Raw genomic sequence first — 60,948 nt, forward strand, 5'->3', positions numbered from 1 at the left:
TGAGTCCCACTAGAAAGAAAAATGTACTCAAAGCCCTGCTGTGTCTCAAGGGCACATTAAATGCTCAGCCCTCCGTGTTGGGGGATTTTGGATAGGACATGTGAGGAACAAAGGTTAATAAATGGTCAAACATGGTTTTAAGAATTAACATTTCTTGGCATTGTGTGAAAACCATTGGTAGCTCCTGTGGCAGGAATGAGAATGCCCACATGTTGTAAGTCAGGCGTGTGCTTAAGCACTTGAGTCAATTAAAACTCCAGGGCAGCACAAGTTTCATTAATAATGATCCAGTGTTTCACCACAGGATACTCTAATTATTCCTCGTGGGGATCCCAGGGACAGAAGATTAACCTTTTAAGAAGCTCAAATGATAACTTTCAAAGCACTACTCAAAATGATAATGAATTGCCTGTTCATCTTGTAGACTTTGATGAGAGCAACCAAAACAATGCACTTTGGGCAGCAGGTTTGGGGGGCAGACTTCCTCTGGATTAAAACACATTTTTGGATAACAATTTATCATGGTCTAGTATGTCATGATACCTCACTTTTCCAATTCAATATTCATAAGACCCTTGGGAACTTTGCAACCCAATAATTAAGTCTCACTTCTCTGTTGGGAAATCAGCAGGTAGGAGCAGCACAGCCTCTCAGCATAAGCCAGGAAAAACCCAGATGATTGATGTGATTTGGGAAATCCCATGTTTAGATGGCCTTGGTGCCTAGTCCCAGGAGGCAGCTTGAAACTTTATCCAACGTGGGCCTCCTTGCCACGTGATAACTGTGCAGGAGGCACTGCCTGTGGAATTAAAACAGCAAATTAAAGCAACAGAGATCACCCAGAGAGATCAAGGCTGTGTCAGAGACACCTGAGGAACACTTTGTAAGTCAGGATTTGTTCTCTTCACCTAACCCAGAGCCACCCTGGCCTTCTCTCCACACTGCCCCTTGTGACTCAAGCACCTTTAGCCAGGAACCATGTAGGACAGATGTCTGGAGCCAGTGTGCAACCACACAAGAGACCAGTGTGTGGAACCTATGGAGCACTCACTGATCCATGGCACCAAGAGAACACTTGGTGTGGCAACAGCTGGAGCTTAGCATCTTAGTAAAGTAATTAACTCTTTCCAAAATTCAGGATAAACACGTGATAGAAGCTGATAGGAGCCTATGTGACGGAAAGCAGATGAGGAGACAGATGGAGCCCAAGTGAAGGGGGATTGTGGGATATACTCAGAGGGGCTGGCAAATGGTCCCCTTGCATGTGCTGATCAGCCCTGGTTTCCATGTGCCGTGTCACCCTGAATAAAGAGGCTTTCCTGTCCAGCCCTCTTAGCATCTATCTTGATGGGTGGGCAAGGCCAGGAGCAGTTGAATCAGTAGCCGTCTCTGGAGCACTTGGGCTGCATCCAGCGGAGGAGCAGCTGCCTGTTGGGGTGCTCATAAAGGGAGGGGCAGCCCCTGGAAGCAGCAGCAGCAGCACCTCGGCATGTCAGCACAAAGCACCGGGGCACCTGGCTCTGTTGACTCACCGTGACAGCAAACGTGCCTTTCTGCACTGAGAGCCGCTGTGGGGACCGGACCTAAAGGCCAGTGGCTGTCGCCAGGCCACCCTGCCTGCTCCCGTCCCTGCCGGCAGGAGGCAGGAGCCTGCGCGGAGCCGGGCGCTGCGCGGGGCGCTGCCTGGGCCGGGGCCGCCGCACCGGGAGCAGAGATGTTATCCCAGGGCAGGGTAAAGCCGGACAGAAAGTCAGCATTAAAGACAGATCCAAAGATAAAAAAGCTCAGATTTCCATCGATTTGCTTTGCCACATCATTCACAAAAGCGCTTTGATCTCGAGTCATCTGTTGCTATAATTACTGAGCGATGGTTGATGCAAACACACTTCCCACTGCGGCTGGGTCACTGCAGCGAGGCCTCCCTTGCTCCAGCACTGACCCAATCCTGTGTTCCCAATGCTTCTCTCCTGAAAGGGCTCCACGCTCAGGGATTTCTTTTCTTTGGCAGCCAGAACTTGTTAGCTCTCTGCCCTGTGTATGGAGCAGTCACCACGGGAAGAGGCTCTGGTACAACAGCAGGCTGTGGAGAGAGCTCGTTGCGGGCAGACAAGATGCTGAGCCGTGCCTGGGGGTAGCTCAGGATCAGACAGTTGGGGTGCTTATCTGTGGGTGATCGCTTCTACCTTTTGATGTTCCCCGGCTGCTGTTTGGACAAGCCCATTGGGGAGCTGTTCCAGAAAAGCCACTCCACTTTACGGTTTCAGCAGAGTAAGGCAGGATCTGATCCTTGATGTAAACACACCTTCAATAAAACAGGTGCATTTTATCTTCTGCAGTTCCCTGCCTCCAGCAGCCAGGTCAGTCCTGTGCGCCTCCCGCTGCTCCCGCTGCTCCTGCTGCTCCCTCTGCTCCCTCTGCCTGTGAATGGCATTCCCAGGGACAGGCCACAGCTTGCCCTAGGCTCCTTTGATGCTGCCTGTGCAGGCTGCAGAGGATGAGTCGATGCCAAGGACAAAATGCTGCTTCATGGAAAAGGGAGAAGGGAAATCACTGGGAGCAGGCATGACAAGAGAAGAAGCCCCTAACCCCCTGGGGACAAGAGAGAAAGGAGGGACTTTAAAGATGGCATGTCCCCTGAACTAGCTTGCAGACATGCAGGGCCAGCTGGGATGCCGCTGCCTTCCTCCAGTCTGGTGGGTGACATCCCACTCATTTTGAATGAGAAGCTGCCTTGGTCCTACATGAGCTTTCTGCCCTTTCTTTTCATGCCAGTAGCAGGAATGACCTCAGAGGCCCTGAGTCATGGACAGCCACATCAGCCCAAACTTGTGCCCTCTGGTCTTTAAAACACTCTTCCTAGAGCACGTCTCTCATCCATATTTAAAGGCCAGTTGAACCAAGTGAACCATTGCCAGTTGGACAGGACTTTTTATTGCTTTACCAGTTTGCACTTTGCCATACCAGTGATTTTCATTTTCACTTACTTGTCCTTCTCATGCACAGAGTTCCACTTGCTCCTGGGGCAGTTTCAGTCAGCTTCCATATCTTAGCAATTGCCACACGGTGATTTGACTTAAACAATTAACGTAACAAGTAGCCCACAGGAAATGAGAGGAGAAAATATTTCTGGGAAATGGAATTTTTGAGGAACAGGCCACTTAGTGAGGTTTGCCTCAGATACTCTGCTTGGAGGTTCTTTTGCTTATATGTCACATAATTTCTCAGGCAGGGGATGGAGTGATTTCCCTGTATATGTAACTGCAAGTTCTTTATAATAGTGCCACAGAAGGGGGTCAGATGGGAATGCTGACTTTGAAAGGCTAAGATTTCAGGAGCTGAAGATCAGCGTGGGAGGTTCCAAGTTAAGCTTTGCTGTTGCAGTAGTGACACGAATTTAAACAAGGGGAGCCTTTTCCAGGTTTCTTTTGCAATGGATCAAAATCTGACTGGCTCATTCCAGTAGGTCACAGTCCAAAAAGCCTGCAGCTTGTTCCAGGCCTCCAGACATCCTTGACATCCTCAGCCCTGAGCACCAGTGGTGCCCAGGCCGGGTGCATCTGTTCATCAGCCAGCCTTTTGGCTTTCCAGCCACACTCTTGTGCAGGGCATTCTCTCTCTTTCTTGCCTTCAAGTTTCCTTTACAGAGGGACTGCTTCCCTTCCCTTATCATAACTCCAAAGGATACCTGTAATTTTCATTGATTACTTTGTTTGGAAATTTGCTTTCACAATTATGTTTATTGCCATCTCATATGCAATACATCATTACTGCCCTTTGACAAAAAAGGGATTGTCACCATTGTCAAATTGAAACACACTAATGTTATGGCAACAAAGCCATTGCATTGAGACAGCACCTTCTTTAGGATTCCTGTTGTATTGGAAATTGACAGCTCTGGAGTTTTGCTCCTGCCCAACCATGGAAAAAGCTACAAAGTACTGCTGATTGAAAAGAGGCTCAAATGACTATTGATACAAATCATTCCCTAGATAATGGGAGGTGCTTTCTGAGAGGAAGAAACACCTGAGAGCTCTCATACCTGAGCATAACTCAGCGTTGGCATCACTGAGCTACTGAGGCATTCCAAGTTACATCTGACCTCTGTCCCACCAGCCTGGTTACCAGCTCCTGGGTGGGAATGCAAGTGGAAAAGTACTGCCAAGGTGGACTTCCCTCACCTCCTCCTCAACAGCCAATGGCATGGCATAGCATGCCTGGTATCCTGCATTTCCCAAGCATCCTCTGTGCTAGGGAGGGACCTCTGCAATGTCTGCAATAGATGGAGCTGATAACGTGTGCCCACAGCACCTAGGAGGAGTAGGTCACACGAGGCATGGCTCAAGATGGCAGCACCAGGAATTCTGTCACGTCTGGTTGATCCGCCTTGATTGCAGAAAGGATCTAAGCATCTATAAATAGTTTAAGTCACCTGTCCCCTTGTGAAGGACTGGAAGGAATACTGGGGTTTAGGTCACAAAACAAGCAATTATGTGCCAAGAGGAAATTGCCCAGATATTCACAGTGCATTGTTGCTTTTCTCAAGTTCAGCTTCATGGTGCATCAGTTTCAAAGGGTCAATCATATTTCCAAAAAACACATGTTTCTGAATTGCACTGTGTGTCCAGTTAAACCAGGATGTGCCCTGCAATCTGAGCCTGACCCTGGGGAATGTGATGGGTACAGGGACAGCAGGCCAGGAGGCTCTGGGAGTCCTCCCTAACACCTGACTCTCCTTGCATGTGGTTGCTGCTGTGCCCCGGGAAGCGGCACAGCTTTCTCCGGCTGCCTAGCCCTCTGCAGCTTGTAGGGGTCCTACTGACTGCGAGAGAGGTGATAAGCAGCCCACTCTGAGCCCCCTCCCTTCTTGTATTTCATGAGGCTTTTCTGGTAGGAAACAAAGGAAGGAGAAGCCCACCCGTGGGGAGAGTCCTGATGTCAGGAAGGAAGTGATTAGATGGTGACATTCAGAGCTCCCACTTGTAACCAGCCCTTCCCTACCAAAAGGAAGTGCTCCTGCTTTGAAGTTTATTTGGAAAGCTTTAAAAATACTTACTAATTGAGGAACACTTTGCAATGTAAATATGCTCCCTTGGTACACTAAGAATTAGATAACAAACTCATAGCTCTTTTAGGAGCACAGCTTGTCACTGCCAGAGCCTCCCTTGGAGGGAGTGAGTGGTTTCTGAGCTGAAATAATGCCACATGGAAGTGTGTATGCTGGGTGTCTCTCTGATCAGTTTAGTGTCCCACCTGTAGCACCAATCAAAGAACTCCACAGTTCACCCAGCACAGTCAAATGAGTTCCCCGCTGTATTGGAGGGCCCAGCCAAGGGAGTTGGTCCTGCTCTGGAGCTGGGAACCACGGCAGGGGACACGGGGGTCACGTAGCACAACAAACCCTAACGGAGCCATGTGCCAGATGGGAGAAGGCCAATAAACCACAAAATGTAAGTGATGGATTGTTTCTGCGAGATATGTATATATAGAGTTGGCTGGAACCAGTGTGACCTAACAGGGGCATGCTGGGGCAGGGGAGGGCTGGGAATAGGGAAATCGAAAGTTGACTCCTCAAAGTGATGAGTGGGGGTTCAGAAAAGGTGTGCTGCTCGAGCAGAGATTCAGCCCTAGTGAAATGGCATGTCAGGGAGAAAAGTATGGGCCTGTTGTCCCAGCCAGCTTCCTTCTTGTGAGCCTTGTCCATATTTATCTTATCTGTAAAATACCCACCTCTAGGTGTTGCCCTGTTATCTTTTCAGCTTTTGGATCGCTGTGGAGGAATAGTAAAGGTGGGAGCAAACATGTTTTATGTAAGCAGCAATTCTTGAGGCATCCCAGTCTGGTTCTAGCAATGAATTTAGCCTTCCTTGCAGCTAGCTCATGGACTTAATTCCCTTTGCACATCCCTCAGCCAGCCCCGAGTGCCCCGTGTCAGACTGTGACCCAGCTGTAGAGAGAGGCTGGCTGGCAGCAGTGCTCCTTTGACACTTGCGTCATGCTGAAGTGACTCAGGGGGTCAGGAGCAGGTCTGCAGAGAGCCTGCTCCTCAGAGGAAACGGGTGGCAGGAGATAGCAAGGGCTGGTTCTTCACTCATTTGATAATGCCACTGTAGAACTGAGAATGAACGTCATTCGCATCCAGTCATTTGCAAATAATCAATCTAAAGTAAATCATCCAGTTACTTTTCCTTCAGGTGTAGACAACTTCCAGGTCCTGGCTGGGTGGGGGATTTCCTGTCTGCGTTTGGTTTGTACCTTTTCCAAGGCCTGCGGTTTGCCAGCTGCTTGGTGCCTCCCATTAACACCTGCTGCGTGTTTAACTCATTTCTAATTTTATGACCCAGGGAGTGAGGCCTGCCTTCTGCGACTGGCAGAATCTATCCTGGCAGCTGAGTCTGTCCATGCCTTCCTCTGCCTGCTGCAAAGCCAGAGGGTTTACTCAGTTTTGTTTTGCCAAAAATTACCTTGAGAATATAGAAGGGGAAACCAAATAGAAAGACAGGGAGCAACACGGAAGCACGGCTTCCAAGTTTTCTCTGTTCAGCTGCCAGCAGGCCACACAGAGCCGTGCTTTCCTCTTGAGTTTTCTTTGCCACTTGGGCTCTTGGTCTGACACCTTTTTGAGAGAGAAACATCTGAAATGGGGATTTTCATCGCTTTCTTTCTTTCCTGAGGAGTCTGGGACTTGGGAGGTTCTTTGGGGGCCTAGAGAGGTGCAAGACATAGACACACACCCCTGGAAATCTGCCTGGAAAACCAGAGATGCGGGGAGAATCTGAGCGTGGACTCCTCTTACAGGTCCGGGTTACAGGCACCAGATGTGAGCAGACAGCTGAGGCAGCTGCAGGGCTCCAGCCAGCTCACACACATTGCTGAAGCTCGGGCACAGCAGGCACCTGGAGGCACGTCTTTGCCAGCATCCTCCAAGGAAAGCACTACTGCTTTCCACTGCTGGCAGAGGGGACTGCACGTTAGGATCATCCTGCATCATCCATCCTGTTATCCTGACACTTCATTTGGGACATTCTTCAGGGAAATACAGCCAAAAGAAATATAAAAATCTGCAAGTAACAAGTATTTGTAGACAGGTTAAACAGCATGTACCTGAGAAGCAAATATTTTGGCTAATGTCCTGTTGCATTCCCAAGAAATAGGGAAGAAGGAATATGACAGTCACGTTATCTGCTGAATCAGAAGTCTGCTGCTCTGATGAGGAGCTGGGAGCACCACCAGGAACATTCAAACAGGAGTTGAAGGTTGAAGAAAATTTCTGCATAGCCACCCCATTGTAAAGGGTAAAGGCAGAAGTGGAGGGGAAAATTCTCCCTTGTTCTTTTCTGCCCTCTGTTGAGGTCAAAGCAGGAGATTTCTGGAGCAAAGGGCAGAGTGACTCAAGTGTACATGAAACTTTGCCGGGAAATTGTCTCAAGTCCCACGTTAGTGACATCAGAGCACTTCACCCCGAGCACCGGGCCCGGCTCAGGCCCTCCCTCACACGCTCTGTGTGCGGGGCAGGGGCACTCGACTTTGGGTGCCAGGTCAGGATTGTAGGCATGGTGCAACCAGCCTCAGAGTGCACAACCAGTACTCAGCTCTGGCTAAAGGGCACCTGACAGAGCTGCACTAAGTCCAGACACTGCTGTGGACTTGCAGAGCTCACTATAAACGAGGGCAAGAGGCAGCCCCTGTGGCTGCCTGATTCCCTCTCACAGGAAGGGGAACATCTTGCTGGGTGCTGCCAGCAAGAGCAGGGGGCAATGGGGTGCCTGCAGCTGAGGGTGCTCAGAGTAGAAGCCTTGCATCACTTGCCCAACAATTGCCCCCGTGGTTCCCAGTGGAGCACATAGCGTGTGAGATAACATCAGCTGCAGACAGCTGATGACAAGGTGAGTGTAGGTGTCTAAGAGGTTTTAAAGAAAACAACAGAGAAAGTTTGTTCTTATCCAAGCGGATTTCCTGGAGCGATGAGTGAGCCTGGCAGGTTTCCTCTCTACCTTTGGCATATGCCTGAATATCTGGCAGGCTGACACAACCTCATTCATTTCTAGCGAGAAAGGAGCAGTGCCCTTAAAAGTACTGTGTTAGAGCCTGCTCTGTCCCTGCCTCTGCTGCAGCAGTCTTGTGCCCGCTCTGGGGAAGCTCAGTGGGAGAGAGCAGGGAAGAACTAACCTCCACGGAGAACATCTTGCTGCTGTCACCTTGGCATGCCCTGCCTGCTGTCTTCACTTGCTGCTTTGGGCCAAAACTGTCTCCTACCACAAGTAGATCCAGTAAGTGAGACCCTTGGAAACCCTTCATATTGCTGTGATCATCTGTGGCTGTGACAGGCCACACAAGCCCTTTACCCTTTTGCTCATTACCAGCCATCCTAATAGGTCTTCTTTGCTTTAGCCACCTCGGGAAATGTTTTAAATAAACTTATGTCCTGACACTGAGCCAGCTGCTAGAACTATTTTAGGAGGTGGATTACCAGGATTAGATAGCAAGAGAGTAAGTTGAATTATAGCTGTTGGTTGACAGCTCTGTTTAAAACCAAAAGCAGCCATCTAGTTCGCTTGGAAACCATTCCACTCAACCTCTGCATCCCGAGGCTTTCACTCCTGCCGGCAGCCGCCTGGGTTTGGTCCATCCCTGAGTAAAGCCTGACATCTGGTGGCCACGCTCGAGCTTGGCAAGCCAGGACCCCTGGTAGGAAACTGTTCCCAGGATCAGTGTGGCAGGTGGTGATGGATACAGAACCATGCCAGGGGATAAACAGGGGCTAAATAATTACCTTGGCAGCTTCCTCTCTCCCAGCTGCACACATGTCCCTGAGCCACTGGGAGAAGAACGCAGCCTGGGGCAAATCTGCTGGCCTGGTCTCAGTTTAGCAAGGGGTCAGCATGACTGAGAAGGGCATAAGCACCAGCTCTGTCTTTGGCCCCAGCATGGCTCCAGTGCAGAGCCAAGAAGCCCAAGAGCAAGCTGGTTTCCTGCTATGGATGCTGAACATGCCTTCCTTGGGCTCACCACATGGCTCCCTGGTGTAAGACAGGGTGTTTAGAATTATGCCTTGCCTATAGCCCTGCTGCACCTGACATCTCAGGAGCTGTCAGGGAAGCTCTGGGGGTCCCTCTTTGGGGGTGAAACTCAGATGAGAGCCTTCTCACTCTGTGTAGTCCTCTTGTGTTGTCTTGGATGCCCTCAAGCATCCCTGAGTTGCAGGGAGTGCAGAGCCAGGCACATACCCAAGCTGCTCCACTCATTTTCATGGGGACATTTTGAGGCACAGCCAGGGACTCCCATAAAAGCCAGGCTGTCCTGCCCTTGTCTAAATGGAGGCACAGCAAGAGAGGAGTGAGCAGTGGCTCATTCCTGCAGCGTGGGGCTGCTGCTGTGATCTGTGTGCTCAGTGCCAGCCCTGGCTGCTGGGAAGCACGTCTGTCTCTAGTCTGTCTGTCACGTAGCACAGATAGGATCTGGCTGCAGGGGCTGCACCTGCTGACACGGCTGGGGTCCCACTGTGCTGTGCCTCAGGTCTCCCAGTGAGCAGGGCTCACTCGTTTCTCTTGGTGCTGAGCTCATCTGTCACTTCTGTCCCAGGGCTGCTGTGAGGCCACTCTGTAACACTGACCCCGGAGCACGTTTTTTCTCAAGGACCTTCCTGTGTGTGGAGGCAGCAGCCCAAAGAGCCACATCCCTTCTTGAGTGGCACTACTGATTGCAGTATTTCCCTGCAGGCAGGAGGGCTGGCTGCCCTGGGGTCTGCTACAACAGTGCTGCCTGCCAGCAGCGTTAATGACCCCTGAGTGGCCCCTCCTTGCCCAGCAGTGACACTTGGAGCCTCAAGGCACAACACTGCACCAATGGTATTTTCAGCCTTGGCCTGACCTTCACATCGGCCTCAGCTGATGCCATTGCAAAGCCATTGCATCACCATCTGCTCCCAGGAGGACGTCCTTTATCAAGAACAGTGTCATAAGGTTATTGGTTTCTTGTAGAAGTGATAAGACACAATCACAAGCTTTTTCAGACCCAGTTCTTGTTTCTGAAATGCCATTTCAAATAAATACCATGTTCTAGCACCCGCTTCATGGAGAAAAGGAGATGGATATGTACAGTAAAATCCAGAGCCTGCACAGTGGATCTATAAAATTAGCACAGAGCAGTTTGGAAGTACCACAACTACATGTCCAGTGACAGATTCACCACCTGCCTCCACAGAGAGGGCCTGTGGGTTTTCAGAAGACATTTCAGCTGGCTCAGCATACCAGGTGAGCACGGGGACTCAGGCTGTAGGAACCACTTCCCCACAGCCATTTCTGCAAAGGCAGGCTTTGAGGCTGTTCCATGCTGTGTGTTCTAGCAGTGTCACATAGGTGTGAGGTACAAATTGGCCCAGTGGCATGGCAGCCACACCTTCAGGAGCAGCTGAGAGGCAGCTAATGAGCAATCTATTGCTCTTCTCTTTCCACAGCAGTTTGGCTTTAGAAGCAAAGTGCAAACCTGGCCCCTCACAGGGGCTCTGCTCTGGTTTGATGGCAGCTGTCCTTCTGCTGCTGACCACCTGCACATTAGTGCACAAAGCTGGGGTAACCAGTCAGCATGCTATTTAAAGGAGATGCTGCTTGCTGAACACTTGGGCACTCAGGAGGAACAGCAGGAAAGGTCCTGATTCTCCTCCAGGTCTCTGAGGGGCTAAGGGAGGAAACCTGCAATGGGACAATGGCAAATGACACTGCAGGTGGTACAGGGGCCCCTCACCTATGCCAAGAGGTGTTTGTCAGCATTAAATCCCCCTCACCCACCCCTCACAGCACTGACAGCTGTCCCAAGGGCTGTTGTGGGTAGCTGTGTTCCACAGACCCCCCACACCTGCCTCGCCCCAGTGCCACCCAGGCCAGGGCTGAATGCTTGGCAACCAGTTTCCCCCTCAATTAGTCTCCAGTCTCTCCCCATTCAACCTTCTCCTCATTCCTGTAGTTTAAAGGAGACAATCCTTCTAGTAAAGTATTCACAAAAAGACCTCTTAGACTTGTATGCACTGCTGAACCCTTTGTTGAAAATAAATTCTAGGAAAAACTTCACACGGATGAAGAGGGTTTGGCAGTTTTTGAGCTTGCAGGAGACCAGCAGCTGGCAGAAGCTAGTAACACAGGTCAGGTAACACAGGTCATGCTGCTTTTGCTTCCCTGAAATCCCTATTTTGCAAACAACTGGTCCAGAAAACAGTGTAGCACCTGTCTTAAAGAAATGGCAAAGCCCTCCCGTGTTCAGACTGAGCAGCACAGGACTGCTCCTGGAAACCCAGCAGGGAAGGGGTAGATGTGAAGGGACTGCACTGCCTGGTCTGGATATGCTGTGTAAGGCCCCAGCTCTACTGTTGGCACACTCTCATCAGGGTTACTTGCTCCTGCTCTTCTCTCCTGGTGCTCTCTGCAGCTCAGCAGCTCCTGTTTCTCTGTATGTGAGCACATGCACCAAGCAAAGGAGAAATCTGGGATGGATTTCCCTTCCTGCTGGCAGCAGCTGCTTGCTTTGACAGAGACCTCATGTGAGGGATCTGAATGCTGTGCAGAGCGTGGAAAAGGCCCCTGTGCTCCTGCTAGCCCAGTCCCCACGGGACAAGGAAAGACTCCAAAGAACTAAAAATAAATCTGGTTTGCATGACAGCCAAGAATGCAGACAAGTGACTGCCTCCCTTTGACAGTAAGACAGTTAGCACCAGACACGTCTACTACCAGCAGGAAGACAGACCACTAGGATGGTGCAATAAAATAATGCACAAAACAGGTTTTCTAATTGGGAAAGGCACTTAGAACAGGCTTTTTTTACAACCTGTTTCAAACCAGTTTGTCTGTCTCCTGAACTCCCTACCCTCCACCTCATTATCTCTTCCTTCCTTTCTTGCAATTTTAAACATTTTGAAGTTGCATCCAAAAGAGAGAATTCCCTATGCATAACACCACAGAGGATGGCAACAAAAACTTTGTTGCAGAGTGCCATCTTTTGGGAAGAGCACCAGTCCAGATTAACAAGTGCCCTTCAGGTAAGGCCAGAGCAGCACGCACCTGCCTTTTGCTTTTGTAAACAATAGGTGCTGTATTATTACCTTAATCCACCGGAGTAGACGCTGTTATGCACATTAAAACGTATGCTTTTAAGTTAGGACAAGAGAATTAAATGAGGACAAAGTAGACACATTCTCTTTATTACCAAAAGAAAAAGAATTTGATGCATTTACCATGCTGTTTTCTTTTAAAATTTCATCTTTTATTTACTCATAAAGAGCCAATAAGTTATATAAATCATAGTTTTCATTTCCTTACTGAAGTAGTCAATAAGATTTTAACTTGGATTTATGCTGACTCAGTAGCACTTTATCTCTTTGAGCGTACTGGTCTTGGTTTTCCACAGCAATTCTTCACCCCAAGGCTACATCTCTTGCACAGCTTCCAATGCAAACTCTGCCACGGTGTCAGCAGAGCACTGTGGCTGCCCAGGAGGGTCCAAGGGCAGCCAGGGCAGTGTCCAGGCACACACCTGTGTGCAGGGCCCCTGGCCCCCCCAGAGCCAGAGCCTGGGCTGGCAGAGGCCACCCCAACCCTCCTGCCTCCCCTTGCTCCTGAGAGGAAGCCACAAACTACACTGAAGCTCCATGCTGAAGGCAGGGGGAATGACTCCATGTGAGAGATGTTAAACCAAATACTTTTGTATTTAATTATGTTAAGAGCTCAAGGAAGTTAAAACCATAGACAAATGCACAGAACCATCAATGACAATGATCCAAGGCAGCAACATTGTCATTCCCTGCTTTTAACAGTGTCTGAAGTAACTTCTAAACAAGTACAACCGGGGATATTCATGTAGAATAGAAACTGTGATTGTTGTTTGCTTTCCCTAGTACAAAGGATTTTCCAACACTTGAGTAACTTAGAACTAGGCCCATCGTTGTCATTTCCTCGTCTGCTTCCCACAAGCAGATGTTTTCCTTTGTACACCAGTAATAGCTTTTTCCCCAAAAACAATGCAATCTAGTTCTCTTGGTAACACACAGCAGCATTCTCATCTTGTTCCTCTTCATCTCCATCCTCATCTTCATCCCCCTGATCTCCAGATTCCGTATCATCTTCATCTTCAACCTGAAATACAAGATCTGTTGTGAGCAGTAATATCCCTTCTTCTGATACAACCCATTGAAGGCAAGACAAATGCTGAGTGCAAATAAGCTTAAAGAGAAGTTAAAACAACTATGCCACATCAATTAATGCTCATGAAATTCAACTGTCATCTTGCCATGTCCATAGTTGTTGACTTCTCTGCTGAAGAGAGAAGTGGCTGACCACTGGGGACAACAGGCAGTGGTCAGCTTTCTCTGATGGCTGCCAGAAGTTGTTGAAAAAGTAACTGATGGATTTAACTTCCCTCTATAGAAAGGGGCCTCAGCAGACTTTCTGGATGCAGGATTACCATGCCCAGGCCTGTTTCAGACCCAAGAACTCCCTGGATTCATTCCTTGCTTACCGCTACACCAAAGTCCTTCAATTTCATCTTCTGTGCAGATATTTTCTGATCCTGGTCAGCCAACAGCACCAGGAGATCATCCTGTTCCTTCTTGGATTCTGCAACTTCTCGCTCCAGCCTACTGTTCTTATCTTGCAATATAGCAACCGTGCTAGTGGATGAGTCCAGCTGCTGCTTCAGTGATTCCTTCTCCTCAGAAAGGGCCTTGATTTGGCTCTGGCAACAGGGAAAGCCCCACATCAAATTACAACACAAGCACAGGTAAAGCTGAAGCCCTATATGCCTCAAACACATCCTGTACACAGCCATGAGCAGCTCCAGCCCACCACTGGTTCCTGTGGCCTTGTTCCTACATACACTGACACATCCTTACACAAACTATTACAGCTTGGATAAAGCAGGAACAAGTATTCACAGTGGTTACTGGACTGTCTGTGTCACAGTAAAGCTACACCCTAGACTGTCCTTACCAAGGCCTTTAAGACAGACAAATTTGGATTTCCCAGGTGAAAAATGAAGGAGACACCCAGCTTCCCCCTTCCTGAAACACTGAGGATGCTGAGGAAACAAACCACTTCCCCCAGCCCTGGCCACTGCAGAGGCCTCCTAATTGAAGGCTGAGTATCCCATGGCTGGGTTTGGTGCTCACCCACTACTCACCTTTAGCTCTTTGATTTCTTGCTCCAGTCGTGCCTCCAATTCCGAGCTCGTTGCTGCTGTTCCACCACTGTCTCCTAACATGGGATCTGCAGCTGTGTTCTGTGGACAAGGAATTCCCCCTCAGTGTTGCACATACTAAGACAACAAGCTGGGACATTACAGAGTCAGTTGCTTAGAAGCATACTCTCTTTTTACAGCATAGCCAAGGTATGGTGATGACACAGACCCCATAGATGACAGAGACCCTGCAAGGCATCAGCAAACAGATCTGTGCTTCCTCAGGTCTCAGACTCACACACACACACAGACACACCAACAAGAAGGCAAAGCAAAACCTTTATTTCATAGCAGCTGCACTTTAAAGACTTGGGTTTTTTTTCTAGGAGATCCTATTACAGGCAATCCACCTTTGCTCTGATGGTTTTCAAGTGCCACAGAAGTCTTTTTATTAGGCTAAAGAGCCAATTTATTAGGCTGAAGTTCCAGTTCTTTGCATAAGGCTACTAAAACCAGCAACAGTTTCATCTCAGTCAGCCCTACACCAAGTTATTTCCAAAATGTGGCAGCTGCCTGTCAGCTACAACTGCCATATGGCACAAATTTGAGACCAATGCCTCTCCAGCTGGAGCACACTTAAGCCAGTCCTCCAAGGAAGGGAGGCAGTAGGATGTAGGACGGCCATGAGGTGGCCTGACAGCTGGACAGGACACACCTCTGCCTCCCAAGGCATCATCCCAAGCACACATGGCCAGCATGTGTGCAATGGCATCTTCCCTCCCAGCAGCTGAGTCTGCCTCTCCCAGACCATGTGTACATTGAACATGTGTGAGTCAGCTGCTTCTGGGCTTCTTTCTGCAGCAGCATGTATCTGTTAGCTCTGCTGTCGAAGTGTCTGGAACACTTTCAGACAACTTGCTCAGGTTCTGCAGCCCAACATTCTCTTTCTAAAGCAGTTTACTAGTTTTGAGGACAGTCACATTCATATAGCCACAAGGCTTTACTGCCTCATCCGTTCAGTACACAGCCAAAAAACCCCTGCAGCATTTGGAGGCCTTCACAGACAGATGCCTCTATCATTTGCCCTTCAACTAGACATCAACCTTCATGTTAGTATCCTCAACTGCTTATAGAACAACGATCTCTCTCATGTGTATGATATCACAGTTGTGTTGCACAAAGGCTATTGACTTAAGTTAGAGCTCGAGCTTGAACAGCCAGTAGTTTATAACTGTTTAAAAATGCCAAGGACCACTGCCATCAGAGAGAAGTAACTTGACTAAAAGTCCCCTCTATGCTCATGAAGGATTTGTCGGGGTAATTCATGACTTAATTTGAAACCCTGTTGGAATCACTTGCTGATGCAGGCTCTTAAGAAGAGCTTGGTTTAGGAAAGTAGCTACAGACAGTAGCAGGAAGAAAGACTTGAAGATTTAGTTCCCATAGACAGAAGAAAGAACTAATTCACCAGTACCATCACTTGTAGCTTTTGATTCTCCATCTGAAGCTTAGAGATCTCTGCAGCCTGTAGTTGTATCTGACTCCTGAGCATTTCTAACTCCTGTGGGAAACAGAGACAAAACTTCTCAGATAATGTGATAAAACAACATATTCACATGACATGTTCCTGAGGCTCAATGCTCCCAGACTTCCTGCTTCATACAAGCCAATGTAACAGGAAAGGTGCCTCAGTGAGACCACAACAGCTCTCTCCTTGAACAAGGCTGGACAGCAACACACACCACTGTCCACCCTGCTCTTCCAGCCCCTCTTGTGTGGAATGGCCAGCCAAGGCAGCTGTCTGAGCCTCAGTCACCTCTAAAAGGGGTTTCATAGCACTTGCACTGCCACTGGTGTCCTCTGCATTGCCCCTCTGGGTGCAGAAACCCATGGGGACTTACTAATCCAGGCACCATTAGTTCTCCAAACAGAGGAACTCCAACAGGTATTTCTTGAGCAACAGCTTCCTTAAAGAACTGAACGTCCAGTGCTTTATTCTGTGCTGTACATCTAATACCTGCAAACTTCCATATCAACATTTAAACACACATTCTGCACTGGACAAACAGATTCTGCAAGTCAGTGCAGGTGCCTTCTGCTGGCTTAAACCTGCTTAGTGAAAACAACCACTTCATTTTTAGATGCATAAACTTGATGCTCCAAGATAGGACCATCATCACAAAGAGGCCTGGTGAAAAACAGCAACACATTCCGGAATCAGTGCTCCTCCCTGAGGAGTAAAGCTCTCCACCCCTGTTCAGCTGCACTGAAATACCACAGGTTCACCTTCTGTAGCTCATTACTGTGCTCCAAGCCACCAAATCTGCTGCTCTGTAAAGACTGCTCTGTAGCTCCCATTTCCAACTGGGAAGAATTCTGAAAGAAAATTGGAAACAATCAGCTTTAGTACTAGAATTCTAAATGTAGTCATGTTGTCAAAAACGTCATAGCTGTCCTTGTACTACCAAATTCCCAGCAGAGAAGCCACAAGCAGGCTGAGCAATGCACATCAAAGCTGTCTAATAAGAGCAGCTGGTTGTGTCCTCTGAGGTGAGTGCAGAAGGACCTCTCACCAGTGTAAATGCAGCACTTACCAATTTTTCTATCACAGAATCCTTTTCCTTTAACTGCCCTTGCAGCAGCTCATGCTTGTTTTTCCACTCTTCCAGTTCCTCTTTCAACTTGCTCACTTCTTCTGTCTGAAGGCCATTCATCTGCAGTGTGTCACCATGGGAATTATGATGCTGGCTGTCCTTCCCTAAACAGCAAGAGGTTACAACCAAGGTCAAACAAGCAGTTCCATAGCTTGGTTTCCAGCAGACCAATCAAAGTACTTGTTACTCATCCTGCTCCTGCCCCACAAGCCCTTCTCATTCTAACCAAAGGAGCAAAGCACAGTACTTAAGAACTCTACATATAAAACAGAATAAAAGATGAAGAGCTCTCATTTGCCAGGTATGTGTGCTGCCTGCTGCTTCAGCCATTCTGTTCATCAAAAGTCATGGCATGGACAAATTCTGAAGGTAATTGATTCCTTACATGTTTTTAATCCTAAGCAATCGTGAAGGCAGTATGGGTATTTTTAATCATGTCATGTTCACCTTTGTCAGGCATTTTGACCCTGGGATAGATAAGGAGAACATACTGCCCTGACTTGCACACTAAATTAGCTGTTTCTCTAGTGACAGTAACAGGCTTCATCTTGCACATCAGCCAGACCATCTTCCCCAGTTCACACTTGCATTCTAGACCCAAACTTAAGCCCACTCCAGGCCCCATCTGGTCATGTTCTGAACCTGGACAGGCAGGAACTGCTTTGGATTGATGTGACCCAAGGCAGAGGCAGCCTCTCCCAGCAGCTCCATGGCAGCCAGCAGTTCCCACAGCAAGGGTCAGCTCAAACACCTGCAAGGCTGTCTCTGCTGGAGCTCTGCTGCAGCTCCCCAGAAGCCACAACATCCCTGCACAAGCATGATTTTGTGTTGTCACCCATGCAGCCCACCTAGCTGTACTTTCAGGAGATTGTACTGGTCCTTATGCTGCTGGATCTGAGACACTTGCTGTGTCACTGTAGCCTGGAGCTGTTCATTTTGAGATGTTAAAGTGCTGATTCGCTGCTTTAGTTCTTCAAGCTCCTGGTCCTGTGAAAGAAATAAAAAGCACCATACTAGATACATCCAGTAGTCATATATCCAGTTCTACTAGTAACTCTTGAACACAACTCTGTCAGGAAGGTGAAGGAAAGCACCAAAACCTGAGCTCCACCACTCAGTGCTGCCCAGGACAGATGAGCAGCAAAGCCCCCTGCAAACCTAGCTACCTATGCTAGGAAAAACACCTGGGAAAGATAGCAGCAGCCTGTCACACCAATCACAGGAGGAAAAATGGAAAGGTGGGAAGTTGGCTGATTGTAATTTTTTCCTAGCATACTAAAGCCTGCATTTGTTTTCCCTACTACTTCAGGAGTCCTGAAAGAAATCATGGTAACTACACTCATGACATGTTCAGTAAAGCCTCTAGTAGTTCCAAAGCATCCCTAATGCCTCATGTACTCCATGCTGTGATCTCTGACCACAGAGCACCTGCTTCAGGTTCCCATTAGCAGTTTAATTTCATTAGCTTTGTTCCTCTACTTCTCCATCTAAGCTGCAGCAACCATACAAGTTAACTACCCCTGGAAAAGGATTTTCAGAGTCCAATCCCAGCAGGTATAGCCAAACTGCAGCAAACCATTTTTTCCTTCAGCCCCATTTCATCTGTCCAAGTGAGAGCCCAGAACTACGAATTCTATCTCTGAAGGGCTGCAAGTTCTCCAGGTCCTCATCTGAAACAAAAATGCTCCAACACAGAGCATGTGTAAGAGCATGTGTCCCTAGGGGAAAAAAAGGCTCAACCAGCGTTCCAAACATTTCAGCTGAACCTTGACATGAGTGTCGGTAGAAGCACTTCTGCACTGCCAGATTCCCTGTTACTCGTTTTGGATCAAGGGAGATTGAAGTGCACTGCAGTGCTTCCAAAAGACAAAACTGACTGTTTTTAGAGGCACATGTATGTGCTCCCTCTCACCTGCTCTCTAATGACTTTTTTGTAGTGAGTCACAATGTTGTCATGCTGTTCCAATGTCTTCTTGACTTCCTCTTCCTTTTTATCTTCCTCACTGGACTTGTAAATTGCTTTACTTATGACACCTGTCAAAAACAGTTGGTCAGCTAGAGCCCAGTTCACATCTTTGTCCTCCAAACAGTCTCACAGTTTGAGCTCATTGCATTACAAACTCAACCTGCACATTAAAACAAGGATTGTCACAAAGGCTTAACAGAAATGGTGACTTGACTGCAGTGTGCACGTTGCCCACTTTTCTCTGTCCCAGATAGGTAAATGGGTGTTTTGAGTAGTTCCTATGAAAAAGGCTGTGTTCTACTTGCACTATGGCTCCACTACAGCTGCAGCCAAAATCATTCTGCAAATAAGTTCAAGATTTAGGACTGCAAGAGCAGCATGCCGATCATACTGCTTGGGCAAATCCATCTTCACCATTGCTGCATTGATTTTTCTTTCTCTAGACTGATTTAAGTTTAGAGCACTACTCACCTTTTTAAACTTCTCAAATAGAAACAGTAACTATCTGGATTGTGTACTTCAGCAATGAAGCTGCTATGACCATCGCATGTGCTCAGTACTTGAGTTTGTGTGAGCACAGGCAAACACCTCCTGGCCAGTGTGCTAACTCACAAAACCTACTGATCATCATTTCACCTAAGAACACCAGGTAATCCAGTTAGAGAATTTTTACTGAACACTTGAACTGCAACGTGGGTATCTGATTACTTACAGCTATTACTATAACCTCTAGCCTTACCACACTACTTGCAAGAGTAACACAACATGTTGGGTAGCTCATCCATCTGTTCATGACAAAAACTAGAGAAATGAGGATAACATCTCACCTTCCAATTCCTTCACCAGCTTTGTAAATTCGTGGTCAAACATCATGTGGTCTGGACTAGAAAAACTAGGCTGTGGTTTCTGAGCAGCTCTGGAATAAAGTTCATGTTTGCTAATGAAGCCAAGCTTCTCAATGAAGTTCTCCCTGCCAATCCTCTTCTCAATCAGCTGCTTCAGTTTCTCTCTACAAGGAAGAGACAACTCAATGCCAGTGCAACAAGACAAGAAGAGAACCCATCATTGCATCAAGGTGGGTTCTGCAAAGAACTCATTATCTGTTTTAAGCATTAATCACACTGCTGCCCCCCTTCAAAGCCCCTTGAACCACCATCTGCCTTTCACAGAACCTTACCCTGCTGTGCTGTTACTTCTCCATCATACTTACTTCCTGTAATTCTCAAGGGAATTGTCATTGTAGTAGATGGAAATGCCAAGCAAAAGTGCACACAGGCCTTGGACAAGCTGCTCCTCTTCTCCAAGGTTTTCAGCTATCTGCCCTGTGAGCTAGAACTCTTGATAAGGATATTGGAGATATTTCATAATAACACATGTAACGCTTCTCCCTGTACGCATTCCCTTTTATTTACACACCAACCCTTGCTTGGTTAGGAAGCAAGACAAAAGAGCTGACAAAACCTTTACAAAGTCAACTCCTGTTTGAAGGACTCAGGTGATCAGTGGTTTCCCAAACATTTCTCTGTCTGTTTAACTTGAGAGATTTACTTGTTCCAGAGCACACCTGCAGTGCAGATAAAGGTGCCAGTTCAGCTTTATGTGCTCATGCACTTGACTAGTTTTTCCCTGAAAAGCAAGCAGAGAAGTTAATGGAAGTACAAAGCATTCTCTTTGCCTCTTGAGTCTAAGTTTAATTCACACTAACAAGACCAACAGGCTTGTTGCACTGAGAACTCACTTGGCTGGCAGACTGAGACAGTTCTCCACACTACTTTGGCATGTGCATCTTACACACAAGTCAGTGTTCACAGAGCACTGGCAACTAAAGGCTGATTTGGTCTCTTGGCCCAGTGCCTTTTCTGTTTTGCAGAATCCCCACAAAGTGATCTAGACAAACCTTGAAGCTGAACATGAATAACCCAGCTGGGGCTAAGGAGGGGCTCCACTGTGCAAGCAGGCCAAAGGATACAAAAGGCACATTGGCTGGGTTGTGAAGGAAGTGGGTGACAGCAATGGAGCAGTTGCTCAGCCACGTGCAGAGCAACATCAGCAGTCCAACTCTGGTCTGTACTTTGCTGCCCTGTGAAGAATAAACACCCCCATCATTACCTTTCCACAGAGAGGACTAAAATACAAACCTGAGCTGTACTGGATCAGAACTCACCTACTTCCACCTTAATTTTTCATAAACTGCAATTATGTCTTCCTGAACACCCATTTGTTAGTTATACTGAACAGTTTTAATGCTGGGATAAAACAAGGACCAAACCAGTCACATTGAACTGTTCTCAGAGCAAACCAGCAAGCCACACAGGTGTGAAATATTACTCAATGCAAATCAGCACCAATATAAAACCATAACCTGTTAGTTCTGCATTTTTAATGCAAGGGTGACATGAAGGAACATACACAAAACCCCTTTAAAAGAAGGAATAGGTGTACATTTAGTCACATAAGGATTCCCTGGAAAAGATGCATCACCAAGACCTAGCCTGCTGACTTCAAACTGCCAGGTGTTCCCTGTATTGTTTTGAGTCCAAGGACAAGACAATATGTACATTAAGCCAGCACAGCAAATGCTAACTGCAGTCCTTCATTAATCCTAGACAGACCAAATTAGTTTTCAGCTCCAAATCAGCTGTTGCCAATTGTGTCTCAGCTGCAGGTATCGGGGCCCAGCTGAGCTAAGAGAAGCACTCATCTCTTCCAACAGTCAACATTCAGATTGCAACCAAGCAAAGAGTTCCCTCCTCCACTTCCAAACACTGGCTCCAGCCGTCCCAGCAGGATTTGCCAGCCCATGCACACTGGGAATAACCCCTGGGAGTGGCAGTGGCCCTATGGCACATGGCTGTACCTAGCGTTCTCCAGCCTTGCTACCTGTGGCCCTTCCCTCCTGAGAAACAGGGAGTTACTTCTGCTTGTGCAGCCCAACACTTCAGCACACCCAGATGCTGGAAGCAGCTGCAAAGTACGTTTATTCTCCAGCACTGCCTGCTGTTCAGGGGTCAAACTGATGTGCTCTGCCTAAGGATTTTCACACAGCCCAGAACATCTGCTCTAAAACCCAGCTGTGTTCTAGATATACCATGATAATAACACCTACTCTGACAGATGACAGCTCCCCATGCTGTTCCACAGTTCAGAAATGGTAACAATGCTGAGCTGTGATCAACACGGTAAAATAACAATTCCACAGCAGAAATACATTTTTGGTGTCATCAATAACCAACTCAGCTGCGTTATAATTAACAGCCTGGAAACCAAAAGACTCTGCAAGGATCACCTGCTCATAAAGAGATCCCTGCTATTCACAATTAGGCAGGCTAAATGGTTTTTCCTCTAGCAGTCAGGACATCAGCAGCATATCCCCTCTTGTGGTGGTACCAGTGTTTGCTACAGGCCCTTCAGAAAACACTGTTTCTAACAGCTTTAGTTTTCCTTAGAAGGAACCCCACCTATGATGTGAACAGATGGTCCATTAGTCCACCCCCCAGGAAAGAAAGCACCCGTGCTGCCCAAGATACACATCCCATAGTTATGGGAGCACCCCCAGAGATTCCCCTGGAGGCACCAAGAGTTTGTTATGCCAGGGAAAACCCAAACCACTGCAACACAAAGCTGTAAGTGGAAACACATCAAAAAGCAGTTAAAGAAATTCTCCCCAGCAGACCCCAGACAAGAGGGAAAGGCCTGCTTTTGGCAGGAAAATGCACAAGCTGTGCCAAAAAATACATACCCGTCTGTCGATCTTATCACCCTGCAAGTTACACACAGATTACTTGAGAACCTTCAAGTGCAACATTTCAGACACATCTCCCCATACCTGAGTCCCTTTTGTCATGTAGTGCCGAAGAATCACAAGCATTTTTACTGACTCAAATTCACCTTACACAGAAATTCCCGGAACAGGATAATAATGAACTGGCTATTTTCAGCTAAAGCAGGAGAAAAGTCAAGGACCAAGTCCAAAATTCCAGGGTTATTTTAACTTGCAACAAAGTCTAGTTGCTACCAGAGTTAACCAACTCCCTAGTAGCAGGCTTTTTCCCTGAGTGGTTCTAACACAGTTTAATGTCACAAGGAGACATGGGCCAGGAGGTGAACTTCACTCACTGGACATTTGCCAAGCCAGGTATTAACATACTGAACAAGCCCAGAAAAGTTTTATCTTTGCATAGCAAAGCCAACCACCAATACATGACAGCCTGTATTTTTTCGTGATGTTTCCAATTAGCAGGTTCAGGTTAAACACCAAATGGGCACTTCTTCAGCAAAAGAACCCAACATAAGTGGAGATTCTGCCCGTTAGCCTTGTCCTTTAAACCAAGTCTAAGACCTGGATGCTTTGGAGCCACCTGAGAACAGGCAGCATCAAGGAGCCATCTGATGGAAAAGTAAGATTTGCTGCCATTCTCCTCCCCTCAAAGGAGCTTTAAACAAAGCTTAAAAAACAGTCTGCAAAGGAGAATCCTCCCCCTTACCAAGCCAACACTCGTGTCCCCATAATGCCCTGCCCAGCAGTGCCGCTGTCCCTGACAGCCAGAGCTGTGGCCCTGCCCAGCAGTGCCGCTGTCCCTGACAGCCAGAGCTGTGTCCCTGCCCTGCCCAGCAGTGGTGCTGTCCCTGACAGCCAGAGCTGTGGCCCTGCCCTGCCCAGCAGTGGTGCTGTCCCTGACAGCCAGAGCTGTGTCCCTGCCCTGCCCAGCAGTGGTGCTGTCCCTGACAGCCAGAGCTGTGTCCCTGCCCTGCCCAGCAGTGGTGCTGTCCCTGACAGCCAGAGCTGTGTCCCTGCCCAGCAGTGCCGCTGTCCCTGACAGCCAGAGCTGTGTCCCTGCCCTGCCCAGCAGTGCCGCTGTCCCTGACAGCCAGAGCTGTGTCCCTGCCCTGCCCTGCCCAGCAGCGCCGCTGTCCCCGAGTGCTGGCGGTGCGGTACCTGCGAGAGGATGTTGGTGCACTGCTGCAGCAGCGACACGGGCGGGTTGCCGATGCTGGTGGCCAGCTGCACGCGCAGCAGCTGCTCCTTGAGCGTGCCGTTCTCCTGCAGGGCGTGGGCCAGCGCCACGGCAGCGCACCAGTTGGACAGCGAGTCCGTGGAGAAGAGGCCCCCGCAGAGCAGCTGGCCCGCCGAGACCGAGTTACCTGTAGCTACCAGAGTGGCCAAGAGGGACGAGGGGGGTTAGTGCGAGCCACAGTAAATATTTCAGACAGCACAGCTAAAGCAGAAAAACCCAACTAGTGACATTTTAGACAAGCCTAAGGCAAGTCACCCTGCCCAGCCCAGTCACTGAACAGCAGGTAAATAATCCCTCACGAGACAGCAGGTGGTGCACGGCACAGGTGCTAACCCAGAACCCAGGGCAGAGATGGTGTCCTGGCCTACCGTCAATCGTGGAGGGCAGGAGCGTGGAGACGATTTCTCCTTGTCCTTTTTGGTTTTTGTACAGAAAGCACTGGAAGCAGTAGAGAACAGCACAGCGCAGCACGAACGGCTGCCTCTCGTTCACCATGGACATCAGCAGCACTACGATGGCAGGCCTGTTGGGAAAGCAAGGAAAACCAGAGAACTGCACTGAGAATGAAAACAGCTGCAGGTACATAATACCACTTTTCTAATACCAATAATACCAAAATTGGTATTATGTACCAATAATTGGTACATAATACCAATAATTGGTACATAATACCAATTTTCTACTTCACAGGTAAGGAAAGCTCCTGTGGCCTACCACTGCACCTATTACTATTCCAAACAAGGGTAATAAAACCCAAGGTGTTAGAAGTTTTTCAGTAATTTATACACAAAATAAGACATGGATTGCCCCTAAGCCCTCTTTGGACTATCCTCTGGCTGACAGACACAGCAGTTTATCCTGATGAAGGAATTTTTCAGTCATTGTTCATTTGTTTTCAGGTGCCACACAACACCAGTTCTAGGCCTCATCTCTCTGCAAACACACCTGACACCTTATTGCTGTAGCCAACACACCCTACGTGAACTTGAAGCTGTTACTCCAGATTATAATTCTAAGTGTGGAATTAAATCTTTTGGCTTGCCCATACCACTACCTTACTATACCTAACGAGTTAAAGCACTTTTCTTGCTCTACCTTGGTGGATTAGAAGGTGCATTTACAGAGGCAAAGTAGTCTTGATTTGTCTGGCATCCTCGGATGACCTCCGACACAGTATTAATGGTCTAGGGAAAGAGCAGAGAAGAAAGTTAAATCCATGTTTAAATCTGAGCCATGGTCTAGCACCTAGAACTTTCAAAACTACTCCAGTTTACTCTGACAGTCCAGTACTGAAAAGGACATTCAAAGTCTCAGCTCAGAGACTTAAGTAAAGCCAGAGTGCACGAAATCAAGGCATTTAACAGCTGTAAAAAATGCTGAGCAAAGCTTAAGGGACACAAAGTTCAGTCACCTCCAGCTTCATTTTGTATGCCAAATCAGTTTTGCCATGACAGCAAAGTAACAGCTAAACTGCACATCTTTGAAAAGGGAAGAGGTGAAACCTTTTAAGAAATTAACAACTGGAGCATCCACGCTCAATGCAAGCACATGGTTTTATCAAGAGAAAAATCCCTCATCCTACATTGCTGGCAGGGCTTTGCAGTAGTTAAAATCCCTCATCACTGGAAACCTATCAGAGTATCTGTAGACTCCCCCAACAAATAAAACCAGCAATAAAACCACCCCCAAACCAGAAGTCTTTCATCAATTCAGCTGCTCTGTGATATGCTGAAATCTAAAGGGAAAACTAGGCAAATGCAAATCCTTTCTGGTTGCGGAACTCCAGGAATTCACCAAGGTAAATGACTCTTTCATTGAGGCTGCCCACAGAGGAAGCTGACACCTCTGGCCTGTGAAAGAGGTGCTTAGCAAATTGTGAGTCAGTCCCTGCAGCAGCTGCTGATCCCTGCAGCCTGCTGGTAGCACCCACCTGCTCCCTCCCGCCCTCCACCACTGCCCCCCTTACTTCCGTGAGGATGTCAGCAGGAACGCCGGTGGCCATGAGGATGGTGCAGAGCTGCTGCAGGAGCCCACAGTGGAACATGGCCTTCTGACAGCTGCTGGTGGCACCAGGAGGGTTTGTGGGGGACACCAGGACCCGCACCAGCTACAGAGGAGGGGACACGTGAGGGCCGTGTGAACAGAGTCTGGCACCTTCTGAACGTAAAACCTAACTCATGTCAGGTTTCACTGTCAAACAGAACTGCTTCTTAAAATGGACACTGGAGACAATGAACAGAATGTTTATCTCATTGCTACCTATGGCTGCTTGCTTTTCAGTTTTATACTGGGGCACTCTTTACACAGAACGCCCCGAATTATGCTCTTAGTTTAAATCTCTGCTACATCTGAGAGGACATCAAGTTATGCAACGTGCCAGCCATCACAGACTCACCTGTGACAGGGCTTGTGCTGAAAGCAGCACAGCTCCAGAGCACTGGTAGCTAATTCTGAGCTGAAGACCTGGATTTCACAGTTGTGACATGACACTTGGCACAGCACAAGAGCTGACATGGGTAATGAGGAGCTGTAACAGCGCCTTACCTGCAGCATCAGGTGAAGATTAGTTACTTTCTGTGCAGACCACCCACAGTTGTCATCTCCAACCTCAAACCAAGGCTTCATACGCTGAATGTAGGAACCTTCCTTGAAGAAATTCTGATTTGAATTATTGTTCTTCAACAAGTTTTGCAACAGGAGGAGACAGTCTTCTACTACAATGCCTGAGGAGATAAAGTATCACATGGTGAATCAAAACACACCACATGGAAACAAATTAGCTAGCCCATACACTGAAGATGTTCTAGACAGAACAGAGCACGCATTTCTCAGCTCTTTACTCCTAACACACAACAGGCTTGGATCAATAACAAGGAACCTTGTGAAACCATAGCTGTTTTTCTTCCACAAGTCCAAAGCAAATTCCCAAACCATGCACAGCTCATGTCAGTTAAGTGGGTAAGTGGTAAACAGGAAAAACTGCCAACAAAACCTCCCCATCACTGTGTGTCCCGAAGTTCACCTGCTCCAGAATCAGACCACACTGCCCCTATGAAATGTACTCAAAGTTTCTCCTGAACTCCATTGTGATTCTGAGGCAGCACCTCCTCCAGGCTCACAGTCATTCTCTACAATTACTGGCTACCATTCTTCAACTTATTTCTAATCTCCTTTTTAGTTTTCAAATTACACTCAGATAAAGGCTGCTCCCATCAGAGGAACAGATAACTAGCAGGGGGGAAAACAGAGAAGCCTTAGCACATAGGAATTTACATAACAAGTCTCCTAAAAATATGAGCTGCCTAAAAATAGCAGCTTCAAATCAAAGGCTTGCTGAATACTCCCATGCCAGCATACCTGGGATAATACAGCTGGGAGAGAAGCAGTAACTGCTCCTGCAGCCCAAAAAAAGGTCATGGAACAGCAACCTGTCACGCTACTGAAATACTGTAGTAAACACATCACATATTGCTAGTAAAAAAAACAAGCCCTCAAGTACTGCATTGGTTTTTGCTCCTTTTTAAAATTCTTTTCTCCTCCCAGCAGGTGACTGACTCCTCAAGAAGCTGAGCAGAGAACTCAAGTTGTTGGTGCAGCTGAAGGAACTCAGCGGGCTGTTCCAGCCACTCCAAGCATCCAAGGATCTCGTGGGAAGAATGCAGACACTTAACTGGGTAAGTGACAAATGCAGCACACACATCTGACACTGCCATTCCAGGCACACACATGCACTGGCCTAGGTCAAGCAAGAACCACTAAGTCCTGCACACAGCCTCAGAGGAGTGACCTGATGTTTTAACTAAGTATACCAGCTTTTCAAAAGACACTCAAACGCAGCTACCTGTTCAATCTGGTTTTGCTTATTTTGTTACAGCCAGTCTGTAAATTGTGATCCTTTTACCCACTGACCGAGCTCCAATCACCCACTAAGGTAAGCCTGGCAACATCAGCTCACAGTTGCAGAAGTACAAGGCAAAGTCTTAGACTCCACTGTACCTCCATCGCTGTTTCCTTCCTCTGTTATGATATCCAGAAGCCTTTCAAAGGCATTTTCAAAGGCAACAATCTTCTGTATGGCTGCGTTGCTTTTGGTCAACTGCTGTAACAACAGGACTCCCTTGACAGGTGGAGGAGAAAAGAAACCAAACCTGGGTTTAGTAGAACTCCATTGTTTCTCACAAGCCCCAGCTCTTGGGAGGATGCTGAAGGAGCAGCATCACCCCGAGGCAGGATCCCAGGCACACCCCCATGGCCAGCAGGCTCCTCAGGCACTGACACAGAGGATGCCAGAGGCCCCCAGCAGCCCTGCACTCACATCATTGCGGATCACCTCCCTGGAGTCTGCCAGCAAATCCATCAGGCGGGAGACACCTGCAAGGAACCATTCCTAAATATACACAGCAAAGGGGGCAGCTTCTATATGCTGGAGGTCTTTAGGACATCTTGCCTGAGACCCCTCCAGGCCTCTGCCACGTCTGCTGAGCATCAAGCTCCATGTGAATCAGCAGTGGATTCAAGCACTCACCCATGGGGCTGACCAGAATGATCTGCTGCACTTGAGGCCCTTGCTGCTTTAACAGAGATGTCAGCAGCTTCACTCCAGGCCAGCGAACATGGAAATCAAATTCCTGAAAGGGTGGAAAGGAGCACGTTAGGTAACCAACCCCCCAGTATTGAACTCACAAACACTGGCAGCTCCTTAGTACTGCTCAAAGCATGACATGGGTTCCACATAGGAAAAGTAGAATATCCCGTTTTTTAGGGATAGTTGGACTACAAAGCAAAGGAAAACAAGAAGAGAGTATTGTATTGTATTGTTCTCTCTCAAGCACAATCGTATTCCTAGTTTGGGAATAAAAATTTTATCAGCTCCAAGTGAAAAGGCAGTCCATGAAAAAACCCACAACAAAATGAGCAAATATCATGCTGCTGGAAAGCAGTAATCCTTTCCACTTGTACTGCATTGAGACATAACTGTGTCCTGATGATTTAATCATCATCTGAAAAGTAATCCTTGTGCAAGGGACATCCACTGCTGTCTGGGGAGCAACAACTTTTATTCCTTCCAATTAAGTAACTAAAACCCCTTCTCAAGTAACAGGATGAGAGAACATGGCCACAAGGTGCACCAGGGGAAGTTTAGATTAGCTGTTCAGGGCAATTTCAAAAGGTGGTTGGGCCTTTCAAAGACTGCCCAGAGCAGAGGTGGAGCCATCCCTGGCAGTGTTCAGGAATCATGGATGCAGCACTTTGGGACGTAGCTTAGCAGTGAACATGGTGGTGCTGGGTTAGCACTTGGACTCTATGATCCTGGAGACATTTTCCAACCTAAATGGTTCTGTGATTCTTCTCCATGTGCCCCTGCTTGAAAAGCTGCACCAGGGGTGTTCATCCAGGTCAGTCCTGACTCCCCTCCAGCCCCACCTTCACTGGATGCTGGCACACCTCACCCCTGTCACCAGCTTCACCAGGACAAAACCATGGCTCTCTCCACTGGTAGCCTCAACATGACACAGTTACTCACCTCCACCAGAGTCAACAGCAGAGTGACATTTTCTTGCTGTTTAATGAAAATCTCTGTGAACTGACTCCCCAAGTCATCCACTTGTTTTGCTGAGTTTTCTTCTGTAACAGCAAAAAACAACATATTGCAACACAACTGGAACAACTTCAGCTGCTGTGATTTTTATTCTTACTAAAATAAGGCCATGGGTGACCATAAAATTTTGAGTCACTGTTATAAATGTTAATTGAATTATTCTCAAAGCAAACACCAAAATAAGCTTTTCACAAAATAAAACCTCTGTATTATTTTAAGTGTAACTTTTGAATCTCAGCAGTTACATCCCCATATAGCTCCACTAAGCCAAGAGAGCAGCCCCTCATGAGTACCCTACAATGATGGGCAAAAGCAAAGTCCATGTCACACCAAGAGCCTTGAAGGGTAAGGAATATAAATCATCTGAAGCTAACTGGCCCAAATATCTTAATTATTCTATTGGGTTTAGCAATGGAAAAAGACCTGAACATCAGAAAGGGAAAAGAAGAGTCACACAAGTAAGCCTCACAACCTCTCAGTCTAGGAATCTGAATTGATTTCCAATGTGCCAGAACTGAGTGCCATCCCATTCTTCGCTCTACAGTTACACAGAATTGGGCTAGCACCTGAGTTGGCTTAGAGAGCTCCTTCATGCACCACTTGCATGAACAAAAAACAAAGGCTAAAGCATCCCACAAAAACAACAAACCCCATGCAAGCAACATGTCTGCACCGCTGGTACTTTTCTAGGCTGAGTGACCATTTACATAACTGTTCCACAAAACAGGGGCATGTAGGTACTACTGGTTGACATAATTAAGCAATGTCAGCTGAAAAACTGAGCAGGACCAATTCTAACTCAAAGGGAAAGTTTTGATAGAAACAGAAAACCAGTAAAGCAACTCAATTTCTGACTTTTGATTTTCTCCTCCAAAAACCACTCTGCTCTAAACTTCTAGCTGTAGAAATTACAATATATTACAAAAAACTGTTAAAAGGCAAGACTGACCATGTGCAAAAACAGCTCTAGCCCAGGCACCCCACACCTAACAGGACCTAAGTCCTATTGTGACCTCTCTGAAGCTGAGGGTCTCAAGTCTAGACCATTCCTGAACTGACACATATTCATTTACAGAAATGAAGATTAACAACTCCACACATGTTCAGCTCCTGTACTTGCTGCTGTAGAATAAAAGGCAACTCAGCTGGCAATTAGTCACACAAGGATTGCACATCCTGTAGCTGGCTGCAGGCCAAGGAGAGAGCCCAAAAACCCTAAACATTTACTACCAAAATTGAGTCAAACACTTGACTTGGCCTTTTCCATGAGCTGAACATCCTTGTGCCACCCTCAGCTGCAAACAGCAAGTGTTTGAACTCTTGCTGCCAACCTCTGCCCTTGCACAAGCTCCAAGTGCCAAGGCAACACCTGAGCAGCATGCACAACCTGCAGAGCCTCTCTCAGGCTGTAGTTGGTTTCTCTTACTCTAGCTCAGGATTCTTCTGTGAAAGGACCTAATCACATGTCTTCGTTCAAGTATTTCTTCTAGTAGGTCTAATAAAAAACTAAACAGCAAAGGGAAACTATTTTCCACTTACAGAGATCTTGCAACCAGCCTTCTACCCATAACTGTTCCTTGAATCTACACATTCCCAGGGCTATCCCAACTCAAGCCAGCAGCTTCCATCTAGTAAGATCAGATCAATTCACTACCAAGCAGCACAGCAGACTAGAATTTAGTTTAAAAAAATAAAATCAGTTTCAAAGAGAGAACATGCAAAGCATTAGTTAACCTAGGGTAGAAGTGGATATTGTGAATACTTGAACATGCTTTGCTTAAAAGAGACACTGTGAAGGATGCTCCCATGCAGCTGATGCACTGGTGTGCAGCTTCAGGGCAAACAGAAGCTCTGTTCACAAACTTGGGTCCCTTAGAATCCTGGCAGTTTGGGGCTGCACACCTTCCACATCCTTACCAGGAATTCACCATCACTGCAGTCTCTGGGGATCTGCTGGCATTCAACGTGCCAAATCACAGGAGAAGTGAAATTGGAAACACACTTGAGCTCCAAAGAGTAAGGATGGAGCAGAAGGCAAAATGCCTTCCCTGAGCTCCAGGGCAAGTTCCTACAGTGTCCTTTTTAAACAGCAACGAGTGTTACCAGCAGGAGTAGTGACTAGGGCTAAAACAAAGTGCCATATTTATATAAGTAAAGGTTCTTTTACCTTCAGAGTCATCTGTCAGTGCAGATAAAATAAAAAGAAACAAGAGACAGGTTTACCAGTTGAACAGCTTTCCACACAGCACAACCAATTACAGCATAAGCTCAGGTTTGCAAAGCAGCCATCCCAGCTTCCTACAGCAGCTGGACTCCTGCAGGAAGTTCTTATGGAAGGGGTCAAACTGAGGCACCCCATAACCCTCACAACCCTGGTCATCTCTCACACACAACTCCAGCTGGACAATTCTTGGCTCTTGGGAAAAACTTGCCAACGCTTTAGTCCAGTCCATGATCAAGGCCTCTACCACAAACATGAATTCACCAGCACTAGGAAACCCTGATCTTGTTCTAAACCTTTTTAATCGAGATGGGGAACTGGAGGAACATGGAAAAGAAAGCCAAGGAGGCCAAGCCCAATTTCAAGCATGGTTTAGAATAACATTCGTTGGCCTTGGAGACCAGTTTAATGGCCTCCAAAAATCAAACAGGTAGGAGTATGGATTTTCACAAGTAGTATCTTTCTAAGTCTCTTCATCCACTGCCACAGCAGGGTTGTAAAAGGCTTTCATACTTAGATGTGGCACCTTATTGCAGGGACCTGAGATTTCACATCTCAAAATCCTTGTTAAATTAGGAGATGGTAATGTCTCATTTGACAGTAACAGCCAGAACTTCCTTTGCCAACAGCAAAGGAGGACTTGATTCTTGACTTCCAAACTAGAAAACAGTTATCCCACTCCAACCTGGCTCCTGTTCAGAGAACAAAGTTTTTTTTAATTAATAAGCAAGAGACCCAGGGTTACTTTAATGCAAGCTGCATACAAGATCTTTAGCATTATCCTAGGAGCTATACACAATAACAGAGCAGGTCTAGGTGAGCATTAGTAAATCACAGTTTTACAGCTGATAACTTGAACAAAGCACCAAGGAAAGCAACAGTTAATACAACTATTACTACAAGGGCTTACCTTGCTCCTCCTCTTCTAGGTCATTGGATATAACATTGTAGAGTGTGTCCAAAGCATAGCCAATTATTTCAGAATCTGAACTGCAAATGAAAGAACCACTTGTCTTTAATGACTTATTTCCATCTGCTCTTACAACACTGCTCTCCTGCCCAGGCAGTTCCCCTTGCAGCACTAGGCCAAGTAAGAAGCACAGATTTATTGCAGCACCACATAACCATGAGCTATCTGCTCCCTGAACAGGGACAAGCTCCTTCTCCCAGTTCCATTCCCTCAGGTGAGCCTCAGGAAGTCTGGTGAAACCAGATGACCACTGATGGGACTCTCTACTGTAGGTGCATGTGTCATTTTCCAAGTCACTTCCTCCAGCCTGCTCCTATGCCAGCAGAAATCCCTAGGAATACTTCAGACTTGCCAGAGGATGACCCAGTGAAGATGTAGTCAAGCCTCAGCATTTCCCAGGTGAGACCCTCCCTGCTACACTGTCAGACAGACCCAGAGCCAGACCTCAGAGCTCCAGGGGAATGCAGCAGCAGCTGTGGATTCTGACAAACAGGTGGCCTCTGTGTCACCAAACCTAATTACTAGAGGGGTTTGAGCTCCAGCTTCCCCAGGAAGCTGCAGGGAAGCCCAAAGCATTAGTTCACCTGCTCACACCCAGACTTCTCCCAGGAAAGACCTGTTCCTTCTGCATTACCAAGGCTGAACCAGCTGTAAACCCTATGCTACAACCAAGACAGCACAAAACACAACTTCATCATCATTTCTGCTACTTGCTTTCTTGCTCTTAAAACAAAAGAGAATGAAAGCAGTTGGCTAAAAAAATAAAGAAAAAAAAAAGGAAAATCAAGCCTAAAACCACAGAGAAAGGTGTATCCAAATGCAGAAGTACACACCTCACAGCATTTTCTTGACTCTATCAAGCATCTGAAAAGAAGACTGTCAAAAAAAGGCTCTCACTCCAGCTTCTAAGTACTGACTCTCACTGATCTGCAAGGCATTCCAAGTAAGGCCTCCACACCAGAGATAAATGAGCATGAGGCTGCTAGGCCAGTTTGGAGCAGAGGCCTGAGCAACCACCTCACCTTTTATTCCATGGAAGCAGCCTCATCTAGCAGGTATGACCACACCTCCAGCCTGCTCATGCTTTCCCTTTACTCTCATTTAATTCTTGAGCACACTACCACAAAGTCTACACTTCCCCTTTCATAGAAATGAAACAGATCTAGAGCTAAAAACACACAGAACGCTTTCCTTGGGAGCTCTAAAAGCAAGGCTGCAGCCTGGTGGGTTCTTTAACATTTCTGGATAGGGAAATGACAGCAGCTCCAAAAGAAAAGCACGTTTAACATACACATGATTAAAAGCAGGCCTTGTTTCTCTTCTTCAAAGACAAGACATCACAAAATGAGGACAGCAGCATCCCACCTCTGCTGTTCACTGCCTTGCCACCATCTGCTGTTCAGCACATCCCACATCTCATTGATTATTCTGTTCATGCTGAACTGCCCAGCTTTTACTGTTCAGTAAAAACCATTCAAGAAACAAGACTTGTCAGGCATCCATGAGAGGCAGCCTTCTAGCACAAGGCACCTCAGCCAACCTGCCTCTGCCTGTGGTGATTTCCCACAGCACCCAAAGGAGGTGTCAGACCCCCACATTGACCAAGAGCAGCAGAGCAGAACCATGTGGAAGTGAGGGCGCCTGTGCACAGACTGTCCTGCACTTGGAGAACCCAGGCTTGTGCCTTAGGGAAATGCAGGCCACCTCTCAGGTTCACATATTAAGCTCCAAATTCTTTCAACTCCTTCAACTGTCACACTGAAACTCAAAAATCTTTTCATATCTGTACAAACAAAGCAGTTAAGGATCACTTTGACTCCTCACTCCAGTGCTTTCTCTCACACCAACAGCTGAGTGGTATTGCCCCATTCTACAGTCACAGGCCAACTTTTATTCAAAGTAATCCCTGGTGGGATGTAGCAACATCTCAACAAGTCAGCAGAACTCCTCTACCAGATCACCACTTCATATTACTAAATAAACACATGGCATGATAATTCTAGTCTGAGTACATCTGGAATATGTAAAAGCTGACTCAGGCTCCAGGATGCCCAATTCACAGAACTGGAAAACTTAAAGAAATCACTTTGCTATAGAACAAGTTTTAAGCACTTGAGTAGGAGACAGAGCTTCAGACAGCCTACAAGTGAGCTGTGTAACAAGGGGAATGATGTCCCCCACTTCAGCAGTGGTATGCTGCTGTTTTAAGGTAAAGGCTGTAACTAATTCACAGGAAGACCCCAGGATCCCAGGAACTGAGGACAGGACACAGGCAGCACCTATATTTTTCTAATAAAACTAAACCTGCTGTCATCTTAAACTTCACAGCAACACATCCAATGGGCCACAAGCCAGCACGTGCCCATGATTTACATGAATAAAGTGACATGTGAGAAGACAACTTCTGTCAGTCACTGACCTCTCTTCTTAAGCAGCTGCAGGGCAAAAAAAACCAAAAACAACCAACTGGGCACTTCAGGTGGACACTAGAAAGGTTCAAAGGTCAGACCTGTGGGCACACACCAAAACAGCAGCCTCTGTCACACCAGCAGCCTCCGTCACACCAGCAGCCTCCGACCACACTAAGTGACAGCTGAGGGACAGCTGAGCCTGTGAGTCACTTATTCACTGCTGAATCTGTTCAACTGGCCTGGAGTTCCACTGAAAGAGTCCAGGAAACCTCAGCTCTACCATTACTGACAGCAGACAGTACCAGGAACTCCCAACAGGCAGCACCTGCACTGATCACACACAGAGACCACAACTCTGTCTCCAAGAAGCCACAGCACCCAACAAGTGGCCCAGCTCATGTGCTGCCCCACCAGACATGCAACAGCAAATGACTCCAGCAAGATCTCAAAGCCAGCATTCCTTCAGCTGACAACTCAAAAAACCCCCCATGTATTTATTATTTCCTTTCAACTGCAGCCTGAGTCACACAAAACATGTGTGCAGAATCCCAGCACACAATCTCCAAAGATCAACTGGAGCCCCAAAAGCACTGCAAAGCCTCAAGCTCCTGCCTTAAAGAGTTCAGGTTGCCTTCTCAACTGGATCAGCAGAGCCCCGCCTCCCTTCTCAAAGTTCAAATCTGCCCTCAGAGCAGATAAGTGGATGAAAGTAGGCTCCTTAACCTAGTTTTTTTTTAAGGGCTTCCCCTCCACATCTGTGACAGCTACTCCTATAACCTTCCCTTTCACTGTTTGCACCAGGTCAGACATGCAATTTTAACGAGCCAGCCCACAGAATAGGAATAAGAGGGACTTGCCAAGAGAGCAGCTGCAGGCCTTCTTCCCAGCTGGCATAACTGGCCAGGCAAGAAAGGCTCCGGCAGCAGAGTTCCACATCCTACATCCATAACTGGGGCAGGAGGCCTCTGGCAGGCACTGAACTGCAGCTTTCCTAACTCTCCTCAGCACTGCCATCAAAGGACATGCTCCTCCTTCCAGTGGATGCACAGCCAGGTATCCACAGGCTCACAATGGCTCCTACAAACTGACCAGCCTGATGTTCAAATCCATGCTGAATGACTATCCCCAGACATCTGCCTACCTACATATGTGCAGCATGTGAAGCTTGAATCCAAGGACTGCAAACAGGTTCCACAGTACAACATGTGGGCACTGTCAGGTACAGCAGTGATTGCAAGGATGGATGACACAGACATTCCAAGCACTGGATTGCATAAGTATTAAATTCCAGTCCACACAGAGCACTCAGACTCATGTCATCTGTCTTAGCAGCAGTCTCAGAGGCCTGCTCTCCTGTTTGCCTAAACCCAGCTTGTTTTTTAACACACATGAGCAAAAACACACCCCTGCTTACTTTACTCTTTTCCTCTTAATTCTGACTAGCTCACCTTTTGCCCAAGAACAGCCTGATCTGGGTTATTCCAAGCAGTGTATTTAGTTACCAGGATCTGTTTGGACTCACCTCTCTGGAGTAGTGCCAAGATAGCCCTGAGAAGCATGAAGACATACTTTGATAGTACCTTCACTGTAGAGCTTGTCTTTCTGTCCCTCATCCCGGTTCCTGGAATTCTGTTCTTTTTACCTCCAAACAATCTCTGAGGACGTTTACCAGCATAAAAAGCCAAGGTGGCAGAGGAGTTCTCAGAAACCCAGCTCCCTCCCAGCTTTGTCAGTACAGGGCAGCAGGTCTGCATGTGCTGCGTCAGCAGCAGAGCAGGGTCAGGCCAGCCGCCCGGAGCAGCTGCAGGATGCTTACCGGTCTGTCTGGAGAACGTGGATGAGGTGTTCCATGGCCTGTATGCCCACCTCCAAGCGGTATTTCTGTTTGGAGAACAGACCGAGCGTTAATCGTCGAGCCCAAACACCAAACAAAGCCTTTTTAGCAGTGCTGGACAAAGCTACTTCAAATCCACACCGCTACTCAGGAAGTTGGCCACGTACCTTGGATAACGACTTGAGAGCACGTACGGCATCCCTCCGGTCATCCAGCAACGTGGACGAAGCGACTCTGTCACACAGCTTCTGGATCTGGAAGGGTACGTACAACACACACACGGGATAAGCCGGCGCGGCTGCAGGGGAGTCTCCCGGCGCACGCCTGCGGTCCGGGCCCGCACGGGAGAGCGGCTCCTGCCCCGCTCCGTCCGGCGGCTCGCGGCCCCGAGCCCGACCGGGCACCACCCGGGCCTGTCAGCGGCAGCGCCGCAGCCGCCGGCCACGGGGCGGCCCCGGCCGAGGCTGTCCCGGCCTCCCGGCCCTGCCCCAGCCCGGCCGCGTCCCCCGCTCACCGTGTCCGCTCCCGAGGGCTGCGGGCCGGCGCTGGGGCCGCCCATGACGCCCCGCAAGAAGTTCATGGCGGCTCGGCCGGCCGGCGCTGCCGCTCCCCCCGCGGAAGGAAGCGGCCGCCGCGCCTGCGCTGCCACGTGGCACGGCCGCGGCCGGGGCGGGGCCCGCGCTCCGGCAACCCCGGGCGGCTCGGCTGCCGCCCTCTGCCCGGCCGGGATCGGCTCCCGCGGCGCCGCCCGCCTTCCTCCGCGGGCCCCAAGGGCGGGGCAGCTCGCAGTGAACAGCAGGCACCCACGGGCTGGGGGCTTTAACCTGTCCGAGAAGTAAAAAAGCACAGAACTTAAACACACTTCCCCCCGCGTCTCGGGGTCTGCGCATCCACAACAACCCCTAGACAAACGCTCAGGCTCGGAACTCAAATTGCCTTCACTTCTAATGGAAAAGACCAAGGTGATAGCTACCCTTAACTACAAGGAGAAAGTGTCCAACCACTTCTGAAACTCAGTCACCTCCGTGAGAACCAGAAGCGGACCTAGATATGACTGATGGTTCAAGTCCAAGAGCACCACGAAGTTCTTCAATGACTTCCAGATGCTGAATGCCCCCCTTGGAGGTTACTGCAGCATGTTCGTGATTCCTGCTGAGTAGCAGCAGCCAAGAACCAGAACCTCCAACCCTTCAGGCACTGCACACACACCAGCCCCCAGCCTGATGCTGCCTACCTGACGGTTTCTGGTAGGGTTTGGCAGTGTTTGGCTTGTTCTACATACCAAATCAAAGCAATTTTAATTGCAGCCACAGTACATAGGCACAGAAAGGGACAATACTATCAGTTCTAAAAATGAGTTCATTTTATTCCAGGGAGACAAGCCCTCTGATATGACAGTTTAAATCGAGAGCTTGGAGAAGTTTATTTTCCTTATCAACTACAGAATGAAATCAACCACCCAGCACGTGGCCCAGAGGGTTTTCACCATGTTGGGCAACAAAGAGCCTTTCAGTCGGGTTTGGTCACCAAGTACCGAGGTGGTTATAGCAACCATAGCCATGGCAGCATTTTCCTGATGCACAGGAGGGCAACTCCAGCCTGCAGTCACCACACAGCCCCAGGTTTGCTGAGCACAGTCAAGCATTCGCAGGCTGTGCATCCCTGACTGCTCGCCTGCCCAGCAGCACACCAGTGCCACAAAACCCAGCTGGAGCTGACTCACAACAGTCGTGTAAAGACCCAGATTCTCTCCTCTTACACCTCATTGCCCAACAGCAGCAAAACAAAGCAGAGAATAGAGAACACACCTTCTCATAAACAAAAGGTGTTGAGATATTCAAAGGTTAGGAAAGGTTCCCCCCCTTCCCCACAGTGATGATTCAGGGCCCATTCTGGGCAGACACACACCAAAACTCACCTGACATGTTCAAGGTGGCATAATGAGATCCCCGTCCTTGGCAAGAAAACAGGAAACAACCATCACCAGGTTCTTCCACAGAATTTATTTCAGTATTTCCAGCCTCACATACACAACCCCAAAATACAAAGCGAGCTGCTTCCAAAAACGGTGTCTCACACACCCCAACTGGCCTTTTTCAAGTAATATACTCCAAGGGGCAAATTCTGCCACCCAGTAACGGAATTAGCTAGTATTCAACTTGCAACCTTGGATAGCTTTTTATTTCAGCATAATTCAAAAGTGTTTCTATTTCAATGAGAATCTGTAAACCCCTAACTGAGCAATGGACGGGGGCACATCCCTCCGCAGACCTGTGTCCGTGATATCCCAACACCGACCGCCCCATGGCTCTCCAGGCTCGCGACCTCCGTCGGAGCGACACAGCCCCGGTGGGCAGCGCCGAACGGAACCAACCGCGCCGGGCCACTCTCCACGATGGACCCCAGCGCTCTGAGGTTACGATAAGAACCGGACGCTGGATGAGAAGAAGAGCAGGTCAGACGAAGAAAAAGCGGAATAAGCCCAGCTCACCACCCAGCCACCGCGGCTCCAACACCTTCAGCCCCTGCCACCACCTCGGCCGGTAGTAAATACGCACTCGCCCCTGACGTCATCGCGCCAGCCCGCTGGTGATTGGCGGAGAGCGCCGGAGGACACCCCGCCCTTCCCCTGGATGCCCCGCCCGCTCCTCGGCTCGGCGCAGGCGTCCGCGCGCACGCAGGCACGCACGGGTGTCGCGGTCGCCCGCCCTCCCCCGCCCGCCCGCCCGCCCGGCTGTGACACTGCCGCCGCCGCCGCCGCGCCCCGCTCGCCCTGTGCTGCCCGCGCCGCGGGACGCGCCGCCCGAGGGACACGCTCGCCGCGCCCGGCTCCGCGCAGCTCCCGGCGGCGTGAGCGAAAACGCGCTCCGGCCCCGCGCATCGAGACTTTTGTCCCTTAGGTGAGCGGCGTGGGGGGGGGCGGGGGGCAGGGTAGGCCCCGGCGCGGGCTGTGTTTGTGTGCGGGGGGGCGGCCGTTCGACGGCCCTGAGGGCAGCGGCGGGAACGGCGCGCGCGGGGCTGAGGGGAGCGGCGGGAACGGCGCGCGCGGGGCTGGGGGAGCGGCGCGTGAGGGGCTGAGGGGAGCGGCGGGAACGGCGCTGAGGCGCTGAGCGGGGCAGCGCCCTGGGGCTCGGCTTTGCCCTTCGCTGCTCGCCCCGGCCGCTGGTTCCCGGCTCCGCTCGGAACGGGGAGGGGGGGGGCGGCTTTTGTTCGCCGTCACCTTGGCGGCTCTTCCGCCTCGCCCCGGGCGGCGCGGGGAGGCCGGGGAAAAGCGCCCCCAAGCCCCGCGTTACTCGATGCTGGCTGTGATGTTGGGCCCTGCGGTCGCCGCTTCCTGTCTCACTTCATGGATCGATCCCTGCGCAGGGGCCTCCAGAGGTACGCGGGATTTGGCATGGGCAGGGTGCTGCTGCGCCGGCCTCGGTTGTGCTGATGAAGCTCACTTAGGTCCCCTTCGATTCAGTGGGCCCCTCTGCTCTCCTACAAGTTAGTACGGCCGTGGCAAGCTGGCTGTAAGGGCTGCTCCAGCTCTGCAGACCTCACCTTTCCACCTTTCTGCGCTTCCCCTTTCCTCAGTCGTAACCTAGGCTGCTCTGTTTGCACACGGAGTGATATTGCAGAAGCTGTTGTGAGCTCCTTTTATTCTGCAGAGCTGGATACCTTCAGTAGATCTTTTCTGAGCTGCTCTCGTTTGTCACCTGAGTTGAGCTCATTGGGTTCTCAGGCTTCTGCCACCCTTTACCTCGGGGGTCCCTGCAGTTGCAGTGTGGGTGCCCAGGAGCATCTCCACAAATCTTTTAAATCCCTTGGCTAGCTCAGTGAACCTGAATCTTGATCTTGGTTCCAGGTACCACTGCATAAAAGGACTATCACTGGAGGGAACACGACAATAGGACATTATTGTTTAATTTCAACCAGAAAGTCTTAGTCAGTCATATGGATATTGTTAGTGTGGCCTTCTGTGCTGCTTTTGCTGCTCTGAAGCCCTCTGTATGTTCTTGAGTTCAGTGTGCAAATGATCTGCTTTCCTGCAGAAAGCAGTGTAAGGATGCCCAAGGTACTTTGGAAGAGTTGAGAAGTCGGGAGGGTTACATCAATCCCTATCTAAGTTTCTGAATGTAGCATGGCTCTGTTACTGTAGCACTGCAAGTGAGTATAGGATTTGTCAGCTTGGATTCTGAGCTGAGAAGTGGCTGCTGACAAACCGGTGTTGTTTATTTCCGGCCTTGACTTCTCGTGCAGGAGGCATTCTGTGTCCTCTGTGATTGTGGTGTGGGTACAGGGCCATGCCTCCCCTAGGAAAGCTTGTCATTCTAAGGATTCCTCCTTCTTGTGAACCCTGGTTGCTTGGATGTCAGAAACATCGTCTTGGTTTGCCATTGGAAACCTTCTTACAATCGCCTGCTTGGCAGATGTGGGGGGTTGCTGTGAGAGATTATGATCTGTATTTGGTCATTTCTTCCTTAGAAGTGGAGAATCTTTTCTCTGAAAACTAGCTTTAACTGAGGAGAAAACCAAATATCCATCATCCATGTAACTGCTGATGTCAATATGAGTGTTTTCCTTTATGGAACTGAGGATGCAAATTAAGCATCTACTCTCAGGTTTAAGATTATTTCACAGCACTGAAAATACAGTGAGGAACCAACATACCTTAAGGCACACTGTTGGATTTCAGTCTTCTGCTGTAGTAGTTGTGGTCCTGGATGCCCCTGCTTTTGAGAGCATTTAACAATAAAGAATGTGTTGCAACTCAAGTACCATGAAAAGATGGATATGTCAGACTAATAGATGTGACTGGTGGGACACTAGAAGGGCACTGAACCTGGTCTTGAGTGATGACACAGAGCTGGAAAGGCTCCCCCAGAGCAGCTCACTGTCGTTCTTGCTCTTTGTGTGGGTGTTGGCCCTTTTGGGCCAATTTTGCACAGCTAAATTGCCCAGAGGATGGTCCCCTGTGGCAGCTGTGTGCCTAAGATACAGGGGGCTGTTAAACTCCTCCCAAAAAACCCCAACCACAAACCAAAACTAAAGCAGCCTCTGAGGAGAGCTTGCTTTGAACGGGCTGCGTGCTGTGCCTTCAAGCTCAGCCAGTTGAGAATGTAGCACACAGGTAAAGGAGATCATGAAGTGAAGGCGTTCTGGTAGATTACAGAAGGCGTTCTGGTAGATTACACCCGGTTCCTGCTCCTTGCTGTAGGTGGAGCTGCTCTGAGGGCTGGCCTTGCAGAGCATGGCAGAGGGATGCTGCTGGCAGTACTGGGGTGTTGTCTGGCACTTCTGATTGCCCCTGCAGGATTTTTTCCTTGCAGTTTGTGCTGCTTTGCCTGTCCGTGGGTACCCACCAGGCTCTGCAGGGCTGTGTGGGGGATGGCCTGCCTTGGACCTGCTGCGCCATCAGTTTGGAACTTCAGCTTTATTCCAGGTGTGGCACCGATGGCTTCTCAGAGGTGCGCTTATGGATTGTAGGAGCAAGCGCGCCCTGCAAGGCATTATTTTTTGTTCGTCTACTTGTAAGAAGTAGATTTTTTGCTTGTCTTGCTTGTAAGAAACACAGATTAAAATTGATAATCTGGGTTCAGGACAAATGTGTCCAAGACTGTGAAAGCTGCTCTCCCCTTCTCTTCTGTTGTCCTTCAGCTCCAGAGGTGTGTGAGGTGGCACCGAGTCCTTTGTGGCTTTGCTCAGTGTGTCCACTGTGTGGGGAACATCTTCTTGATTTGCAAGAACGTTTTTCTCAGATTTATTTTTAAGTGGTGTATTCAAATCTGATTAATGACTTGGACAAGAGTTGCAAACTCGTGGATGTACAAACAAGCCACGCTGTTGCAGGTTTATATGAAATGATAGCTTGATGTCTGTGTGCCCGTAGTTATGGACAAATTGTTCTCTGGATGACTAGTTCAGAGGATGAAATTTGCATGCCAGTAGAATAAAATTTTATTTGCTTATAGTTTTTCATTGAAACAACTGGTGAGGCCCACAGCTCTCTTGCAAAGCTTAGAAGTTTCTCTTGACGAAGGTTAAATTCAAGTTGAGATGATGCTTCCTTCAGCTATTGTCAAAATTCAGTTGAGCTTTGTTCTGGTTTGTTTGTTTTTTGTTTCTTTTTTACCAAGTAGAATTGATGAAACGTCCAGGCAACTTCACTATTGTTGGTCTGTCTTGAAACAGGATAAAAGTGCTTTTGAAATACTTCTTTGGGCACAACCAAAAACTTTGTGCTGAAGTTTATTCTCTGGATACATAAATCTGAGCATGTAGGCCACCATTCTGTAGCTCAGTCATGGCCTTGAGTAACAGTGCTTTGCCACAGATGACGAGTCATATTTCTGCATTCTACAGGGCAAGGGAAATAATAATAATAACAATAATAATAATAATGGGGGGGAAGTGTTTTGGTTTTTTGGTTGTTGGTTTTTTTTTTTGTAATATCAGAGCTGGTTATTGAGCAAAATGCATGCCAAGGAACATTTCACTACTCCACACATAGCAGCCTTCACTACTTGTTCAGAGACAGATTACTGCTGCCCTCTTGTGCAAACTGATGGATGATGATTTGGGTTTGGTTTCTCGCTGGTTTTTTTTCATACAGTTAAACAAGAGACAAACACAGCTTAATAAAGTTTTGTGTATAAAGATGATTATAGGCTGAATGATTTTGCATGCTCTTCCTGGAGTGTGGACCAACACCAAAGGTGTTGGGTGAATTTCAGTACTATGCAGTTGCTCTTTGGAGGAAATTATCTTTTCTGCTTTTGTTTGCTTGCTTATTTTTGCCTGCACATAGCAAATAATTCCTTTTGTGTCCCAGTTCTCTCATTGTTTTTGTTCTCTTGAAAGAAATCCTGCCTGTAGGCTGAAGTTATCGTTATAAACTTGAGTCACACCAGTTGAAGTTGCAAGGAGTAGTTCTTTGGCATGTGTTTGTGTTCTTTAGTTTTGGAATCGGGTTCCTCACCTCTGAGCCTTTGGAAGGCATTGTGCCTTTCTTGCTATATTCATAAGAACCTGTGGTGGCCATCATCTGCTTTTTAACAAGTTCTTCAGAATATCCTGATGAGGCTCCATCTTTGTGTATTCTCCCAGGTGCTCATGGTGTAGGTCCTGTCACCAATTTTGTGTTCATCATCTGCCTTTGAGACAGGGGAACAAAAAAAAGGATAGTCTCCCCTGTAGAATGGAGATGTCCTTGTTCTTTTAAGGCAGGTTTCTAAGTAGAATTCCTAGTGCGTGCCATTGCTGTAGTGTGAGTTGTGTTGGGAACATCCTCAAATTGCTCATATTTTGTTTTCTTTCCTTTACTCCTGCTTTGAAAAAAAAACTGCAGGGTTTTTGTTAGTTCATATCAGGGTGGTTTTTTATGTTTTTCAAAGCACCTGTTCTGTAGGGGACTTTGTATCCCTGCACAGGGCTCAAATCTTTGATGTCCTGTAGTATTTTGACATTTGGTTTTGTGTCTCATTAGCATAATTACTTCCTCTGGGGCTTCCTGTGAGGCAAAACTGTGTTCCAGAGTTTTGGTGAGTTATATCAAAGGGTTTATATAAAACCCGTATATTATGATAGGATTTTGGATAACCCTGTCATAAATGTGCCGATTTCTAATCTGTAGGTTCAAGACTTGTGTTTCAGGCCTTGTCTTCTGCCTTACCTGCATGTTTTTGAGACTGTTGTTTCAGGTGTGATTCTTGACTAACTGCATTTGGGGGCATTTCTTGGTGTTGTCTTGTGGCTTGGATTGCTGGCTTGAGGTAATGCTGGTTGTCCATGAAGTGTAAACTATTTGAGCCAAGTGTGTGGGCTTTTTTCTTCAGAGTTCAGTTACGATGCAGGATCTGACATGTTCATGGCATTGTTCCTGTGTGTGTTCTGCTTTTATTAGAGGCCCTTCTTAAGCTGAGGTTAATCTCCTAGTTTCACTTCATGTGCTTTATGTGCTGTCTGCAAACAGTCTTTTGTTTGCCCCTTGGCTTAGATTGATGGGTCAAGGTTATTGTGGTAGAAATCCAAATACCTTATTCTAGGATTATCTCCCAAGTTGGAAACTTGGATTTTTGACTCTGTCTTCTTTGCCTGTTTCCTTGCATACACATTAATTTTTGGAGAGAGACAGGAGATGAAGCGTCTGTGCGAGCACTGGAGAGAATTTCATGATCACAGACAGTGGTAGTCTTAAGTGAGCTGGCAAAAGCAGCATGTTGGGTACTGGCAAGCCATCAAAGAGTGTTTTGGAGTACTGAGGATTATTTTATGACATGGATGATCTGCAGGACAGGATGGATAGGTAGGAGCATAGCAGGTGAAAGCAGATGACCCCCTGAAAGTTCTTTCCACCTTAGGTGATGCTATGACAAAAGTGAAATGCAGTTAGGTTGGACAGCCAGTACCTAAGGCTTTGGTCATCTCTGAGGCACTGAGGTTTCCTTCCAGCCCACATGGTTACTTCATATTGGTACTCCCCTCTTCATCTTACAGATGTGACAGTAACCTTTTGAAACAGAGGTACCAGCTGCCTTAACAAAGTGTATTCCTGTTTGCTTTGCAGGACTGTTGAACTGGGCTTTTAAAATATTCATCAGCCAAAGGGATAAGTAAATGGTCCAGAAGGTTTTTAACAGGGCTTTTGTTTGTTCATTTCAGGATGGTATTTTATGTTTTTCAGAGCACCTGTTCTGTAAGGGACTTGGTATCCATTGTTGCCTTTTCATCAAAGTAATACATGAATAGACTGAAATTTTCTTATTTACCCAAAAGAGGTGGGAGAAGCTGTCCTGAATTGGTTGAGTATTTTCTAATGAATTAAGGCCCTGTATGCATAATTGTTTCAATCCTAATATCACAGTGTTTATCCTTTTATGGGGAGGTTGTGATTCATAGGGGTGCCTTCCAAGTAACATGAATATTTTCACTTACAGCGTTTGACCCTGAGTACCAAAGAAATGGTGATGGAGAAGCCAAGTCCCCTGCTCGTAGGGCGGGAGTTTGTGAGACAGTACTACACCCTGCTAAACAAAGCTCCTGACTTCTTGCACAGGTAACACTTGCACTCGCCAAGTGATAATGTTTGGGAACAAAAGCGTGTCCTGTTTGTTGTAAATCAGACATTTGTTTCTGAGTGTGGGAGAAAATGGACCTGGCTAACTTCTGGGCTGTTGGAAAAACTGTTTCATCTTACTGCTAGATCGCTAGGCTCTAGAACCAAGTCAGAGCCTGTGGATGTATGGCATGTTACCAAGATATTTCTTTGTGGAAGAGTGTGCTGCTTCTAAGGTGATAAAATGGTAATGTGGACAGATTGCAGAAATACCTGTTGAGGCTGGAGAGGCTGGATAGACACCCTTGAGCATCTGCCCTGGTGCAGGTATTACTCTCTGCTCAGGAACATTCTCTGTCCACTTGAGAGGTGGCACAAGTGTCACTACCACAGCATCTCTTAACTACCTCTGCTGAGGAGAGTCCAAGAGGTTTTGATTTGGTTTGGTTTAATCTTACCCAATTCTGGAGCTGCTTGCATGAAATGTTTTCTAGGCCCTTGCAGTCTCTGCAACTGCTGCCCCTTTCTTCTGGTCAGGCTCAGATATGGAGGGCATTGGCCTTTGAGTTCTTCGGCTGCACCTTTCTTCTGAGTGATATTGTCCAGGGAGGGCGTCTTATGCCTCCTCTTTATCTTGCTGTTAGTCTCAACAGCAGCTCGCTCTCTGCCACAGAAAGATTGGGTTTCCCTTGTTTCCTGGTGCTCAGTGTGCTCTTTGCAGCAGTGAGGGAGTTAGGACAGCAAGTTATTGTTTCATCCTACTAAAAGCTTGAGAAGAGCACAGAGGATTCTGTCACTGGTCATTAGCTAAAGCTTGCCCAGGCTGTAGGAGCAGCAGAGATCAGTTTGCCCTCTAAATGTGCCTTACTCAATGTGGTTGAAGGCCTGTTGCATTTCAGTTGAATTTGTAAGGCTTTTCTGGCCCTTAACCAAAAGTCTTTAATTCCATTTAATTGGGGGCTCTAGCACCCAGAGACTGTGAGCATTTCCTTAAAAGCAAGTTAAAACTCTTGGTCGTCTGTGAAGGCCCTTGATAAGTACTGCTTATTTTCAGAGAGATTGCTTTGGAATTTAGAAGGAAATGTTTTAGAGGAAAGATGTTTTCCTATCTGCCTGTGCTCTGCTTCAGCTAAGTTTCTGTATTTCCTTGCTGTTAGGAAGTGCTGGACCATGTTCAAAATTGTGGTTATGTGGTTGGTACCAAAGAAAACAATTAATATTTCCCAGATTTTTTCTGGACATAGTCAAGGCAGTAAAAGTCTTGGGCTTTTGTTTCCAAAAAAGCAGAACTAAAAAGAATTTCTAACTTCAGTAGAATAAACCAAGAATTGACAAATGTGAAAGTTCCAGGGCTTAATTCTGTATGCTGATCCTCTGCACTGGCTTGTTCAATTAAGGAGAAATATTCAGTATTCTTGCCATTCTTGTGTGACACTGAGTTCATAGGAGTACTTCATGATAACTTAATTTCATATATGCCAGACAAGGATGGATAATAAAGGTACATATTAGCATCTGTACCTCATGGCTGTCACCCCCAAGGCAAAGCATGCTCCTAAATAAAAACATAGGGTGATACTATGTTTCTTTCTATTAATATAAATGTATAAATGAAAATATAAAACATTTGTCACATGCTTTATAAGCTGACAGTAGCAATCCAAATCAAATCAGACTATTCTAGACTCAAAATGTGGAAATGGAATCAAAGTGCCAAAGGATTTCTGAAATGTAAGAAAAACACTGGAAGCGCATGTACGTGGTTAAATATCAAAACCACTCTCTCAGTGCTGGCCAAGGCTGTGAGGAGAACAACGTTCAGAGGGCTGGCAGGGGGGCTGTACCTCGCTGGGCTGATGCCTCTGTCAGAGGCAGGGGGTTCTGAGGGTGAGGAACCTTCCAGCCAGTGGCCACCTTCCTTAAAGGACACGAGCCAAAGGTTGAGGTTGATTTAAGAGTTTGCTGCAACACCTCGGGCAAACTGCACTGCTGAATATTAAGTTTGTTTGTTCTGGTATTCTGGGAGCCTCTTGAATCTGTAAAATTTGTGAAGCGCTAAGCTCTACAACTTTTGGCTAAAATTCTTTTTTGATTTGATTCTATTTTTTCACTTCTGTGACTTTTACATCTCTTTGCTTGCAGGTTTTATGGCAGGAATTCTTCTTATGTTCATGGAGGACTGGATGCCAGTGGGAAACCACAAGAAGCAGTGTATGGTCAAGCTGTGAGTATTAAAATCTGTCCTGTAATCCTTGTTAATGTTCAGAATAAAACAAAGTTTTTTCTTTACCAGTGACTTTGACTTTCTTACCTGGGAAGTAATGGATTGTGATACTACTTCCTCTTCAGAGACAGATGGGAATTTGTTAGCTTGAGGGGTTTTGTTTGCTTATTTCTGCTTTCATTGGCAGTTGTGTTTCATTCTTTCAGCTTTGCATCTGGCCTGCAGAAAATACCCTTAGGATGGGAAACAAAATGGAGAGGTCCTGATAGATTTGGGCTACAAATGTATCTTGCTTCAGTTAGAAGTAGTTCCTCAGGACAGGACTGATCTTTGTGAGTTTCATGAAATTCTTGTGTGAGCAGAGTTTTGTTGAAGTGGAACACAACTATCTGAAGAAGTGAATGAATTGAGGATTGCTTTGGTTGTACTGCATTATCAGAACTGTCTGTCACCTAGGACATCTCTTCATGTGGCAGCCACATCTTTGAGCAGTGTGGCTTTTTGTCCAGGGCAGGCTTGGTTTCTTCTCCCTTCACTGGGCAGCGCACAAATCTTGGCAGTGCAGATGTTCCCCACTCCTGTGATGTTTGGTACCTCGACAGTCTGTAAAGGGTTGGTTTGAGTTTTTTGTTGTTTTTTTTTTTTTTCTTTTGGGGCTGGTGTTTTTTGGTTTGTTGGGTATTTTTTGAGATTTTCTTTATTTTATAACACAAGCAAAATCCTGTCCCTTTCACAAGCCCTTAAAAAATTAAAGCCTTAAAATAGGTCATAGATTTTAAAGCAGCTGGAAAACTTGGGTAGCAGTTGTAAGCTGTTTGACTACTGTGAGAAATACTTGAATCCTAGTGAAAAAGTTCAGATTAGAAGTTAAGTGAGCTGAGGAAGACTGTTCTCAGTGAAGGACACTTCTTGGTTCCTGTATTTGTCTTTTGAGCCTCCGGGGAGTGGCCTTTTGGAGTTAGTTAGTGGAATCTCAGGTAGGTAAAAGGTGTTAATCTCTGTGCAGAATTCAGTGCAGCTGAAAAGTACCTTCTCATTGCAGGAGATCCACAAGAAGGTGATGTCTCTGCAGTTCAGTGAGTGCCACACCAAGATCCGCCACGTGGATGCCCACGCCACTCTGAGCGATGGCGTGGTCGTGCAGGTCATGGGAGAGCTGTCCAACAACGGGCAGCCAATGAGGAAGTTCATGCAGACTTTTGTGCTTGCTCCAGAAGTAAGTATATGTGAGACTCTGTCACACTTCAAATAACCATGGAAAAAACTGACCTCACCTGTAGCTACAATTTGTCATACTGGCACAAAAAATAGGATAGGCTTTAAAAATAAATAGGATCTGGATCTAAAAAAAAAATAGGATCTGGCTTTAAAACTGCACAATTAATTCCTTGGACTTGAAGTGTCAGAGCAGTAATACAAAGAAAATTGAAGCTTGCATTTGGGAGCTGCCTTTGGCACAAATAATGTTTGTGAAAAACAAGGTTCAGCTCTGTACATCAAATCTCTGCTGTAGTTGTGTAGTTTCAAGTCTAATGGCAAAGGGAAGTATGGGATGCACAAGTTACTGCTCAAATGGAGCTCTTGGTGAGAGCAAAGCTGTGTACAGGTAGAAGGTGTCTTGTGTTCTTTCTGCTTCTTTCCCCCACTGCATCACGAACTAATGTGTGGTTGGAGATTAATGTTTTCAGTTCATGTACTGAAAACATTAATCTCCAACAGTTCTTCATTGTTTCCCTGCACAGTGCTGTAAGCATACGGCCACCCCGTGGAAGTTCAGGGTTTTCATTGTAAAGTTTTTGTAGCAGAGAAAATTGAAATTCCTCAATGAAATTCAGGGGCTGGACGCTTAGTTAAAACTATGATTGCTGTGACTTAGTAAAATTAGCAGATTTTATTCTGCTTGAAACTTCCTTTTTCAGTTGGGCAGAAGCTGTTGGTTAATTGTTTGCTTAGAGAAAAAGAAAATAACTCAGAAAATAACTTCAGTGACATAGTCCTATTGTAAAATGTCAGTGTGTACCCCGAAGCTTAGGTCTGTAGTCCATCCTTGGGTTGTCTGTTGATACGTCATATATGCTAAACACTGCATGTTCCTCTTTTATAGGGATCTGTTCCAAACAAGTTCTATGTCCATAATGATATCTTCAGATACGAAGATGAAGTATTTGGGGATTCAGAAGGAGAACTTGATGAAGGTGAGAAGGACTACGTGCGTAGGGTCATTCCTGTTGCTCTCTCCTGTGTGCAGAGCTGCCAGAAGTGTTTGTGGAGATGTTGGAATGCAAACTGTGTTGCCTGCTGTGGAGCACAGAGGTGTTGTAACTGAAGCTTTGCTGGTCCAAAATGTTCTGGAAAATGAAGGTCCTGTAGTAGTGCTGTGTTCCCTGAAGGGCTGAACTGGCTCACAGGGGGTGAAGCTTGACAGAGAATGGAAGAAGTGAGCAACAGGACTTCTGCTGCCATAGCTGCAGCAGGCACACTTGTGTTCTGTGATCAGTCAAATTTGTGTGCAATTTGAAGAAAAGTCTTTACTGGTTTTCAGATATGACACATAGTTCACTTTCACATCATCATGCCACTCAGAAATTCATTGCTACTCGAGGGCTGAAATGGACCCAAGTTGGGCTTTTTCTGCCTCTGTTCTGTGAGGCAGAGCAAATCACAATGTAGCCAGAACATATGTACCTGTATTCACTGGGTGGTTTTTGGAATTTGTTCATCTCAGTTCTTGTGGAACAGAGCATTTTAGGCAATCATCCCTGTATTTGAGGTTCATCCTCTTAGTCTGAGGCACTGAGATTTATGAGGTAATAGTGCAATCTTTCTCTTTCAATGCCGCCACATGAAGAGCACCTGCTGCTTTAAAGAGCCTCAAAACCTCCTCCCAGAACTTCCTAGCAGTAATATGTCTCTGGCTTCCTCTTTTTATGAAAATCATAAACAGCCCAGCCTCTTGACTGAGAGGCAGCCTCCTCCATCTTTTTTGCAGCTCATTTTACCATGTTTTGTTGGTGAAGCTTTATTTTGATTGTTACTAAGTTAATATGCTTTTATTTTAACTGTGGCTTGTGTATGCTTCTGGAGATCCATAAGAGATGACAAAGGGGTTTTTCTTTGTGTCAGAATCTGAGGAAGAGGTGGAAGAAGAGCAGGAGGAAAGACAACCATCACCTGAACCTGTGCAAGAGAATGCAAGCAGTACTTATTATGAAAACCACCCTGTAACGTAAGAAGTCCTTTTTATTATATAAGTTGCTTTCTTAATAAAAACCACAGACAGAATTGCTTTGGCTTTAGGTTCTGTGTGTGATCTAACAGGTAGTTTAGGAAAATACACTTAGCTTGATAGGGATCTGTGTTAAGATTACGTTATTTTGAGACATTTCTTTTTTATTGACAAGAAGAAATGGGGTATTTTTTAATGTTTGTTAGTTATTTTCACTTCTGGTCTCAAAAGTGAGATGAGAAGGGAGCAACCCCCGTGTATGTACATACTTAATGGAATCTTTGTCATCCAGACTTGGAGCAGTACATTTGGTACGGTGTAACTTAGTCAAGGATGGTTGATCCCAGTTTGAGTTGGAAGGGACCTTTTCAAGGTCATCTAGTCCAACCCCCTGCACTGAGCAGGGACAGCTTGGTATGTTACTCAGGTTTGGGTATCACTTGGAACTGAGAGAAAGATGTACTTTTTGAGAGCCTGCTGGATATCTTTCTTGGAAAAATCAGACTCTGTCTTGAGCGTCTGCAAATCTAAGCAAGATTAAAGAAAAAAATATATTTATGATTTTGCAAGAAAAATACAAAAAACAACCAAATAGCCCTCCACAAATACAAAGAAAGAAACAACACCAAACCCTGTGCTTTTTTTTGAAACATAGGAATGGTGTAATGAGAGCCATCACCAACTTTCTGGTTCCCCTGTTAAAAAAATATGTATGACATCACTAGATGATACCTGCTGAGTGCCTCAGTGGTAATGCTAAACACAAGTCACTTAATGCTTCTCATGAGAAATCTGATGGAAAAGTGGTGGAATTCTGGCAGGGACTTGCTCAAGATAATGCAGTAAGTTTTGGATGCCTGAGAGCATGAAGTCAGGTCATGTTTTTGAGGTTACTGTGTCATTTGGAAAGAGGCTGTAAAGGCATTGTTCATCACAGAGTCTCTTGGGCGTGTGGTGGCCTGCAGCAGGAGCTTTGTAGACAGAGGTGGCTGGAGCTAAGGTAGCATTCTGGGGCGGCTGGAGAGAGGAGATGTTCGGATCCCCACCTTTCAACCACACAGAGCAGAGAAGAAGTTGCATGTGATTTGCTGTAAATGGGACTCACAGCTGCTTTGGTAAGGAAGCTGTGTAGCATTTTGGTAAAGGAACAGTAGGTTTCATTCCAGAATTGGCTTTGGTTATGTATGTAGTTTAATTGTCTGTTGGTCCTCGCTGTGTTCATATTCTTTTAGAAGCAGCAGTTCCTGAGTTGAGCATTTCTTCTTCAGGGTTAAAAGGCTGTGCGACTCTCTGCAGAGAACTGTAGAGATGTCTTTGCTCCAGCAGAAGTAAAAAAGTTTTGTACCCAGCAGGGGAGTACAGCTTCACTTCTCACTGTATTGTAAACGTACAGACCCCATTGTAGCAAATGGAGACACAGTGATCTTTTCCATAGCAGGGCTGTTGCCATGGCACAGCTTACAACATGTGATAAAATGCAAAGCAATTGATAAGCTCATCCAATGCATTTGACTATTGTAGCAATGGGATAGAGGAGGCACTGGAAGAATCTTCTCATGAACCTGAGCCAGAATTGGAATCTGAAACAAAAGCTGAGGAGCTGAAAGCTGAAGTGGAAGAAAAGACCCTTGAGGAGTTAGAAGAGAAATCTCCATCTCCACCTCCTGTAGAACCTGTTTCACTACCGCAAGAACCACCAAAGGTTAGTTACAGGTCACATCTGTGCTACTGAGTGCAGATGGAAACTGGATTGGCCTTTCAACTTTGCCTTTTTGGATGGCTAAATGGTGCCTCTCTTTAGAGTCATGCTGTATGAACAACTAGGCTTGACCTTTGAACTTGTAAAAAATGCAAAGTTTTGCTAAAATAGAAAAAAAAGTATTTTTAAGTGCTGCTCATCACCTATGGTAGATTTTAAGCTCTTCTTGTAAAGAGTGCGTGTGGGTATATGCATGTGTAGACATTTTTAATTGTGCAGTTAACATGTTAAGAAAACACCTGTGGCTACCACTGCTAAAAATCTCATAGAATGGGAACCGCTGCTCTTTCCTTGAAAAGAAATGGAACACACTGATGCTTTGTAGAATTGCTGCACCTAGGTTCAAAACCAGTGTGGGGGCACTGAGTGTCTCCTGGAGGCAGGATGCCTAATCTTAGAAACCAGAGTGTGCACAGTGCGTCCTCTGGTGTGGTTACACCTGCGGGCTTGCAAGGTGCTGGGAGCAGCCAGGGAGAGCTGGAGCGAGGTCATTTTCTAGCTCCAGTGTGTCTCCCATATTTTTTCCGCAGTCCTTTTTCTCTTCTCCGTTTTTGATTGTAACTTCAGGCATCCGCTTCCTTTCTTCATGCAAAGGACACTGAACACTACAGGGTTTTCAGTCCTAGCTTTGGTTACATCATGGAAAGCAGTTATCTGGGAATGCTGAGGGCACTGGGCTCACTCGAGTAGCGGTAGTGGGCACGGTACACACTTGTTCCATGCCACTGGAATCCACAGACAGCTGGAACTGCAGACCCTCCATTGTAATGCTTGCACAACCATTTTTTAATAGTCAGATATGAACCAAATATTTTTAGCAGACGAGTTTCCCTGTAGGAATGTCAGTGGTTTGCCGTGATTTGTAGCCTAGGTTTGTTGCATTTCCTGCAGGCTTTCTCTTGGGCTTCAGTGACCAGTAAAAACCTGCCTCCTAGTGGTACTGTTTCTTCCTCTGGAATTCCACCCCATGTTAAAGCACCAGTCTCACAGGTAACCCATCTGTGAACACCTTGGATTGTCTCATTACTTCTGCAAACTGCTTCAGTTTTTTAAATTAACAGATCAACTTGTGTGACTTAAATTGCACAAATTAATTGTGTCTTAAATGTTAATGCACTCACCTCCTTGTTGCAAGTAAAGGCACAAATGTGTAACTGGTGAAACTTTGGGTGATGGTAATGTTAAAATCTGGTCTTGTGGAAACAGGAAATCACTCATGGGTGTTTTTTTAGCTAACTTAATGACATATAGTTTGGTTTACAGGGGAAACACCAATTCCCCACAAAATGTTACTTTTCTGAAGTGTGTTTGAAAAGGGCATTGATGGAAGTGGCCCGGCAGTAAAAACAGAGTGCACCATTTCTGAGGTGCAAGATTGCCTTGTAAGGCTAACACCCACAGGACTATGCTGGATTGCATTATCCATGGATAATCAGCTTACCACGGAACCCTGTACCAACTTATGACTGTGTGGGGAATGGAAGGATTCTCATTTCCTTGCCTGGACAATGCTATCTTCCCATTCCTAGGGTGCCTGGGTGAGGAGGGAAAAGAGGAGAGCAAGTTTGACTCAGTGACAGCTCATGTCCTGCCCATGCCAAGGTGGTGTGAGACCTTCTGAGACTCTCAATTCAGCTTCCTCCATCTGTATGAAAGTGCTCAAACCAGAAAGTGTGTCCTTTACCCTGTGCATTGACAGGGTGTGCCGGAGCACTGTATCTTGACTTGCTCCTGTCCAGCCTTTTGTGAGGCTGCAATTTTCAGTAGAATAGCTGCATTGCTGCAGTTGTTGTTCTTGCAGTGGTTCCTTCTCAATTTTGTGGTCACAGAGAGATCTCTGTCTAGGACTAGCCTTCAGCCAAATGCATGTTGAAAAGGAAACAGGGAAGAAAACGAGAAAAATGAAAGAAAACAAATCAAGCAAACCCCAACACCCTACCTGGTGTTGCTTCTGGTCTGCTGGGACTATCATGGACATCAAATAAAGGCTATGTAATGAGTTGGGAAGTCTGTCTGTCTTCATCAGCTTAAACAGGGCTTTGAACACCTAGGTAGTATTTAACCTGTGAAAACTGGGTTTTCTAGTGCAGGATAGATTTTCCTTATGCAAAGCCAAAATTGGTTTTAATTTATTTGCTGCAGAAAAGGTGGATGGTTGTAATGTGGCTGCAAAAATAATTTCAAATGGTCTGTCTGAGAGAGCAGGAGATAGCTTATAAATGTCCCCTTAAACTCCTCTGTGTTGCCTCTGTTGTTTGTTGTGCTTTGTGCCCTTTCTTTTGCTTTGACTTTGTGTTTTAAGTAATGGTGTGTGGAAGTTTCTGAACAATACTGACATGACAGGAATTTCAACTCTCAGCTCTTCTGTCGCTGGAATTAGTCAGTTCTGGGCTCCTTTTCTTGCAAGTATTTTGGACACAGTGTGTAGAAGTCGGGTAGAAAAGGCACCTGAACAAGGAGCTGCAAATCAGTAGCAGCTTTTTCCTGTTTTCATGGATCCATTAGTGCCAGACACCATCCATGTAAACAAGGACAGAAGATGCCCGGGTGGGTGGCTCCTTTGAGATGCTGTTCTAGCTGGTGTCAGTGATGTTACAGAAAAATAACTGCCCTGCTCACTCTTTTCACTGCATCACTCCAATTCCCACCCCCCCACCCCCCCATCAAGTTAAAAATGCAGCCCCTGTGGTGTTAACTCCTCAAAGGACTGCATGCGTGCTGTTCCAGATACAAACTGGTTCAGGGCTCTTTCCTTACAGCTGTGGAATGAAACAGGTCAGCACTTCTTGCTCTTTTTCTAATGGTAGATGATTAGAAATCAGCCTGCCTGCATTGATAAACTAGGACTTTTCCTTATAGCATTTTTAGTTACTTTCATTTCCCTTTTTTATTACTGCATTGGTTGTCATAGGGCTGCAGAGGGGCAGGGGTAGGCAGGGCCTGATTCTTTTCTTTTGGGGTGAGTCCCTTTCCCTCCCCATGTGAACTCCTGAAGAGAAGAGACAGTGCCACCTTTTCTTTAATGGCTGTCGAAGCTATGCCAGGCTGTGGCATTCTCGGCTCCTGTGGTAATTTGGGTTTCTTGAATTCCTTATTCAGTGTCCTTCCATCCACTCTATGCTTACTGGGATATGCTGGATGATGTGAGTTGCAATGAGCTGCTGCTTGGGTTGCAAATGGCAGCCCTGATCTGGAGTCTTGTGGTGCTGCCAGTTGCGGCAGTGTTTTGGGGAGCAGAGTTCTGTCCAAGGGCTTTCCTCTTGAGGCACTGAGGCAGTTTTTTTCTATGGAAAAGGATGGTACTCCTTAGAAAACAGACAGAGAGATCAGCTGTGTGAGAAGATCAGTGACACACAAAGCAAGCAAGCATGAGGCTGCTGTTATACTTGGGATTTAACAGCAGGACATCAGTGACTTAGCAGGTCTTGGCTGGGGCTGATGGAAGGAGGGAGCTTAAGCCTGATAGCCATGAGAATCTAAGAAATGGGGGTCTGAAGGTATCAAGATTTGCTCTTGAGGTGTAATTTGTTATGTGCTCAAGATGTGCTAGTGAAAGATGGCAGAGGAGCTCCAGTGACTCACAAAATAGAAGGGAACAAGATTTAACAGGAAGGCTGATTTTCCATGCTTGTTCTTACAAAGTGATCCTAGAAGTGTTGTAAGGACCGACTAATGCCTAGCTGCATGGAGCACAAGTGACAGAAGGGCTAAGACATTTGTTGGGTGTGTAACACTTGTGTGTTGCATGTAAAATGCAGGTTCTTTCCCTGGGAAGTGGTCTGTCTGGAACCACCAGTTGTCCTGAGTCTTTAAAGGAAAATAAGGGAGATGTTTAATATAAACTACTTCTCCCCAGCAGTCTGGGCCTATAGCTGTTCACATTGTGTTTAATCTTACTTGCAGGCTACTTGTGTATTTTTGTGCTCCTAAGGATAATTTTGTTTTTCTACGATAAGAACCCAGAAAACCAGCAGCTGCTTAACTGTTGTACAGAAAATGGAATTTAAAAAATGTTGGGAATTGCTTCAGTGACCAGCAGTCTGCATAGAAACATTTTTATTGTTCTATTTCTCATAAAGCAAATTTTTAGCTTGCAAAAAATTTGAATGGGTGTTCCAGTACCTGGTTATGAAGGGTGTACTTTAAGCTTCATTGTCCTGACATCAGGAAAGCTGAAGTATATCCTAAGAGGTAGTCTGTAGAAACTCATTTCAGGAAATACTACACTTCTGGGGGCTTTTGTTCTCCTCTTTCTTCTTGTTAGTTTTTGTACAGTTGTTCTGCACTGGAGGAAAATAATTCCTGGGAGACTTGGACAGAACTTTGATTTGTCTGTCTCTTTGTGTTCATCTTGGACTGCCTCCTAATCCATGAAATTTGAGCTTCACTTGAGGAAGCTTTACGCCCTTTATGATTTAAGTCAGGCTGAGGGATTTGTGAATAACGGAGCGTTGGGGTCTCAATGCCTGGTCAAACATGGGAAAGTCACCTTAGCCGTGTTTTGGGGAGATGCTCTGATTGAGAGACATTTGCTTTGCAAGTTTTAACAGTGATAAATGAACACTGCAGTCCTGGATTGGTACAGAGGAATTTAGACAGGTGAAAAAACCACTCCCAAACACATTGACACTGATGTCTGTCTTCGAGAATTTGTTTTGTGCATGCCACTTACCCATGTCTTGTGTTGTGGGGGTTTTTGTTTTGGTGAGTTTGGGGGCTTTTTGTTGTTTTTTTTTTTTTTTTTTTTTTTACCAGGCCAGTGTTAAATAATGCACATTCTCCTCTTTTAGCCAAGAGTGGAAACTAAACCTGAAGCTCAGTCTCAGCCTCCTCGCGTTCGTGAGCAGCGTCCCAGGGAAAGACCAGGTTTTCCACCACGAGGACCTCGGCCAGGTAACGTGGATGAGTTTGTGTGACTTCTTGGGAAGGGTTAATGAGAGGTGTCTGCTGAGGCCTTGTCTGGACCTGTGTCGTGCTTGGCTGGTCACGAACTGCCTGTGCCTGCTGCCTTCAACCAGAAATGAGGGAGTATGATTTGGAGTGCAGGCTGGCTGGAGGGAACATGCTTGTTGCTGCCCCTAGATGTGTTCATGCAGGTGTACACACATCTTTTAACCTCAGTGGTTCTGCCTTCCTCTTTCTGTTGGCGGTAGGAAGGGGAGACATGGAGCAGAACGAGTCGGATAATCGTCGGATAATTCGCTATCCAGACAGCCACCAGCTCTTTGTTGGGAACTTGCCACACGACATTGATGAGAGTGAACTGAAAGAGTTCTTCATGAGTAAGTAGTGATTCCAGCTGCAGGGACTAAGATGGAAACCTGTGTTAAAAAGTCAGGTAACACTGATTTGGACTACATGGGTAAGCTTTGACGTAGTGCTGCACTACAGATGTCTGGAACAAGCAGAGGGTAGAGCTGGCACTGCGGGTTTTTGTAAAATGTTTCTTCCCTTGTGTTTCTCCAGGCTTTGGAAATGTGGTAGAACTTCGCATAAATACTAAGGGAGTGGGAGGAAAACTGCCTAATTTTGGTTTTGTGGTGTTTGATGATTCTGAGCCGGTCCAGCGAATTTTAGTTGCAAAAGTAAGTATTAGCATTGGGTGCCGAGTATCCCTTTCCAGAGGTGGACCAAAAGCCCTAAACCACAAGTATTGTGGGCTATCCTAGTTTGCATTGCCATTTGCTCTGGCATTCAAAAAAACAGCTCAAAGAAAAACAGTTTGGGCATAGCCATTTGGGTGTTTTACCTCTACGCAAGTGCTCCACACAGAGCTCAGAACTTATTTTTAGACATCCTTTAGCAGAAAGTGGAACAGGTAACCTTTCAAAGAGCATCACATGGATCTCTGAATTCTGCACCCTGGGGTCAAGAGGAGGGAGCAGGGTTACCTGCAGTTTGGCTTTGAGGAGCTGCAGGGGAGAAAGCAGCAGTTTTAATTTCTTGGTGTGGGAGTGAGATTTAGTAGAGCAGTTCTTCAGGAACTTGGACCCTGAAGTGAAAAGACTAAAGCTGGCAGTGAAGAGGCTAAAGACAAGGCTGCTTCTGCTTGAGACAAGCACTTTAATTCCTTGCCTGCCCGAGTGAATGTAAGGTTGCATGCTGCAGGGATCCCTTAACGGGTGACGTTTGTGTTGGGCGTGCACGTGAAGGAAGGCTGGGGCCCGCAGCCAGTGCAGAACGTTCGTGTGCCTTGCATGGAGAGGGCTTCGTGCCGCGGTGACTAACGTGTGCCTTGACCGCTTTTCCCCATAAGCCCATAATGTTCCGTGGGGAGGTGCGCCTGAACGTGGAAGAGAAAAAAACCAGAGCCGCTCGTGAGCGAGAGACGCGCGGCGGCGGCGACGAGCGCAGGGATATCCGCCGCAATGAGAGAGGCCCGGGCGGGCCCCGCGGAATAGTGGGTGGTGGCATGATGCGGGACCGTGACGGAAGAGGACCTCCTCCGCGGGGTGGCATGGCACAAAAACTTGGCTCTGGACGAGGAACCGGGCAGATGGAAGGCCGTTTCACTGGACAGCGTCGCTGACATCTCCACTGTGGGCAGACAGTCTTGGCAGTGGTACATTATCCATCGTGTTTGCATTCTTGTTAATTTTTTTTTTAGCTTTGGAATGTGACACAGCCCTTCTGATCGTTTCTTTGATGTGAAAACATCCTTTGGTTTCCAGTTTAAATTGAGGTGGACGTTTTTTCCCCAGTTTCACAACAGGAGTCACACTCTTAATTTATAAATGTATATGTGGAAAATTGAAGACTAAAAAATAAAGAAAAAAGAAAAAGAAACAAAAGGAAAGACCGGTTAACTATCTGCAATGGAAGTTGAACTAAAGGACATGCCCAGTAGAATTCAGGTCCTTTCAGTCAAAAACCCTCTGCTGCACATTTTGTGTAAGTGTTACCGTTTCTGCCTACTACTGTTGGAAACACAAATAGTGCAATTTGTGCAATTGGAGAAGCTTGCCTTTTTTTTTCCTTTTTAGAACACTCGGCTCCAAACAAACTCGTGTTTACGCACTCATCAAAATGCACTAATGGGTCCTCTGAACTCATTTATACTGACAGCTGCAGGAGGCATCGGAGGGAAAACCTTCATCCTCTTACTCAGACAGAATAGCTTGGGGAACGATGCGGGCATCAGCTCTGCTTGCTGTGACCAACCTCTGTACACACACAAACCTTAATAAGACTACACCTTTGTTCCAGAAGGAATCCAGTTAGCTGTAACTAGAACCCAGAGTTTCCAAGTCGTAGCCCTGAGTATGCAACAAGTTTGATAGCTCACGTCAGATTTTTCTATCTGCCCCTCTTCAGTGCAGGGATGGCTGCTCAACACACTCCTCCTTCCCCTTCCCCCTTCGAGAAGCGTTGTACAGTGAAACTTGTCTTGACTGTATTTGAGTTCTCTGGTTATGTAATAAGCATGATGGTGCCTTCTATGAATACATCATTCCAGTCTTGCTGGTGATTTTGTACAGTATAGTGTATGAAGTACTGTGCTGCAAAGCCGAGCGGCTGCAAAGCATTTAAATAATTGGAAAATTGTATTAAAAAATTGCAGTATCTTTCAATGAGTAAACGTTGCTAAAATGATCATCCACCTTGCTCTTCAATTAACAAGTTTGCCTGTTTTTTTTGCAGTGGGGGGGAAGGGAGGATGAAGGCATCCAAGTAGTTTCCAGGTTGTCTCTTTTCTTTAATCAGTGTCAGAGTTAAAGAAAGTGGAATTCTAATCTCTCTTGGACCTGAATTTCAGAAGTCAGTCCAGAATGGTGGGCGCTTCTGGCCAGCTCGTAATGGGTAGACCTAAGCATCCTTTGTGAGGGTGAGCTTATCAAACGGGGATACTGCAATTTTCAGAGAACTAAACAGCAG

General features: G+C 46.8%; 2 protein-coding genes across 7 annotated transcripts; one reads left to right on the forward strand and one right to left on the reverse strand.

Moving 5' to 3' along the window:
• Positions 1-12,160: 12,160 nt before the first annotated feature.
• On the reverse strand, positions 12,161-37,482 carry USO1 (USO1 vesicle transport factor). 5 transcript variants are annotated; one of them, XM_050973363.1, is made up of 25 exons: positions 37,342-37,482; positions 36,995-37,081; positions 36,810-36,874; positions 32,523-32,602; positions 29,317-29,417; positions 28,318-28,420; positions 28,108-28,163; positions 27,789-27,909; positions 26,337-26,515; positions 25,759-25,899; positions 24,888-24,976; positions 24,161-24,315; positions 23,714-23,919; positions 22,517-22,537; positions 20,747-20,857; positions 19,988-20,106; positions 19,605-19,786; positions 18,724-18,845; positions 17,660-17,798; positions 16,752-16,915; positions 16,444-16,533; positions 15,632-15,718; positions 14,161-14,259; positions 13,501-13,716; positions 12,161-13,118 (listed from the first exon to the last, which is right to left on the reverse strand). In XM_050973363.1, the coding sequence occupies exons 1-25, from the start codon at positions 37,405-37,407 to the stop codon at positions 13,011-13,013; spliced, it is 2,907 nt and encodes a 968-aa protein (XP_050829320.1). In that variant the 5' UTR covers positions 37,408-37,482; the 3' UTR covers positions 12,161-13,010. The 5 variants fall into 5 exon arrangements, with proteins under 5 accessions (XP_050829320.1, XP_018779103.2, XP_018779108.2 ...); XM_018923558.3 differs by having other exon boundaries at positions 23,714-23,925; XM_018923563.3 differs by lacking the exon at positions 22,517-22,537.
• Positions 37,483-39,565: 2,083 nt separating this feature from the next.
• Positions 39,566-60,669, forward strand: G3BP2 (G3BP stress granule assembly factor 2). 2 transcript variants are annotated; one of them, XM_030239178.2, is made up of 12 exons: positions 39,566-39,727; positions 45,746-45,864; positions 48,007-48,088; positions 49,131-49,304; positions 50,193-50,283; positions 51,212-51,314; positions 52,836-53,016; positions 53,965-54,063; positions 57,864-57,966; positions 58,227-58,355; positions 58,540-58,658; positions 59,330-60,669. In XM_030239178.2, exons 2-12 carry the CDS (start codon positions 45,770-45,772, stop codon positions 59,600-59,602), a joined length of 1,449 nt encoding a protein of 482 aa, XP_030095038.1. In that variant the 5' UTR covers positions 39,566-39,727; positions 45,746-45,769; the 3' UTR covers positions 59,603-60,669. The 2 variants fall into 2 exon arrangements, with proteins under 2 accessions (XP_030095038.1, XP_030095039.1); XM_030239179.2 differs by lacking the exon at positions 53,965-54,063 and having other exon boundaries at positions 39,567-39,727.
• Positions 60,670-60,948: the final 279 nt, after the last annotated feature.

The sequence above is a fragment of the Serinus canaria genome, chromosome 4 (assembly GCF_022539315.1).
Source record: "Serinus canaria isolate serCan28SL12 chromosome 4, serCan2020, whole genome shotgun sequence".
Taxonomy (NCBI): Eukaryota; Metazoa; Chordata; class Aves; order Passeriformes; family Fringillidae; genus Serinus; species Serinus canaria.

Coding starts and splice junctions, on each gene's coding strand:
- USO1 (XM_018923558.3), bottom strand. CDS start 37,407: ATGAACTTCTTGCGGGGCGTCATGGGCGGCCCCAGCGCCGGCCCGCAG. Junction 29,418..32,522: donor CCTAGAAGAGGAGGAGCAAG/GTAAGCCCTTGT, acceptor TTGCTGTTACAG/AAGAAAACTCAGCAAAACAA. Junction 15,719..16,443: donor ACAGTAATGAGCTACAGAAG/GTGAACCTGTGG, acceptor TGTTTCCCACAG/GAGTTAGAAATGCTCAGGAG.
- G3BP2 (XM_030239178.2), top strand. CDS start 45,770: ATGGTGATGGAGAAGCCAAGTCCCCTGCTCGTAGGGCGGGAGTTTGTG. Junction 45,865..48,006: donor GCTCCTGACTTCTTGCACAG/GTAACACTTGCA, acceptor CTTTGCTTGCAG/GTTTTATGGCAGGAATTCTT. Junction 58,356..58,539: donor ACTGAAAGAGTTCTTCATGA/GTAAGTAGTGAT, acceptor GTGTTTCTCCAG/GCTTTGGAAATGTGGTAGAA.